The following is a 72089-nucleotide window of genomic DNA, read 5'->3' as shown; positions in this document are numbered from 1 at the left end:
ATCTGATCCACTGCCTGGTTTTGTAAATAAAGTTTTATTAGAACATAACCAAGTCTATTTATTTACATATTGGGTATAGCTGCTTTTGCACTACAATGGCAGGGCTTAAAATATTCGCTATTTAGCCCATTTCCGAAAACTTGCCCATTTCTGCCCTATATATGACATTCCCAAAGAATTTGCCCATTTCTGCCCTATGTATGACATTCCAATCCATATTGTCACAAAGTATCATGGCCACCTCTTAGGTCATACCAGAGGATCTAACATTCTTTTTAAAGCTATTTAATGTTTCATAATATGAATTATAACTTATTCTATGATTTCACTATTTGTGATACCATGATATAATAAATATATGGACCACCCTGGTGGCTCAGACAGTAAAGAATCTGCTCGCAATGCCGGAGACCTGGGTTCAGTCCCTGGGTTGAGAAGATCCCCTGGAGGAAGGAATGGCTACCCACTCCAGTATTCTTGCCTGGAGAATGCCATGGACAGAGAAGCCTGGTGGGCTACAGTCCATGGGGTTGCAAAGAGTCTGACACGACTGAGCTACTAACACAACAACAAGAAATATGCATTTCTTCTTTCTCTCTGGTTCCTGGCACAAGCTTCCTAAAACCCTAGTAGTTTCCTATGTAATAGGGGTGAGAGGAGTCTTGTTATTCATTATAAACCTCTGTCAACCAAAGCTGAGTCAATGCTAATAAGGTGACCCTCGGTGGTTCCCTAGGTCATTTCAGGATGGGGATTGGTTGCCAGAGGAACCAACCATGTGATTAGAGGGACCCCCACTACTCCCCCTACTTCCAGGGAGGGGAGGGAGGATCTGGGGATTGAGTTAATCACCAGTGACCAGAGATTTAATTAATCTTGTCTACGTAATGGAGAAATGGAGGGGTTTGGAGAGCATCTGGTTGGTAAGAACACCCACGTGCTGGAAGGGTGGCATACCTCAAACTGCACAGAGACAGAACCTCCTGTGTTCAGGATCCTTCCAGACCTCCCTGTAAATACCTCTTCATCTGGCTGTTCATTTGTATCCTTTAAAAGAGCCTATGTAATAAACTGGTAATAGTAAGTAAAGTGTTTCCCCAGGTCCTGAGAGCCCTTATAGCAAAGCAAATGATCAAACCTAAGGAGAAGATCCTAGAAACTCCCAATTTGTAGCTGGGTCAGACAGAAGCCTGCTGCTGCTGCTACTAAGTTACTTCAGTCGTGTCCGACTCTGTGTGACCCCATAGACAGCAGCCCACCAGGCTCCCCCGTCCCTGGGATTCTTCAGGCAAGAACACTGGAGTGGGTTGCCATTTCCTTCTCCAATGCATGAAAGTGACAAGTGAAAGTGAAGTCGCTCAGTCGTGTCCGACTGTTCGCGACCCTATGGACTGCAGCCTACCAGGCTCCCCCGTCCATGGGATTTTCCAGGCAAGAGTACTGGAGTGGGGTGCCATTGCCTTCTCCGAGACCGAAGCCTGAGTAACCTGGAAACCCACTACTTTTGACTGAGTACATCTGAAATGAGGCAGGCAATTTTGTGAGACTGAGCCGTTAACCTGTGGGGCTGGACTAACTTGGGGTAATTAGTGAATTACTAACTTGGGGTCAAAAGTGAATTGATTTGTAGGACACCCAGCTGCTATCCACAGAAGACTAGAGAATTGTTTGGTGTGGAAACCCCACACATTCGGGATCAAATACAGAATATGGATAAAAATACTGATCATATCAGTCGTACTCTTGATGGACCCTCAGATTGTTCACAGGTTTCTTCAGCTGTAATCAATACTGTAATAAATGTTTATTTTTAGAATTACTGTATGATACAGCAATCTCACTCCTGAACATATATCCAAATAAAGCTACAGTTCAAAAAGATATGTGCAGCCCTATGTTCATAGCAGCACTATTCACAATAGCCAAGGTGTGAAAACAGCCGAAATGTCCATCTACAGATGAGTAGATAAAGAAGATATGGTATATATATACACATATATACATATATATACATATATACATATATGTATGCATATATACATATATATATGCACACACAATGAAATACTATGCAGCCATAAAAATGAACAAAGTAATATCATTTGCAGCAACATGGATGCAACTAGAGATTATCCTGTTACGTGAAGTAAGTCAGAAAGAGAAACACAAACACCATATGATATCACTTAATGCAGCATCTAAAGCACGACACAAACGAACCCATCTATGAAGCAGAAAGAGACTCATGACACAGAGAACAGACTTGTGATTGGTAAGGGTGTCGGGGCTGGGGGGCGGGGATGGAGTGGCAAGTTGGGATTAGCAGATGTAACTGATTACATATAGAGTGGATAAACAACAAGGTCCTACTGTGTAGTACAGAGAACTATATTCAATGTTATATGATAAACCACAATGAAAAAGAATATAAAAGAAAGAATATATATGTCTCTGTGTGTGTGTATAATTCAACCACTTTGCTATACAGCAATGGGGCATCCCGGGTAGCTCAGCTGGTAAAGAATCTGCCTGCAATATGGGAGACCTGAGTTCAGTCCCTGGATTGGGAAAATCCCCTGGAGGAGGGCATGGCAACCCACTCTAGTATTCTTGCCTGGAGAATCCCCATGGACAGAGGAGCCTGACGGGCTGCAGTCCATGGGGTCGCAGAGTCGGACATAACTTAGGGACTAAGCACATACAGCAATAATTAGCCTTGCAAATCAACTATACGTCAATAAAAAATTTAAAAGAAAAAAATAAATTATTTTTAAGATTTCCCAGAAGAAATGGGATATAATAAAGAGATTCATAGGGCTCAAATATGAAGCTCCCACTGTGCCAATAAGCCTCTTCAAGCAGCAGTTCTAGTCAGCCTTGGGTGTTGCCAGGCTCCCACGGGAGGAATTAAACTTTTAGAAAACAGAGTACATCTCCAAGTGGAAATTTTGCCTTGATAGATTCACCTGGATGCACCCCAGCTTTCTGCTGTGCCAAAGAGCTTTCCCCTGAACATTCAGTCTCTGCCTCCTGAGCCACCCATACCTCCTGCTAAGCCCTCTACCACCCAGGAGTTAGGCTGGGGACCCTGTTGTTCCATCCAGGCAGGGTTTTCTGCCAATTGTGGGGAAGGAGGTGCCTTTGAAATAGGGCAGAAGGAGTTCAGGTCTGAAGAGAGAGTACCTTTGATCCTAAAGATGGAAGGAATGTACACAGATTACTTGTTTCTGATTTTCTGGGGGTCATATACTCCTGAAAGCTATAGATCTTTCCCCCCAGAAAAACGTGCTTATTTTTCCGTGTTAGTCGCTTCATCGTGTCCAGCTCTTTATGATCTCATGGACTGTAGGCCACCAGGCTCCTCTGTCCACAGAATTCTCCAGGCAAGAATACTGGAGCAGGTTGCCATTCCCTTCTCCAGGGTATCTTCCCAACTCAGGGACTGAACCTGGGTCTCTTGCATTGCAAGCAGATTATTTACCATCTGAGCCGCCAGGCAGATTCTGCACACATTTAGGGTATGCACAAACTTCCTGAAGATGTTATCCAAGGCACACGGTCCTCAGGTCAGCAACCCGGCTCCAGGTACACTGTAATTACGTTCCTTCCTGAGGTCCACCCAGCCCTTGGCATGGATTTGACACAGCATATTTTTCTGTGATTCATTAATGCTTCCCTTCCTCCCATCACTGACCTTGTGCGAGGTCTTCCTCAGGCTGGATGTCATGTGCCTCCTTTTTCCTCCAGCTATCCTGTTTGGAAAGATAAACCCACTTCCTAGCCCTCAGAAAAGCTCTCGCTGGGCACAGAAGGCCATCATCAATGCCACGGACCAACACCATTTTTTCCTGCTGTTGCTATTTCCCTGACCTGCTTTCCTAGCCTCGGGTGCAAACCCACACTGGAAAGACTTTTCTCTCTAGCCTTTTGCCATCTGGATCGGTCTTCCGGAATCTTCCTGAAAGCTGTAAATCTTTCAAGTAAACTAGATTTTCCTCTCTGGCCTCTGCTTGTAAATATGATGACATTGTAGTTGCTAAATTTTGACAAAGGAAGTTTGGCCAATAAAGGAAAAATGCTAAAAAAAAAAAAAAAAATGTCAAATTCAAATGGCCAAGAAGGATTTCCGTTGGTACTCGTGCTGCCCCCTCCTGGTTAGAAAAGAAGCACTAAGTAAACCTGACTACTTGGTCAGTCGATTCTTGCTCAAAATCCTCATCATTTTACTTTCTCTTGATTTTTAATAGGAGTCCTACAAAGTAATGCTGGTCTTTGTTATTTACAAAGGCAAGGTACATGGATGTCTATTTGAATACCTAATAGTCCATTAAATGTGCTTGCCCTTGGATCCAGAAATTTCCTTCCCAGGAATCTGCCCTGAAGAAATAGAGAGAAACGTAAGCAAGAGATTACCTTTGGGGATAGCCTTCTTGTTATTGATGGTAGTAAAATACAGAACAAGGATAAATGTCTAATAACAGATGGTATAACACAGCCATAGGGTGAAATATTATGTTCACCTTAAAATGATGTTAATGGGGAATTTTTAATAACATGAAGAAATGTTCATAACATGTCAAGTAAAACAGGACACAGAACGATAAGCAATGTACAATCACAACTAAATTTGCATTAAAAAAGAAATCTGGAAGTAATACATCAAAGCTTAATCCAGTTTTCTCTGAGTAGTGGAATTAGGCTATTTAATACATTCATATGTTTTCCAGTTTTCCTATGAATGTGTGATATTATAAAATCAAGAAAAAAATCATAAAACTTATTTCTGCATGGTGTAAGGAACATGGACCTTAGAATCAAATAGCCTAGAGTTATATCCTGACTGTGTCCTTGGAGTGATTCAATCTCTCCAGACTTGTTTCTTCAACAGTAAGTGGGGCATATAATAGTATCTGCATATCAGAATTATTGTGAGACCTGAGTCTGCAGAACAAACCTTACTAAACAATCCTTATGTTCCATTAGTTTCTCTCATATAGTTACCTTCCCCAAACTTACCACCACTAGAAGCCCAAACTGCTTTCCTTTTGTCTTGCCTGTCTGGCCACTTCTCCACAATATATCACCCTTTATTAAAATAGTATATAAGCTCCAAGGTCTAGCCTCTCTGAGGAGTTTTCACCTTTTTTCTGTGAGGCCCTCCATGTACATACAAAATAACTTTTTTTTTCCTGTTCATCTTTTGGTCAGTTTAAGTCACAGGTCCTAGGTACTAAACCTAAAAGGATAGAGGAAGACTTCTTTTTTTCTCTTCCTTACACTATCAACATTTGCAAACTTCTATCAGTGAGCAGGAATAATGCAGTTCCTATAAATTGTGCTGTATATTTAGCTGAAGTCCCTTATAGCTCTCTTTTTAGGTGCTCAGACCAACTACCATCTTGCATTGAAAGGATCACCAAGGCAGTTGAAACAATATTTCAGAGATAGGATTGTAAAACCCTTATAGTCAGTCTCAGACAATGAAGAAAATCTTCAAATAGATAGACAGCCACTTAGGGGTAAAAGGGGCCTTCCCAGTGGCTCAGTGGTAAACAATCGGCCTGCCAGTGTAGGAAAACTAAGGAATGCGGGTTCGATTGCTGGGTCAAGAAGATCCCCTGGAGGAAGAAATGGCAACCTACTCCAGTATTCTTGCCTGGAGAATCCCATGGACAGAGGAGCCTGGAGGCTACTGTTCATGGGGAGTGGGGATCATAAGAGTGACATGACTGAGGGCACACACATGCATTTAGGGGTAAAACTTGAAGTCTTAAACACTCTTGCCAATTTATGAATCTTGAATACCACTCAGTGACAGAAGTTGAGAGCTCCTTTCTAACATCCATTATACTTATCAACATCCTACCAATTTCACCAATGAAAATCTATTTCTGACACTTCGTTTCCTCATTTTGGGGTCTCTCAGAGGTAAAGGGAGCCAAAGTACTTTAAATGGCCTCTTCTGGAGTGATAATTTTCTGACATAACCCTAGCTGACCACCCATGGAGAGCAGATGCCTGATTAGAATGGCTGCTGCTCTAGGGTGTCACTTCAAACGTGTGTGCGTCCTCTCTCCCTCAGTCATGTCTGACTCTTGACCACCCCCTGAACTGTAGCCTGCCAGGATCCTCCGCCCATGGAATTTTCCAGAAAAGATTACTGGAGTCGTACTCCAGGGCATCTTTCCTACTCTACGGATTGAACCCATGTCTCCTATGTCTCCTGCATTGGCAGGCAGATTGTTTACCACTGAGCCACCTGGGAAGCCTGTCACTTCAAATAAGTATATATAAATATCACAGGACCTATGCTGTAGTGTTTTAGAGTAAATCACACAGATAACACCTATAAAGCAATAAAGGCCCTGAAACATGTAAGCACTCCAAATTATGTGATTAGTAAGTCTGATGCAAAAATTCTAGGTAGCTCCATATTCTGAACTTTGCATTGGTTCCATGTACTCCCTTACAGATTTTTAACTATAAAACTGGAAAGAGGAAACCTCATTTAAAATAGAATCAGGACTCCAGAAGCTCTCTTGCCTTCCTGCTCTTTCTCTCTGCAGATCCCAAACAGGAAGAGACTTGCCTTTCATCTCCAAGTGGAAGATCACTACTTTGGAACCCCAGCAGGAGGAAGGAGGATTTTCTCCTTGCCTGGCAACAGCCTAGCCAATGAGATTGTTGCAACTCAGCCAATGAAAAGTCACCACACTTTGCACTCCCAGTTTCCTCCAATGGACTCTTTATTTACAACAGGCTGTCCCAGCTTCTCCTCTTCCTCTGTAAAATAAGGGTCTTCTCTTTTGCTTCTCAGAACGTGCCTATGGTTTTTACTAGAGCATGCTTGTCTCAAATTTCAATTCTCTGCCATTTCTAAATAAACCCATTTTTGCTGATAAGCCTATTTTTGCGAAATAAACATAAAATTGGCTGTTTTATGTGTATAAAAGGTCAAACAGATTAAGTTTTCTTTTTCAATGAATTTCTATTTTCCCATTCTTTTCTGAAATGTGGCTGTATTGAATGGGACAAGAAGCCTGGATGGTAAAGGTCTTCAGTCAGAATACCCAGAGGAGAGTCAGTGCTGATCCCCAGGTTCCTAGGGTCAAAAAGTTTATCCCTCCACCCTCACCCACTCCAGGGCTCACTGCACCTCAAGAATCCCATTAGAAGGGCTGCTTTGGCATTCTGAGAGTTCTCCATTCAGTGTGGTTTTATCAGAGCAATTAAGCCAGAAAGCATGCAGCTCAGATAACAGGATTAATTAACATTCTTCTCATTCTGCAGACAACCATCTGGGAGGAGTGCCTCCTGTGTCTTGCTGGTCCTACTGCGGTGGGCCAAGCGCAGGCCTGGAGCTGCCCAAGGCTGGTCTGGGATTTAAATGGCTCTGCTGAATCCTAGCCTTCTTTAGGAACCGTGTGCTGTGAACAAAACAAAACAAAACTCCCCTTTGTTCTCATGGGGTTTTTCCCCCTCCTGTCGGTCCCACTGGTTTTCAGCTTTGTATTTCCAGGCTGGTGTTGATATACGGAACCTGCAGCTAATAATGATTGTAGCAATAAGAGCCGGCACTAACATTTATGGAGCCTTCCCTGTGGACCCGCACTAGGTATTCACGAAATCCATATGGAATGAGCCTTCACTATATGCCTCAGTCTCACCACCAGCCCTCCTTGAGTCTGTGGCATCGTCCCAGGAGGCTTAATGGTAAAGAATGCGCCTGCCAATACAGGAGACAAGGGTTTGATGCTTGGGCCTGGAAGATCCCCTGGAAAAAGAAATGCAACCCACTCCAGTATTCTTGCCTGGGAAATGTCATGGACAGAGGAGCCTGGTGGGCTCCAGCCCATGACTTTGCAAAGAGTTGGACATGACTGAGTGACTGAGCACCCCGACCCAGAAGATCTGCTTGTGAGCCATAAGCAGAGGGAAATATGCAAACTTGGACTCTCAGTGTTCCCACCTAGCGCTGACTTTAAACTTTTCCCAATAGGTACCTCCTCTCCCCACCATCCCCAAACTTCTCTCTTCTTCCACCTTTCTCTTCATTTCTCCTCTTTTTCTTCCCCACCCTCAGCGTCTGTAATTCCCTTGATTTTCCAGAGCTGTTAGGCACTAGCTCTCATTTTGCAAAGCCCAGCTGACACTCAGGTAAGGAAAGCTAGCTTCATCCCTGGAACCCAACTTCGTGGCCTCAAGCACCTGTCTTGTGAGCAAGGGGTCCTCAGCACGTTCCAGTCACTACATTAGCTGATATAATCCTCTTGACATTCTTGAGAGGGAACATTCCTGGGGATCATTCTTATTTTGGACAACGAGAAACAGACTCAGAGGTTAACTTGCCCATGGTCACAGCCAGATTCAGAATTGAGAAATCGAGACCTGTGAGGGCTCTTAATGGCTCGGCTTACTGTGACCATATTTCTCAGTTAGCCCTGGAGAGTCCCAGTTTAAGCCAGTATTCTTCATACTCCACGGCGCCCTAGTCTGGAACCTTATGTTCACTCTAACTATGCCGTAGACTTGTCCATCTTTGCATCCACAGCACCTGGCAGCCAGAAGTGCTCAATGAATAGCTTCAGAGACACTTCCTGGGTGGGTCTTGAGATGGACATCAACCGTCTGAACCAGCCATACTTCCCTTGCCTTTTCCTCAAAGCCTATGAAGAGGGCTCTGTTGCAAGGCTATCAGGCAGCTAGCCTAACAAAATGAATTTATTTCTGTGCTTCAGGCTCCATTCATCTCCCTGTTGATCCGCAGCATGGCGGGGCTCAGACAGGCTGGGTGACCATGGTGGACACCTTCACAAAGGCTGAAGTCATCATATTTCATCCTTACCTCCCTCCCTGGGAGACAATCAGGATTGAGATGGATTACACTTGTTCATGGGCTAACGTTTCAAGTGAGAGTTGGATGGAGGCTTAATAGAATTAATTAACTCTCTTTGTTCCAAGAAGAGAGAGAAAAGGAGATAAGGGAAAACTCTCCACCACAGCAGGCTCTCTGATGGCCCCAAAGACTCTGGCAGGTGCTCACTGGTTTCTTTCTATGCCCTGATTTCCTTTGGGGCAAGGTTGGTTTTGTTCAGAGCAATAAGGAAAAGCAACCTTTCCCTGATGGCTTGTTATTTCTATAGGAAATCAACTCTATGAGTCTGGATTTTCAGTGTGTCGAGTTTAGGCTGCATAGGGGCCAGGTTCCTTCCCCTCCAGCCTCTCCCTTTGGAGCAGGGACATAAATCTCAATCCCTAGTGAGAGACAGCTGCTGCTGCTGCTGCTAAGTCGCATCAGTCATGTCTGACTCTGTGCAACTCCATAGACAGCAGCCCACCAGGCTCCTCTGTCCCTGGGATTATCCAGGCAAGAACACAGGAGTGGGTTGCCATTTCGTTCTCCAATGCATGAAAGTGAAAAGTGAAAGTCAAGTCGCTCAGCCGTGTCCGACTCAGTGACCCCATGGACTGCAGCCTACCAGGCTCCTCCGTCCATGGCATTTTCCAGGCAAGAGTACTGGAGTGGGTCGCCAGTGCCTTCTCCATGAGAGATAGCAGGTGGTGCTTAAAAGCTAAGACTATGGGGCTAGAATGCCTTGCTAAGAGTTCCAGCCCTGACACTACTTTTAGTATGAGCCTTCATAGTCTCATCTGTAGAATGGGGTTAGTAACAGTACCTCTTCCAAAGGTGACTGTGACAAAGAAAGGTGAAGCCCTTAGTTCAGTGTCTGACATATAGTGCCACATACCTATGCTATGTGCTGCTGGCTGGTAAGGAGAATTAATGTGGATAAAGGTGTCTGGGTAATAGGGAGGGGGTTGCTATGCCAATTTAGACAGAAAGTGCTCCATCTGAACTAGACAGCCTGAACCTGTGGGCATACAGACCCAGTGTTTCCAAAATCTTCCAGTTTTTCAAAAGAAGCCCCCCCCTTGTCCAGATTTTGTGTGACATCTTCTAAGGTCTGAATGCTGATGATGAATTTAAAAAAACATGAAACGCTGGACTGCACAGGGCAGTCAGTGGGTCTGGTGCAGCTTGGGGCCTGCAGACGGCAGCCTCTCCTTACTTACTCCATGCTGTCACCACAGAATGGAGGAGACCAAAGCCATGCAGCTTCCAGGAAATATAGAGGTGGACGAATTGCTTTTATTGCATCCAAAGCAGTATTTGACAATCAAAACGGAGGACAGGGGACAGGGGTGAGCAGCTGAGACTCAAATAGGCAGTGGTAGGTTGGCAGTGCCCAGCCCAGAGGCACTCAGTAGGGAAAAGGCATCCCAGTCTAGGCAAGCTTCCTGCTGGGACAGGGTGGCAGATAAAGTCCAGATTGTGGGTGGCTACTTGCAGGATGTCACTAAATCTTTGAATCACCAGACTTACCCTTACTTTCCAGTCACCATCTTAACACAGGACCAAGAGCCGGGCCTCAGGCATCAAGCTTCGTGGATTACATCCTGGCTCTACCCACTTTCAGCTATGTGACTTTGAACAGGTAACTTTACTTCTCTGTGCCTCATTTTTATTTGTAAAAATTAATAGTGCCTGCATCCTGTAAATAGCCATTCAGAATCTGGACTTTATCTGCCACTCTGTTCCAGCAGGAAGCTTGCCTAGACTGGAATGCCTTTTCCTTACTGAGTGGCCCTGGGCTGGGCACTGCCAACCTACCACTGCCCATTCGAGTCTCAGCTGCTCACCCCTGTCCCCTGTCCTCCTTTTTGACTGTCAAATACTACTTTGGATGCAATAAAAGCAATTGTCCATCTCTGTATTTCATGGAAACGGCATGGCTTTGGTCTCCTCCATTCTGCAGTGACAGCTGCGTTAGAAAGAAATGAAGTGATATATGGAAAAAGTTAGCATAGGACCTACCACATCATAATTACTCAATAAATATTAATATAAATAACCATCATTTAAATAAATGTTAGTTCTTATTACAAAGAAACAGAAAGTTATGAAGCACTTAATGGATCTGAATTTTAAAACCAGACTCCATGGGAAATATTAGGACATTGAGGACAGTCCCTAAATCTTACTTACTACCAAATCCCTAGCGTGGAGCACAGGGTTCATTGAATAAGGGTCTCCTGTCCTCAGGGAGTGGCAGGGAGAAGCAAGACCTAAATATGTGAAAAATTAACAATGAAAAGTTAATGCTTCTCAAGTCATCAAAAGAAGGGCAATCTGAAGCAGAAGGGTATTAATATCTGAAAGAGTCAAATATAATTCCATTGAATATTCAGTTTCAGAAGAAATCAACTCAGATACAAGCAGTCAGGGGAAAAGCTCAAGGAAACAAAGGTGTGCCTTGGATATGAAGCAAAAACACATTCCAAGAGGGCTGAGTACATGGAGAGATGGTGACAAAGTACTAGGTGTGTTTCAGGGACAGTGAGCAAAGGAATTCAATGGGGGCAGAGTAGTCAGAATAGTTAGTAGGTGAAGGAAATCTGGAAAGCTGGATTGACACTTTATTGAAGAAGGCCTTCAAAGGCAAGCTATGGTAGAGATTGCTAGATGTCTCTCCTTCCTTTCAAACAAAATTCTTAGTTTATTTACCCAAAATATATTGATACTATACTTCTCAGCCTCAGTGGTAGCTGGGTGCAGCCATGTGACTAGATTCTGATTTTAGTTGAGGCCAGTGAAACTTAATGAGATTTAAATTCTGGGATGTTGACACAATGGCTGGAGCTTTAGCAGCCATCCTAGCTCTTGAGGCAAAATGCTAAGGCTTTTGGCAGGAAGGAAGGAAGGAGCCAATCTCCCTCATCAGCCTCAGATATTCCACCTCTGAATGGCTACTAAAGAGAGAAATAAACTTTACTGTTTAAGCCACTGTTAATGGGGGTCTATTTTAACATACAGCCAAACCTAATCCTAACTGATACACAAGTCAAAGACTTCATGCTTTATCCTGGGATATCAGGCAACCATTGGAAATTTTTTTGGTGAATAACAAGATTCCCTGGTGGCTCAGATAGCAAAGAGTCCACCAGCAATGCAAGAGACCCAGGTTTGATCCCTGGGTCAGGAAGATCCCCTGGAGAAGGAAATGACAACCCACTCTAGCATTCTTGCCTGGAGAATCCCATGGACAGAGGAGCCTAGTGGGCTATAGTCCATGGGATCACAAAGAGTCGGACACAACTGATCAACTAACACTAACAACAAGATGAATATTTGGTATGGAGTATACAACCTAGTACTTTGGCCACCTCATGCGAAGAGCTGACTCATTGGAAAAGACTCTGATGCTGGGAGGGATTGGGGGCAAGAGGAGAAGGGGATGACTGAGGATGAGATGGCTGGATGGCATCATGGACTCGATGGACGTGAGTCTGAGTGAACTCTGGGAGATGGTGATGGACAGGGAGGCCTGGCGTGCTGCGATTCATGGGGTCACAAAGAGTCGGACATGACTGAGCGACTGAACTGAACTGAAGTAAACTAATACAACCAAGAATAGTCTGGAAACAGCTATGCAATAGCGATGGAAGGAAGGAGAACTGAAAGGCTGAAAGCTCAGAGAGGAAGTTAATGCAGTAAGTGAGTGAGTAAGTAAGTAAATGTTGCTTAGCCGAGTCCGACTCTGCGACCCCATGCACTGTAGCCTTCCAGGGTCCTCCATCCATGGAATTCTCCAGGCAAGAATACTGGAGTGGGTTGCCATTTCCTTCTCTGGTTAATGCAGTAGTTTAGGCAAAGTGAACAAATGAGTGTATTAGTTGAATTATCCAGAGAAACAGGACTAATAATATTCTTGCCTGGATGATGCCATGGACAGAGGAGCCTGGCAGGTTACAGTTTATGGGGTCACAAAGAGTCAGACATGACTGAGGGACTAACACTAACCTTAGAATTATAATAGAACTAGCAGGATCATATATATAAGAAGGGATTGGCTCACACAGTTATAGAGGCTGTGAAATCCCCAGATCTGCAGGTGACAAGCTGGAAATCCAGGAGAACCAACTGGATAGTTCCAAGTCCTAGTCCAAGTCCAAAGGTAAAAGAAGACCAATCCCAGCTCAAAGACAGTCAGGTTGAGAGACAGATTTCTCTCTTACTCAGCTGTTTTTGTGTTATTTAGGCCTTCAGCTGATTGGATGAGGAGCACCTACATTAGGGAGCACAATCTGCTTTACTTAGTCTATGGATTCAAATGTTAATCTCATCCAAAATACACACTCCCACAGACACACTCAGAATAATATTTGACCATTATCTGGGTAACCTCTGGCCAGTCAAGTTGATGCATACAATTACTCATCACAAATGAGCATGTGTTGAAACCTGTTTTGAGGGAAAAATCATTCTAGGAACTGGGATTAAAAAGTAAAATATACATGGAGTATGATGTACTTTGATAATGTTGAAAAAAGTTACTGCTTATTAATTGATCCAACTAAAATCTTGCCTTGGTGGCTCAGACCAGGCCAGAGAAAATCAGATAATATCATATAATAGTTTAAGAGGAGGCTCTTGAGTTAGACTTCCTTGGTTTAAATCTTGGCTCCTTCAATTACCAGTTCTGCAACCTTGGGCAAGTTATTTAACCCCTCTGTGCCTTGGCTTCTTCTTCACCTACACGACAATTGGGGATAATAGTTTATGTGCCAGAGTTGCTGTAAGCATTAAATGAGAGAAGACACACATTCATTCACGGGTTGTTATATTACACCTGTTATGTGCTAGATGCTTGGAATACAGGCATGAACAAAAGAAAATCCACTATTTGGATTAACTAGCAAAGACACTTTGAATAAGAGAATATTTATAAAGAAAAGTGACTTTCATTTTTGCTTATTATCTAGTCTGCAGACCAAGAGTTGCCCTATGGAGAACTTGTTTTTCTGAATTTATTAATATCCTATAATTATCTTGTCAAAGCTTCCACTTAAGTAGACCATACTGTATCTGGATTGTCCCTCAGGTAGATCAACACGGTCTTGTCTCCCCAATTAAATGAAAAACACAAATATGTTAAAGCATGCTGCTCCCCAGCCTATTTCTTACTTTGAAAATAAGAGTAAGCTTTATTTTGATTGTCTTTGATCAGAATGGGAGTGATTGTAGAGAGAAATTTTATGTTTCAGTGAAAAACTATAAGCAATTCTTGTGGGTTATCAGATTCTAGTCCTGTTCATTGTCTTTGAGCCTGTTAAATGGGATCCTGGTATCTGACACATTTTGTCAGTAATTAATGTTTGCAATTTTTCTCTTACCTTCTTGTCTTGGCATCCCTGAGAGCTAAGATGTCCTTTTCCCAAAGCCCTGCACACTGAGCTGGACGACTTGACATAACTTCAGAAGATTTACCCCCTCAACAGTGTGCAGCTCTCAGAAAGCTCATCAGAACGCTGCATCTTCCACGGTCCCCGCTGGGGAACAACGATGACCGTGACATTGCCAGCTGCCATCTTCACACTGCTACCCAAAGATATTCTGAGCTCAATATTTAGAAGTTTAAACTGGCTGTACTCTGGATTAAGAAGAAAACTGGAGAGATGAGAAGAGAAGAAAGGGGCGAAAAATGGGTTCTGCCGTCAGTTCCAGCCATTAATCTTTGTTTTTCTTTTGTTTCCATGGAAATGCTCCTCATTAAATGTCCTCATTGCTTGCACCATTTGCTGTTGTTTAGTCGCTCAGTCGTGTCCAACTCTTTGCGACCCCATGGGCTGTAGCCCACCAGGCTTCTCTGCCCATGGGATTTCCCAGGCAAGAATACTCGAGTAGGTTGCCATTTCCTTCTCAGTGGATCTTCCCAATCCAGGGATGGAATTCATGTCTCTTATGTTTCCTGCATTGGCGGATGGATTCTCCACCACTGCACCACCGAGGAAGCCATATAAAGGCCTACTTTTGGCCCTACTTCCCTCTACACCATCACCTCCTGAAATGACACACAGCTGTTAAACTGGACTGATCTGTTCCCAGGACTGCGAGGCTGGGTTAGTGGGATAGGAGCCAGTCTATTAATAACTCAGATCCTTATCTGAGAAACTTCTAGGGAGGTTTCAGATGAGATAAATGAAAGGATCTGTAATACACCATGGTGAAGAGTCTTTGTTCTGAATTCCCCTTATCTGCACACAAGGAGAACCTTCCCAAAGAATTAAATTTTCATAAACCTCTGCCTCCAGGAAATCACAACCAGGGAAGACTGACTCCCATCACTGGAGATGAGAAGTTGGCACCAGGACGAGAAATTATCTAAATTCACATGATTACGAAGAGATCATCTCTCTCAAGTAATTCTTAAGGGCCCATTTATCTTTTCTAAATGTTGTTTGTTTTTCCATGATTGCCCTTCTCTTCCTCCTCGTCCTCTATTAAGTTGGTTTACAAACTCCAAATTGTGCCTCCTTGAGCCACATTCTTCTGCGAACTCCCTCCCACATGTGAATAAAAATCTGCCTTTTCTCTTGCTAATCTACATTTTGTCAGATTAATTTGCAGAGCTCCAAACGCTGAGCATAAAGAGTGCAGAAGAAAAGTATTTTTCTCCCCAGAAGATTGATTCAAATTGAGACTGCCTTGCGGGTGGTATTAAATGGATAGCTACCTGTATTACCATCATTCTGCTGTTTATCCGATGGATCCAGCTGTGGAGCACAGAGCTAGAAAACAAATTTAGTAAATACAGAATGACTTTGGCTTGTATCTTAAAGACTTCATACCACCTCTGTATTTCATCTTCCATTGGTCTCTAGGGGAATTTACCCAGACGAGGATAACAGGATTTTATTTTTATTGCTCCTAACTAAAGCAAGGTTTTAACAATCACTTACCCTGACATTTAATTGGGTCTTTAAGGATGGTTTAGATTCTTTAAATAGTTCTAGTCTTTCCAGGGGACATTTAAAAAGTCATTTCAAGAGCTGAGCAACTTTAAGAGAAACAGTCTAAAGGATCCAGGACCACCTGCCACCTGGTGGGGAGATGGGGGACAGAGGAGGATGTTAAGGACCCCAAGGGGTATGGTCAGTCAAATGAGGAATAGGATCTAAATGAGTAATGTAGGATAGGTGATTGAACCAGGGACTTCAAATAAATGGAATTTGGGGGTGGGAGGAGGAGGAAGTGGGAAAGAGAGGACAAGGGGAACCGTTAACGATTAAAAAACACGACAGGTAGATCAACCAAGTGCAACTTTGGTTTGGACCTTGATTCCAGTAAAGCAACTATTAAATTTTTTTTAAATATGAGGAAGTTGAATGGGTTGTATGAATTGTGCGTGTTATTGGTTTGAGTTGGAGTGTTTTTGTTCTTTGCTACTGGAGATACATTCTAAAGGATTTATGGATGAAAAGCTAAATTTAACTCACTTTTTACTGATAGTCATTTTAATTGTTTTCTGTGTTCTGACATTATAAGCGCCACCACCACCCCCACCCCCCACCACCCGGAAAAAATATCCTTTTAGTGATCTTTACACATATCTGGGATTATTTCCTTAGGATGGATTTCTATGAGTGTGTTGTTGACATTTGCAAAAATGAATTTTTTATTTTACCAACTGAGCTATCAGGGAAGCCCTATGAAAAGCTATAACATCTGTAATTTACTTCATATCAGGAAAGAAAAAATAATGTAAAATGTGGGAAAAGGGGATGCAGATTGTACAAGAGTAGCAAAATGACAATTATTAAAGTCAGGTAATAGAGACATGAGGGTTCACAATACTGTCTGAATTTTGCATATTTGATATTTTAAATAATTAAAAGTAAAATAAAATGGTATACATCATTGCCAGTAGTGTAAATTAATACACACTTTTTGGAAAGCAATTTGAAATACATATCCAAAGTAATAAAAGGGTTTACTCTGTTAAAAAAAAAAAATTGTCATTTTTGCTAATGTCAACAATGCACTCATAGAAATCCATCCTAAAGAAATAATCCCAGATATGTGTAAAGATCACTAAAAGGATATTTGTTCCAGTGGGGGTGTTATAATGTCAGAACACAGAAAACAATTAAATGACTATCAGTAAAAAGTGAGTCAAATAACTCGTGGTGAAGAACTATGTTGGAATATTATGCTGTCATGAAAAATGATGACTACCATAGAAAATGTTTATAATAGGTGAAAAAGGTAAAAAAACTGGTTCCCTATAATCAGGTTTTTGCTTTTCTAGAGAAAATGAAAAGACGTATCTCAAAAGTCATAATGATTTTTTCTAAATAGTGAGAATGTAGATGGTTTATTTTCTCCTTTTAAATTTTTTATGTTTTTCTAAAATTCTAAAAAGAGGGGCTCCCCTGGCGATCCAGTGGTTAAGACTCTGTGCTTCCATTGCAGAGGGCATGGGTGTGGTGCCTGGTCAGGGAACCAAGATGCCACTATGCCTCGTGGCATGGCCAAAGGAAATGAGAGAATGAGAAGAGTATATATTTCCTAAGGCTTCCGTAACAAAATACCACAAATGGGATTGCTTAAAATAACAGAAATTTAGTTTCTCAGAGTTCTGGCAGGAAGAAGTCTGAAATCAAGGGGTCCACATGGACATGTTCTGAGGGCTCTTGGGGAGAATCTGCCCTGTGTCTTTCTCAGCTTCTGGTGCTTCTGGCAATTCTCAGTGTTTCTTGGCTTGTAGACTCTACTTGCTTATGGCATCACTCCAGCCTCTGCTCCATCCTCATCTGGGGTTTCTCCATGTGTCTCTGTCTCTCTTCTCTTCTTAAAAGGACACTGGTCAGATTAGGGCCCGCCCTAACCAACGCTGACCTTATCTTAGTTTGATTGTACCTGTAAAGACCGTATTTCCAAATAAGGTCATGTTCACAGATATCAGGGACTAGAGCTTCAAAATATCTTTTTGTTGGGACTCAGTGCAACCCACAACAGGAGGGCTACCCTGCCCCTCCAAGTCCTAACATCCAGCTAAGTACTGACATGAGTTATGTGTCCAGTCCTTCAAGGATGGTCAATCACCTTGTCCCAAGGATACAACCACCTGTTTAAATCTGTGATGAGGCAGGAGGTGCTCAGTGGCAGGTGGGGTAGGCAATGATTTGACTCAAATACCCAAAGGTCATGTGCAGTAGAGAAAATTTCCCAAAGAAATGGTATCAGTTCAGTTCAGTCGCTCAGTTGTGTCTGACTCTTTGCGACCCCATGAATTGCAGCACGCCAGGCCTCTCTGTCTGTCACCATCTCCTGGAGTTCACCCAGACCCACGTCCATCGAGTCCATGATGCCATCCAGCCATCTCATCCTGGGTCGTCCCCTTCTCCTCCTGCCCCCAATCTCTCCCAGCATCAGAGGCTTTTCCAATAAGTCAACTCTGCATAAGATGTCCAAAGTACTGGAGTTTCAGCTTTAGCATCATTCCTTCCAAAGAAATCCCAGGGTTGATCTCCTTCAGAATGGACTGGTTGGATCTCCTTGCAGTCCAAGAGACCCTCAAGAGTCTTCTCCAACACCACAGTTCAAACGCATCAGTTCTTCAGTGCTCAATGTGGTCCACTGGAGAAGGGAATGGCAAGCCACTTCACTATTCTTGCCTTGAGAACCCCATGAACAGTAGGAAAAGACAAAATGATAGGATACCAAAAGAGGAACTCCCCAGGTCATTAGGTGCCCAATATGCTACTGGAGATCAGTGGAGAAATAACTCCAGAAAGAATGAAGGGATGGAGCCAAAACAAAAACAATACCCAGTTGTGGATGTGACTGGTGATAGAAGCAAGATCGGATGCTGTAAAGAGCAATATTGCATAGGAACCTGGAATGTCAGGTCCATGAATCAAGGCAAATTGGAAGTGGTCAAACAAGAGATGGCAAGGGTGAATGTCGACTTTCTAGGAATCAGCGAACTAAAATGGACTGGAACGGGTGAATTTAACTCAGATGACCATTACATCTACTACTGTGGGCAGGAATCCCTCAGAAGAAATGGAGTTACCATCATGGTCAACAAAAGAGTCCAAAATGCAGTACTTGGATGCAATCTCAAAAACGACAGAATGATCTCTGTTTGTCTCCAAGGCAAACCATTCAATATCACAGTTATCCAAGTCTATGCCCCAACCAGTAACACTGAAGAAACTGAAGTTGAATGGTTTTATGAAGACCTACAAGATCTTTTAGAACTAACATCCAAAAAAGATGTCCTTTTCATTATAGGGGACTGGAATGCAAAAGCAGGAAGTCAAGAAACACCTGGAGTAACAGGCAAATTTGGCCTTGGAATGCGGAATGAAGCAGGGCAAAGACTAATAGAGTTTTGCCAAGAAAATGCACTGGTCATAGCAAACACCCTCTTCCAACAACACAAGAGAAGACTCTACACATGGACATCACCAGATGGTCAACACCGAAATCAGATTGATTATATTCTTTGCAGCCAAAGATGGAGAAGCTCTATAGAGTCAACAAAAACAAGATCGGAAGCTGACTGTGGCTCAGATCATGAACTCCTTATTGCCAAATTGAGACTTAAATTGAAGAAAGTAGGGAAAACTGCTAGACCATTCAGGTATGACCTAAGTCAAATCCCTTATGATTATACAGTGGAAGTGAGAAATAGATTTAAGGGTCTAGATCTGATAGAGAGAGTGCCTGATGAACTATGGAAGGAGGTTCGTGACATTGTACAGGAGACAGGGATCAAGACCATCCCCATGGAAAAGAAATGCGAAAAAGCAAAATGGCTGTCTGGGGAGGCCTTACAAATAGCTGTGAAAAGACGAGAAGCGAAAAGCAAAGGAGAAAAAGAAAGATATAAGCATCTGAATGCAGAGTTCCAAAGAATAGCAAGAAGAGATAAGAAAGCCTTCCTCAGCGATCAATGCAAAGAAATAGAGGAAAACAACAGAATGGGAAAGACTAGAGATCTCTTCAAGAAAATTAGAGATATCAAGGGAACATTTCATGCAAAGATGGGCTCGATAAAGGACAGAAATGGTCTGGACCTAACAGAAGCAGAAGATATTAAGAAGAGGTGGCAAGAATACATGGAAGAACTGCACAAAAAAGATCTTCAAGACCCAGATAATCATGATGATGTGATCACTAATCTAGAGCCAGACATCTTGGAATGTGAGCCTTAGAAAGCATCATTACGAACAAAGCTAGTGGAGGTGATGGAATTCCAGCTGAGCTGTTTCAAATCCTGAAAGATGATGCTGTGAAAGTGCTGCACTCAATATGCCAGCAAGTTTGAAAAACTCAGCAGTGGCCATAGGACTGGAAAAGGTCCATTTTCATTCCAATCCCAAAGAAAGGCATGCCAAAGAATGCTCAAACTACCGCACAATTCCACTCATCTCACATGCTAGTAAAGTCATGCTCAAAATTCTCCAAGCCAGACTTCAGCAATACGTGAACCGTGAACTCCCTGATGTTCAAGCTGGTTTTAGAAAAGGCAGAGGAAACAGAGATCAAATAGCCAACATCCGCTGGATCATGGAAAAAGCAAGAGAGTTCCAGAAAAACATCTATTTCTGCTTTATTGACTATGCCAAAGCCTTTGACTGTGTGGATCACAGTAAACTGTGGAAAATTCTGAAAGAGATGGGAATACCAGACCACCTAACCTGCCTCTTGAGAAATCTGTATGCAGGTCAGGAAGCAACAGTTAGACCCGGACATGGAACAACAGACTGGTTCCAAATAGGAAAAGGAGTACGTCAAGGCTGTATATTGTCACCCTGATTATTTAACTTCTGTGCAGAGTACATCATGAGAAACGCTGGACTGGAAGAAACACAAGCTGGAATCAAGATTGCTGGGAGAAATATCAATAACCTCAGATATGCAGATGACACCATCCTTATGGCAGAAAGTGAAGAGGAGCTAAAAAGCCTCTTGATGAAAGTGAAAGAGGAGAGTGAAAAAGTTGGCTTAAAGCTCAACATTCAGAAAACGAAGATTATGGCATCCGGTCCCATCACTTCATGGGAAATAGATGGGGAAACAGTAGAAACAGTGTCAGACTTTATTTTGGGGGGCTCCAAAATCACTGCAGATGGTGACTGCAGCCATGAAATTAAAAGATGCTTACTCCTTGGAAGAAAAGTTATGACCAACCTAGATAGTATATTCAAAAGCAGAGACATTACTTTGCCAACTAAGGTCCGTCTAGTCAAGGCTATGGTTTTTCCTGTAGTCATATATGGATGTGAGAGTTGGACTGTGAAGACGGCTGAGCGCCAAAGAATTGATGCGTTTGAACTGTGGTGTTGGAGAAGAAATGGTATACCAAAGTACGTTAGGCAGATGAAAATAATAGCTGCCACAGTTTACTCTAAACCATTATGTTGGTGGTGGAAAAGAATCTACCTGCAATGCAGAAGACCCAGGTTTGATTCCTGGGTTGGGAAGGTGTCCTGGAGAAGGAAACCCACTTCCTGGAATACTGGCAACCCACTCCAGTATTCTTGCCTGGAGAATCCCATGGGCAGAGGAATCTGGCTGGCTACGGTCCATGGCGTCGCAAGAATTGGACATGACTTAGTGACTAAACCACCAATACTTATTAATAAACCATTATCTTAAATCATTCCATTTTCTGGGATTATGTTTGTTATCAATTCATTTTGAGATTCACCAAGAATTAATGTTGGGTACATCAGTGCATTTTACCTTTTACAAATAGGAACTCAAATTACTGGTAACACCTGCCTCAAAACTTTTCCAAGGTGAAATTATTAGTTGCATGAAACATTTCCTGACTGTTATATATCATGAATAAAACAGCTGCCATAATCTCTTGGGCAAAGTCAGGATAGGTTCGTGTCAAAGAATGTTTTTGGAATAATTATGAAACTATAGATATGTCACAAACCATTAAAAATAGTTAAAACTTATTCTGAAGAGTAATCTTGGAAGTTGGAACTGTTATGGGCTGAATTGTGTCCCTCACTCCCACCTCCAAGCTCGTATGTAGAAGTCCTAATCCCTAGGACCTCAAAATGAGACCAAATTGACCATAGAGGCTTTTAAGAGGTCAAGGTAAAATGACGTTCTTAGGGTAGGTCCTAATCTAATGTAACTGGCATCCTCATAAGAAGAAGAGATTAGGACCAAACACACACGGACGGAAGACCAGGTGAAGAGACAGGGAGAAAGAAGCCACCTGCCAGCCAAGGCTGAGGCCTCAGAAGAAGCCAGTCCTGACATCACCTTGATCTTGGATCTTTAGTCTCCAGAATTGGGAGGAAATTGACATATGTTGTTTAAACCACCTCATATGTGGTTCTTTGTCGTGGGAGCCTTAAATGAATACACAGACCTAGAAACAACACCAAGGATCCTGGCAGAGGTGGTCAGCACGCACCAGAGCTCGGTGCTTGCCATTCAGTCCTGGTGTACGTTCCCTGGAGCCCGCCTCTTTTTGCATCCTCCGTGTGCAGTGTGGACAGTCAGGCGGCTTCAGAGGGGAGTCATATTTGGCTAGTAATGGGCAAAACCTCTGAGGCATAATTTCTCTCGGGTATGAGATCAAGACCTCATCTGGGCAAATGAGGCTTGAAAAGACATTCCAGGGCTTCTTCCCAGGTGGTGCTACTAGTAAAGAAACCATCTGCCAATGCAGGAGACACCAGAGACGTGGGTTCAATCCCTGGGTCAGGAAGATCCCCTGGAGGAGAAAATGGCAACCCACTCCAGTATTCTCGCCTGGAGAATCTTGTGGACAGAGGAGCCTGGCAGGCTACAGTCCATAGGGTCATAAAAAGTTAGAAATGACTGAAATGACTTAGCACACAATGTAACTCCAAAGCCCCACCTTGAACAAGTACACACATTGCCTTCTAAGCATGTATCAGTTCAACCCTTACACCACTTTCCAGGGTGGGACCAATAACAGATGAGGAAGTTCATATTCACAGATTAGGTAACAGGAGGGAGCTCCATCAGCTCGTGATTATGCAAAAAGGTGAACCACAGGGCACAGAGTAGTAAAGTCAGAGATTAACAGGCAAGATAAGTGATATATGGAACGAACCACCAAAACTTGGCACTCGGTGAGCCCTTAAAGAGTTCTGGTTCATCACGTTCTTTTAGTACTGGAAGATTAAGGCTCAGAGAAGTTTCGTCTCTTTCCCAGGGCAACACAGCATGTTAGGGAAAGAGGGGGCATGTGTAGGGCATCTGCTGAATGCGCTTAATTTGGGAACTTTTCCTTGTCTTAATAGAGCAGATCAAGCCTCCAGGCCTGTTCATCTGATAGTAGCCCCCTGATTTTCGCTGTAGAAACTATCCCTTCTCCCTGCATGTGGTCTTGGGGAGACTGATAAAAGTCTCCCTCCCTTGGACATGTGATTTGAGCTAGAACAATGGGAATCTGTCTCCTGGGAATTTAAATCTGGGCTACCACTTATTTTGATAATAAATCTCTGTTTTTCTTTAAGGAATACAGAGTCAATTTGTATAGTTTAGAATCTGTGAACCTGGATTAGTTAAGCCTTTTTCAGTACAAGTGTTAGAAACTCAAGCCCAATATACTTAAGCGAAAAAGAATTTAGTACCTTAGGTGAGGGATCTGCAAACTGTTGCTCTTGGGCCAAATCCTGCTCACCACCTACTCTTGTAAACAGTTTTATTGGAGCCTAGTTACACCCACCAGTTTATGTACTCTCTATGGTTTTTACACTGTAATAGCAGAGATGAGTAGCTCTGACAGAAAGCTTTTCTAGCAGGCCCTTTATAGGAAAAGTCTGCCGATCTCTGATTTAGGTGGAATCAAAGTCAAGGGTCTTGATCGAGGGGCTTGATGATATTTCCAAAATCCAGACCTTCCATCTCTCAGCTTCTGTCTGCTTTCCTTCATGTATTAGCTTCATTCTTGGACTAGCTTTCCCTTGCAGTTGTAGCCCAAGCAGGGACAACAGTTTATTCCCTCCACAGGCAAATAAAAGTCTTGGGTCAGGAACTCATTGGCCCAAATCAGCCTTTCCCTCTGGGCAGAGGAGCAGGGCTTACTGATTGGTTTAAGTCAATAAGGATTCACCCCCTGAAGCTAAGGATGGGGTAAACCAGGATTCTGTAGGGATATGAGGAGCCCTAATTTACCAGATTTGCTCAATGGCTTCCCTATTGACTCAGATGCTAAGAACCTTCCTGCAATGCAGGAGGCCTGAGTTCCATCCCTGGGTTGGGAAGATCCCCTGGAGGAGGAAATAGCAACCCACTCTAGTATTCTTGCCTGGAGAATCCCAAGGACAGAAGACCCTGGTGGTCTATAGACTATGGAGTTGCAAAGAGTTGAATAAGTCAGAAAAACTTCACTTTTCTAGCGTCAAGACTCCTATCATAGCTGACTTCCAATGCAGAGTTGGGAGGAGATGCATGGTAGCAGGCCATTAAATAGTATTTCCACCATGAACACCATAGACATAAATATTTCAAGGGCTAAGACAATAACAAAGTGTAGCAAAATAATTAGGAAGTGATGAACTTGGAACATTTATTACTAATTGCATGTTTATGTAAGTTAATTTTTAATAAGGGCCATGTTTGACAACTGGCTTATGCTTAACAGTTAGCTCTTACTCACCAGCTCCAGCACAGCATAAAACTTATGGATACTTCTTTTACCAGAACACAAATAAATAGATATTAGATGGTAAATAGACAACAACAACAGCAGAAAACAATACCGCATAAGTATCCACTGTGGAAAAACTGATAAACCAGGTAAAGGTGGGAAACAGCATGTGACTCCAACAGGGGTGGGAAGCTGGAGTCAGGCCCTGTGAGGCTAGAGATGTGTGGGCTTATACAGGCTGCCCACTGTCCCTCAAGGAGCTCCATAAAGCATTGGTTTATGCTGGCTTCAGGTGGCCTCCTGAAGTAGGTGAAGTAGGTAAAGTGACCCATTAGGCCATGCTGAGAGCTAATCTAGAAAGTTCCATAGGAAGAAATCAGGCTGTGTAGCAGGGCCAGACACCAAGGAAAATTAAAAAGCACAATATCATGGAAATACAGATAAATATTAAATGCCATTACTACGGAACACAGTTCATTGATAACAAGTCTCTGGGAGCATTATTCATAAGAAAATTAAGAAATGTCTTGGATCTATACTGCCTGTGAAAGCTCTCAAAGGACAGTCCTTTGCACCATCTGATTTTGGCCCCATGCTCACTCTCTGGAGGGGACAATGTCTCTACTAATGAGAAACAGAAATGCGGACGCGGTTATAGCGGACAGTCGATTCTTGTTGCCGTTCAGTTGCTAAGTTGTGTCCGGTGGGGTCTTTTTCAACGAGTCGGCACTTCGCAACTGGTTGAGCTGTGCCTGTAATTCTAGTCTTTTGATTCTAGTCTTTTTATGAGCTATAATCCCACAGATAACATGCTTTTGCCTTGGGATATGCACACACACATAAACAGGTTAAAACTAGAGAACCAAGTTACCACAAGAGAAAATACCAGGATAATAAATGCTTTTATTTAGGGATTTATTTGTATAGGCTAATGAGTCCATTAATATATTTTGATGAATTAGATATGTTAGCACTCAAAAATGGAGCAGGTAAATTTGACTCTGCCATTTGACTTTCAAAGCAGTAGGTTTCAACACTATTACCATGGATAGTATAGTGGTTCAGAGTTCAGACTGTAGAGACAGAATGCCCAGATGTGAATCCCAGCTCTATTATTGCTATCTGGAGAATATTGTTTACTTTTTTGTGGCTTAATTTCCTCATCTGTAAAATGGGGATAATAACGGTGCTTAATTCACAAGGTTGTTTGAAGGTTAAGTGAAATAATGCTTAGAGCAGTACCTGGCACGTACTAAACCTTTGATATATGTTAGTGGTTAGTATTTTTATCTGATCAACACTACTGATTTTACCTGGCACAAATATTAGCTTCAGAAGTCGAACTTTAAATGGATGTGTTTATTTAAATTTAGATTTGTTTATTCCTGCTATGATCTTTAGTAATAAAAACACCACACACTCACATTCATCTATTTTTTTATATTGCCCAAAATCTGTCTGAAAATATTCTCTCATTTACTCCAATAGTAACAAGAGCATTTCCACACTGGACAGATAAGGGTTCTGAGAAAAAGAAAGGTTGGATAACTTAAGTGTTAAGCATTGGAGCTACAATCCAGCCAGGTCTCCTGACTCCAACAGTTACCAAAGAAAGCTGCACTTTCTTAGCATTTCAGCTGCTGAATCACTGGGCTGTTCTTTGCTCACAAAGCTTCCCTGAAGCCCTCTGTCCCCTTGCTAGGTTTAATGGCTTGTCTCTGATGCTCCTTCAACATCACCACCCTTCCTTTCACTGGAGAATCCACTCCTCCTTTCTCAGCCGTGTAGTTTGAGTGGGACCAGCTTCACACACTCAGTCCCATGAAGGATCCTGACTGATACAATTAGCCTGCCTTAGACTCTGGGCCACGTGATTGGGTGTGGCATGAGCACGTGACCCAGTGTGGACCAATGAGAGTTGCGAATCCTAGGTCTTCAGCAGGAAGCTTGAAAAGAGATTCCCAGTATCCCTGAGTCCAGTGTGGGCTGTGGGCTCTAACTGGGTTATTTCTGTTGTTCTCATGATAAGAGAGCAGGAAGCCACCGGCAGATGCAGGTGTGCATCTAAGCAAAGGATGAAGTCCACAATAACAAAGGCAGAATGAAGATATGGAGAAGATCCTCAATGACATCATTTGAGCGGCTAGAAATTGCCTCACTGGGGGCCAGCATCCACTCTAAACTTTTTGGTTATTAGGATCGAAATTTTCCTTTTATCATGGGAGCCTCCAAGTTGGGTTTTCAGTCATAGCAAACAAGAGTTCTGTCTGATAGAAAGGGCCTTCCAATATGACCTACACAGAATCCTCAAAGCAAAGAAGAGATTTAGGCTAGACTAGTTCTATAATCTTGACATGGGATATATATATTCTTCACAATGCTTGCTTGTGGTTCTAAATTTCCTTTATTCCTCCTCTTTTTTTTCATATAGTACCTATTGAAGAGTTAATAACCCATTTTATTTTCCATCAGGAGAGAAAAAAGTGATGGTATTAAGTGCTTCTATTATTTAAAAAGTTATTGCTGTACGATTTGGACTATCCGGACTGTTCTAGTAAAAAGATAAAAGGTGTGGAGGGGGTGCGGCAGGGAAGGTAATTAAAGGAAACCGGTTCTCAACAGGCCAAGCTCCCAAGAACATCTTCTTTCGTTATATTTGAGTCTCTGACACTTGCTACCAAATTTAAACCTCCTTTTCTGCCTTTCCCCCCATCTCCGTTCTCTCCAACGTATCCTGTGATCCACTCCCTGTCAATTCCTTTCCACGTTTCCGGATACCCAGGACACTTCCCCGGCTGTGCATGTAGCTCACACCTCCTTCTCACTGTGTGACTCATGTCACATATGTCCCTACGTTCCTGTCTTAGTGCAGGCTGAGCACTCCAAAGCTCCCACCCTCAGTGTCCTTAGCGACTCACAGCTGACAGCAGCCCCACTCGTCCATATCCTCCCTTTCCAGAGATGATGTAAATTAACCCAGATGAACCCCAACTGTCTGGGTTTCATGGATTCATCACATCTCAGGATAGGAAGGAAATTAGCTGGCTAATGCAATGGTCCTAACTGGTATATATGGATCAGCTGTATGTAGTGTCCTAAGCAAGGTAGTGAAAATAGTACCAAATAATTTACTTAAATCGGTGAACTTGAAAAGATAAAACAAAGACTGATAAAAAGAACTGCATTAAAATCAGGGACTTCTGTTTATCAGAAAGCACCTATAACAGCTAAAGTTCTCATATCTAGACTCCATGAAGAATTTCAGCAAATGAGTAAGAAACTTCAACAGACTCTTTCCGGAAGAGGGTATTCAAATGGCTAATTAGTATCTGAAAAGCATACAAACACATCACTCACTTGCGAGACACCAATGAAAACCACCAGAAACCAGAATGATAACTGAACTGCTCATAAGAAGTCTCATGGGAATGCAAATTGTTGCTGTTCAGTTGCTCAGTACCATCCGACTCTTTTGTGGCTGAATGGTCCATAGCTCGCCAGGCCCCTCTGTCCAGGGGATTTCCCAGACAAGAATACTGGAGTGGGTTGTCATTTCCTTCTTCAGGGGATCTTCCCAACCCGGGGATCAAACACAGGTCTCCTGCGTTGCAGGCAGATTCTTTACCATCTGAGCCACCAGGGAGGCCTACTGTTAAGAGACATTTCTAAGTGTACAGACAGATCAACTTAAAAGTATCAGCAGATCCATATGGCCCTCAGTGCCTATAACATTTATTATATGGTTTTTTACAGAAAAAGTTTGCTGACCCCTGCCTAGACTAATAAACTTCCCTTGCAGTCAAACCCCTATAAGAGGCAGGAGGAGGTTGATTTCATTACATCCTGCTCCTAAACAACAAACTTTTAGGTGACCCAGGTCCCATCCCGAAGGAGAGACATCTGGATGCTCTGGGTTTAGGAGAATTCTCAGGTGACCCGAAGCTCCTTTCTGCTCCTAACAAACCCATCCCTTCTCTGGTAGCCACTCCTGAAAGGACTAGTTTGGTGGCAAGGTAACTACGGTCATCTGTGTGAACTCCACTTCTGTCTAATTATCCCACAGCACAGATTGGTTTTGCATATCCTTTTTCAATGTCATATTAAATTTGTTGCAAGCCTTATTTGATTCCAAACTAAACTATACTCATGCATATTCTATCTTCCTAATGAGTTATCTTTGGAAAATGGCCAGTGGCTCACAATTTACACAAAATCAAAGGGAACACTGGTCAGGAGTGCTGGGCTATTGGCTTATGCCCAGAATTATTTCTTAATGTGTAGCTGAAGAAAGGAAATGACTATAAAGCTAATAGCCCCCAAAGAAGTTACAATTTCCAAAACTAAATATCAAGAAAGAACCATTAGGAAGTTTATGAATTGTGTAATGATTTAAAATTTCTAAAGCCAGAGCTATCAGCTTAAATTAATCAATTTCTGTCTTGACTAAAGCCTTTGGTAAAATAGCATTGGGATTTTCTCAATACATCTGAACTTTTCAAATGTGAATTTTATACCAGGAGAGAAGACAAATATACCTTCCCAGCCTAATAGTTCGATTCAAGGCATAAGCTTTTAATAATAATAGCTACAGTTTCTTAAACTTTTAAATGGCACGAGTCTTTGTCTTTAAGCACATTCTTTGATTTAGTCTTCCCCACAGCCATATAAACAGGTGCTATTAGTATATATCCCCATATTACGACAGAGGAGACCAATGTGCAGGGTGATTAAGTAACTTGCAGAAAAATTTCCCAGTGTCATCTAGATAGCCCTAACTGTTTCCTCCTTTGTGCTCTTATTGCACATACGCATCTCATAAAAAGTTATCAATACCCATTTTCTACTGAGAGAAATCCCATTTATGTTTTGTGAGAGTTCAGGATATGATTTATTCAAAAAGCATAGATGGCATTCCTGTTAAACTCGAGTCACTCTTCTGTGTTTTGCAGGCATGATTTCACTTTGTCTTCACAACAGCTCCATTAGCCTTATCAGTATCTTCATTTCTTAGGTGATTATCCTAGGATTCGGAGAGCTCATGTACCTTGCTTGCCATCACAGAGCTGGTAAAGGACAGAGTGGTAGGTTTCCAATAGAGCAATGGGCATTTGAAGGCTGCAATGTACGGATGAGAGTGCATCTGTGCACACTCAGTGGTGTCTAACTCTTTGCAGCTCCAAGGACTGTAACCTACCAGGCTCCTCTGTCCTTGGGATTCTCCAGGCAAGAATATTGGAGTGGGTTGCCATTTTCTCCTCCAGGGAATCTGCCCGACCCAGGGATCCAACCCACATCTCCTGCATTGCAGGCAGATTCTTTACAGCCAAGCCACCGGGGAAGCCCACAGATGTGAGAGTTGGACCGTAAAGAAGGTTGAGGGCTGAAGAATTGTTGCTTTCAAATTATGGGGCTGGAGAAGACTCTTGAAAGTCCCTTGGTTTGCAATATCAAACCAGTCAATCCTAAAGGAAATCAACTCTGAGTATTCATTGGAACGACTGTTGCTGAAGCTGAAACTCCAGTACTATGGCCACCTTATGTGAAGAGCCGACTTGTTGGAAAAGACCATGATGCTGGGAAAGATTGAAGGCAAAAGGAGGAGTGGCAGAGGATAAGATGATTAGATAGCATCACTAACTCCATGGACATGAGTTTGAGATAGAATTCCTGGAGGAGAAGGGGACAATAGAGGATGAGATGTCTGGATGGCATTACTGACTCAATGGACATGAGTTTGAGTAAACTCTGAGAGCTGGCTATGGACAGGGAGGCCTAGTGTGCTGCAGTCCATGGGGTCGCAAAGAGTCGGACACGACTGAGTGACTGAACTGAACTGAACTGGAGATATTGGAGGGCAGAGAAGCCTGGTATGCTGCAGTCCATAGGATTGCAAAGAGTTGGACACAACTGAGTGACTAAACAATAGCAACAAAGTGCTCTGATACCCCTTTAGGAGAGCAACATCTTGATTCATACGATGAATCAAGTTGAGGTTGTTGGGCTATGATGCTTTTGATTGGGTAAGTTCATGCACTGGACCTGGGGCAGGGCCAAATGGCTCTGCTTATTAAAAAATAGTGAGGAACTGAGGGACTTCCCTGGCAGTCCAGTGGTGGTTAAGACTCCAAGCTCCCAATGCAGGTGGCCTGGGCTTGATCCCTGGCCATGGAACTACATCCTGCATGCCAAAACTGAGACCTGGTGCAGCCAAAAACCATGAGGAATTTTAAGTTCCCAAGAGGCAGAGAGAACAACCCTGGAAGCTGGTGTGGGGAAAAGGGCACCAACAGAAAACCTTAAAGCAGAGCCAAGCACATGGACTCTGGAGGAAAGAAATCCTGAGGCAGAAGTGGGTGCAGCAGTGGTGTGTGTGTGTGTGTGTGTGTGTGTGTGCGCGTGCGTGCACTCAACATACACTCCCATCCCCTTCTCAAACCTCACCAGGATATTGTCAGTAAAGTCTGCCTTGCTCGCTGATGATGAGATTTTTTTTTTTTTTTTTTTAGGGTAACTTAGGCACCAAGAACAGAGAAGGCAATGGCAACCCACTCCAGTACTCTTGTCTGGAAAATCCAATGGACGGAGGAGCCTGGTAGGCTGCGGTCCATGGGGTCGCTAAGAATTGGACACGACTGAGCGACTTCACTTTCACTTTTCACTTTCACACATTGGAGAAGGAAATGGCAACCCACTCCAGTGTTCTTGCCTGGAGAATCCCAGGGACAGGGAGCCTGGTGGGCTGCTGTCTATGAGGTCGCACAGAGTCGGACACAACTAAAGCGACTTAGCAGCAGCAGCAGCAAGCACCAAGATAAGAGCTGGATTACTGCCAAGCAAAACCAGAGACAGCTCATGTGACGCAAGAACCCCAGCCCAAGGTGCCAACTGACACCTGTCCGGGTTACAACAGTCATCTATAGGGGGCGCATTTCAGTGCCCTCTTGCCAACTACCCCACTCAACTGTACTCGCTAGTACTGCATTAAGTACTCCTTAGTGCCAGGTAACAGACAAGGAGAAAAAAAAGACTCTTAGAGAGTGTTTGAGACTAAACTTCTATCCTACGTACTAGGAAAACAGTACTTTACTCATTATTAACTCACCCACCCCTCATAATTACAGAAGAGAAATTGAGGCACAGAGAAGTTAAGCACCTGGGTCAAGATCACACAGCAGCTAGGAAGACACGTGGCTAGGACTTGAACTCAAGACAATCCACTTTCAGAGCCCAGGATCTGAACAAATGCTAAACCACCCAGAACACGCTGCCTGGAGTACAGTGCCTAGAGAACTGAGCAGGGCCCTCCAGCCTCCGATATCTGGTTTCTGAGTTGGCAGACTCCAGCTCATAATCTTCCTCAGGTGGATTTAATGGGCAGTGTGGGTAAGGTCACTGACGCTTGGCTGTTGCTGGGCCCCTATGCTGAGGTATTCATTTTTTAAAAAAGACCCTAGGGATGGAATGAGATTCGCAAGCTAGGTGTCCAGAGCCCAGGCTCCTCCCCAAGCTGACCAGTCTTCTCGGTCTGACCATACCTGCAGGGTGGGCTTGTCTGTCCTTGGCTCACCTGCTGCTTCAAAAGGAGGCAGAGACAGCCTCCGGCCACACAGCAACGCAAAATGTGTCTCTTACCAGAACCCGGGGACCAGCACAAAACCATCTCTGATGTATTCAATGTTGCTGAAACCCGAAGCATACTTAACTCTTAAACACTGGTGTGGCTTAAAACTTCTGTCACAAAAATGGGATCTTAAAAAAGTAACAGTTTTAAGAGTGGGAAATCCCCAACATCACAGCTTACCCTGGCTTTACTTTTTCTCCCGTCCCTCCCACATCAAGACTAGATCACCACAGACAAGACTCCACGTGAGTGTCTCACTGGAGTGAACTGGGGGGGGGGGGGGTTTGTTTCTTTCCCCAAGACTGAAAGAAGATGGGGAACGAATTATCTGGTGCAGCTGAGAAGTGGGAGGAGGGTTCTCCTTTTAAGGGGAACCATTAAGTTTTAGAGTCATTTTCACAGTAACATTAAGCCATTTACTTAGCAATTATGCAGGGAATAAATACTGATAGAGTGTTCTGTGAGCACAGCTGCACGCCAGCATCTGGCACTGCCTCTGGAATCCTAGAGGACACATCTGCCAGCAGAGAGGCTCCTCCGGAGAGCGCCTTGGAGGTTGGATGGGAAACGCAGCTGCAGTATCAGCCAGTGAGTTCAGGAAGGGGTGGGCTGCCCTGACCACGTGAGAAACCCTAGACTCCGTTCTGTATTTTATACAGAGTCAGGATCTGCGCTCCTGGCCACAAAAAAAAAAGACTGAACTAGTAAAAATAAACTCCCAAAGCAACTGAGCATCTGTAATGGGCCAGGAGGGCTTCCAGGTGGCTCGAAGGTAAAGAATCTGCCTGCCAATGGAGCAGACTTCGGTTTGATCCCTGGGTCGGGAAAATCCCCTGGAAGAGGAAAAGCTAACCCACTCCGGTATTCTTGCCTGGGAAATCCCATGGACAGAGGAGCCTGGAGGGCTACAGTCCATGGGGTTGCAAAGAGTCAGACACTAGCTGGGGCGCACACACCACCACTACCACCACCAAAGGGCCAGGCACTGTCCCCTCACTCTGTGTGATGCCTCCAACAGTGAGGGTGTTGCTTGTATTATTCCTGTTTCACGAGGGAGGGCGGGATCAGGGAGGACTCAGGTACTCAAGCCGAGGTATCTAGCAGCGCCAAGACTTGAACATGGGTATATTCTGATGTCGGCGCCCATGCTCCTCACCATCACCCTGTATTAACTTCCGAGTGGGTGATCGTATGGAGCTGTGCCAACAGACTCTGCAGCACTCTGCTTGCTTCACTCTAGCAGCCATTTCTCAGAGCACCTACTCGGTGTCAGGGGGCTTTCCAGGTGTGCCCAATGCAAGCGACTCAAGAGATGCTTGAAAACTGCTCTATGTACAGATTAACTCAAGATGTCAGATTTTTTTTTTCTGAGTTGAAGGGAAATGGAATTTTTAAAAATTAATTATTTTTGGCTGCACTGAGTCTTCATTGCTATGAGTGGGCTTTCTCTAGTTGCCATGCACAGGCTTCTCATTGCGGTGGCTTCTCTTATTGAGAAGCATGGGCTCTAGAGCTCGGGCTTCAGTAGGTGTGGCACACGGGCTTAGTTGCCCCACAGCGTGTGGGATCTTCCAGGATTGGGGATCAAACCCATGTCCCCTGCCCTGGCAGGCAGATTCCCAACCACTGGATGGCCAGGGAAGTCTGGAAATGGAATATTTGGTTCCATTTCGATCCCTGGTTTGGGAAGATCCCCTGGAGGAGGGTGTGGCAGCCCACTCCAGTATTCTTGCCTGGAGAACCCCAAGGACAGAGGAGCCTGGAGGGCTACAGTCCATGGGAACTCAAAGAGTCAGACGTGGCTGAGCGACTTAGCGCACACGCACTCAGCATCAGACACATCCAGTGGACTGCACTGTGGGGAGCACACCACAGGGAGAATCAGCAGATGGAGAAGGCGTTCTGCACCGCAGGCAGAGCACCGACCATTCTTCTCTTGTGCCTTCTCACATTGTCCCGCCTACCCTTTTCCTTCTCCCTTTTCCAAAGTGATGAGAAGAAGCAGTCAGATGATTCATGATGAGGGGCAAAGCAACTATGTCTTCCCCTCTCTGAGTCATGCTCCAGATCTCTAGATATCAGTTCAGTTCAGTCACTCAGTTGTGTCTGACTCTGCAGCCCCCTGGACTGCCACACACCAGGCTTCCCTGGCCATCACCAACTCCCAGAGCTTGCTCAAACTCATGTCCACTGAGTCAGTGATGCCATCCAGCCATCTCACCGTCTCTCGTCCCCTTCTCCTCCTGCCTTCAATTTTTCCCAGCATCAGAGTCTTTTCCAATGAATCAGTCTTCACATCAGGTGGCCAAAATATTGGAATTTCAGCTTCAGCATCAGTCCTTCCAAGAATATTCAGGATTGATTTCCTTTAGGATTGACTGGTTGGATCTCCTTGCAGTCCAAGGGACTCTCAAGAGAATTCTCCAACACCATAGTTCAAAAGCATCAATTCTTTGGCACTCAGCTTTCTTTATAGTCCAACTCTCACATCCATACATGACTACTATATATATCTCTAGACATATACAGGTATAAATTTATGTCCATGTTTAAGTGTTCAGTGAAACATGTTCCCCCCACCCAGGTCCCACCCACTCTGTTTCCATCTCCAAGTTCTACTGATTTGCATTTTCTTGTGTTTCCTGCCAAATTTACATATACATATGTAAGACACTACAAGCTTAGTAGTTATTAATCATCCTCACTCCTACTCATTTTCTTGGTGCTCTTGCCCTGTGAATACTCAGAGAGAGCATCTTCATTCTTTTCTATAGCTGCATACTATTCCATTTACGGATATGTCATACTTACTTGAGTTTCCTCCGATTAAAAGACATTTGATGGTCTCTATTTTGCTGTTCATAAATTGACACTTTGATTCCTTGTGTCTAGATCTCAATTCTTTAGAACTCCATGAAAAATAAGGAGGTTGATGGACATCTCCAAATTTCAAAGAACCACCACTATAGAGTGTCAGAGCAAAGAAGCAAAACGCACTCAGGAAAAGCCCCACTCGAAGAAGACCTTTCTATGCCAGGAGAGACTGCCACGTCCACCTTGTCCCAAATATTCCATTTCCAGACTTCCCTGGCCATCCAGTGGTTAAGAATCTGCCTGCCAGTGCAGGGGACATGGGTTTGATCCCCAGTCCTGGAAGATCCCACACACTATGGGGCAACTAAGCCCGTGTGCCACACCTACTGAAGCCCGAGCTCTAGAGCCCATGCTTCTCAATAAGAGAAGCCACCGCAATGAGAAGCCTGTGCATGGCAACTAGAGAAAGCCCACTCATAGCAATGAAGACTCAGCGCAGCCAAAAATAATTAATGTTTTAAAATTCCATTTCCCTTCAACTGAGGGGAAAAAAAACCCTGACATCTTGAATTACGCAATCTATACATGGAGCTGCTGCTGCTGCTGCTAAGTCACTTCAGTCGTGTCCGACTCTGTGCGACCCCATAGACGGCAGCCCACCAGGCTCCCCCGTCCCTGGGATTCTCCAGGCAAGAACACTGGAGTGGGTTGCCATTTCCTTCTCCAATGCATGAAAGTGAAAGGTGAAAGGGAAGTCACTCAGTCGTGTCCGACTCTTCGAGACCCTATGGACTGTAGCCCACCAGGCTCCCCCGTCCCTGGGATTCTCCAGGTAAGAACACTGGAGTGGGTTGCCATTTCCTTCTCCAATGCATGAAAGTGAAAAGTGAAGGTGAAGTCGCTCAGTAGAGCCGAACTCTTAGTGACCCCATGGACTACAGCCCACCAGGCTCCTTCGTCCATGGGATTTCCCAGGCAAGAGTACTGGAGTGGGGTGCCATTGCCTTCTCCGATACATAGAGCAGTTTTTAACTATAATTTGGCAGGGCGGCGGGGCGGGGTGGGGGGGTTGGTTATTGAGATAATGTAAAGCTCAGCCCAGCCTAGCCTACCAGCTCAGGAGGAGACCAAGCATGGGGGGGTCTCTCCTTTCCCTCTCTGGCTGGGCCCCCTAGGGGCTGAGCAGTAGTCCTCTTCATGAAAACATTCACTTCCCCAGCGCTCCCTCGTCCAGCCAGAGGTGCGAGCCTGTGGTTGTGAAAATGTCCCGTCAGTGCTGGGTTTGTCACCAAGAAATGATACGCATTCCTTCTCTTACCCCTTTCAGATCTTTACCAAAAACAGCAGTCACACCTTAGAGTGGGACCAGCACTAAAATAATGAGAATTAGGACAATCTGCTTGCCCTTCAGTTTGTCCTAACCTCCACTGCATTCTCCAGCTACCTCCTCCCTCCTCCCACCTGTAGTTGATGCTGTTGGTTCCCTGCCCACATTCTCTTAGGTACCATTTCAGGGTACACTGGCCTGGCTTTCAATGACTAGCATCCACATCTCTTTGCCTAAGGGCTTTCTCCAGCTACCAGTGGCCATTCTGCCCATATGCAAGGCAGACTGGAAGGGCTCAGGAATTAATGTCCAGTGCTCTTTCCCTTACATTCTACATTTGAGCACTGATGATGAAACATGTGGTGTAGCAATTTCTTGGCCATGAAGAGTGTTTCAGTGAGAATGGGTCAGAGAACACTTCAAGAGAACACTTCTAAAAAGTTCTTAGAATTTGGGCTGTTCCAAGAAAGTCACCAAAACATCTCCAGGTCATTCCCTCCCTGAGTTATATTTAACACATGCTGTTCCACAGGCTGCTCTGATGGGACCTGGTCTCATATCTTGTCCTACAAGTCCCTCACACCATCCACACCCTTCAGGCAATACTCGAAAATATCACCTGTGGGACTCCCCTATTCCTACAACACTGCTGCAAAATAAAAACTGGTGGCTTTTGAAATCAAGCATTTATCTTTCTTATTCACAGGTCTGCAGATTGGCTACGGTGATGCTACTTCAGTCTGGGTTTGGGTCTGTTCCATATGACTAATCCTGGGATCCAGAGACAAAGGTGCTCTTCTCATGGTGATTACAAGAGAAGCCACACAGTGTAACCATCATTTATAGGCTCTGCTGGAGTCCCAGCCACTCACATTCTACTCGCTGAAGCAGGCCAGTGGCCAAGCCCACAGTCAGTGGGGGTAAGGAGCATACAAGGTCCCAGATTGCCAGTGAGATGAGTGAAGCTTTGCTGAATAATACTTCAGTCGATCACATCAGCTAAAAGTGTGATTCCTGGGGAGGGAGGTCGGTCAAGTACATCTTCCCAAAGTCCTCTATATCTACAAACTGATACTGTCCTATTACTCAAGTCAGTCTTACAAGCTGCCAAGAGGTGACAGTCTCAAAGAGACCTTTCTTGAGAGACCCAAGGGGATGCAAAATGGCATTCTCCCAGACTAGAAAGCCCCGAGATGGAAAGCATCTAGTTGATCGGGGATAGTTTAAAAGCCTACCATTTTACTTCTCATGATCTGCCCTAAATCAAGCTCTCAAACTTCCCTTTAGAAAGGATGGGACCTGAAGAGAGAGAAGAGGCAGATGAGGGTGGTTTATCTGCTTCACCCTCAATAACCAGTGTCTAGCAATAAAGGTCCTCGCCAAGATACAGAATAGTGCAGTGGCCAGGAACAGCTACTCCTGAGTTTGACAACACACATTTGAATCTCTTCTTATGTTGGATACTAATTGTCTTTCCCACCCAACTTCTCAACTTCCATTTCCCCTTCTGTCTCCCAAGAAGAATCCTCATTTTGCTCATGGAACTCCCCTCCTCAGGGAACAATGACCCACCTCCAACACAAATCTCAGCCTAATTGGCTGGGAGTATTTCTGTTCCCTTTGCCAGTGACTGGTTCAAGAATAGGTAAGTGACCTAGAAGGGGCTGATGAGATAAACATCGTGGCTGCAGGAAGAGTTCGCTGGAAGGAAAATATTCCATCACTGTAAGGAGAAAGCCCTAGAAAGAAACCAATCCTTTCTTGTTTTTCTGAACTTTGTTATGTCTAGATGGCACTGCTAGAGTCCTCTAACTTCCCAAAGATGAAAACAACTGAAAGATGGCAGAGCAGAGAGATGGAAAGAACAAATGTCCTGAGGATATCATTGAACTGCTGAATCAACTTCCCCTGAAGCTTGTCTTAACCACGACCTTGCTTTTCAGTGAGGTCTTAAAAGATCCTGGTTCCTGACTCTTGACTCACAGCTAAACCATCTTAAGCAGTGTCTACCCAATCACTGACAAGCACTGTGTCCTTGGGCAAGTCACTTAATTTCTCTCACTCCATTTTTGCACCAGAACCTATTGCCAGGATTAAATAACAATGAGTATGAAGGATTTGAAAATTTGCAGTGTCTGGTGTCTGGTAAGGATGCAAATGATTCCCAGGCATGATTTTTATTACAGGGCTTTGGGGGCACCATCAAGCAAGAAAGCACAGGCCTGGGCTGAGAATTCTCTGTGTTTACAGTTGTTGCCCTCTGGCTGATCCTTCTAGAAAGTTACAACCCCTTCACCCTCCAAAACCTGTTTTTATAATGGACTGAGAAGTATAAGTTCTCCTACCCTAATCTCTGAAGCCTGTGAGGTGTAAAAGCCCCATAGTGAAGAGTATAAGGGGGATGTGTGTATGTCTTATTTTTTAACCATTACATAATTAATACATGGTTTTTTTAACATGAAAAATGCAGATAAGCAATATGAGAAAAAGAAAAGAAAATTCGCTTACAATCCCAACACCCAAAAGAAAGCATTCTGAATACTATGTACATGTTTTTCCAAACTTCTTAGTTGGGGGCATCTTTGAAAAGGGGAAGAAGAGAGAAAAAACAGACATCCTTGTATGCTACTTCTGAGGGTGAATTGGTGATGATCTTTTGGTGGGAAACTTTGTAGAGTCTTTGGAAATTAAATATATATATTTTTTTAATGCACCAACACTTTGGCTCCTCTTGAGAGTCCCTCGGACTGCAAGGAGATCAAACCAGTCAATCCTAAAGGAAATCAACCCTGAATAGTCACTGAAAGGACTTACACTGAAGTGAAAGCTCCAATACTTTGGCCACCTGATGCGAAGAACTGACTCATTGGAAAAGACCCTGATGCTGGGAACGATTGAAGGCGGGAGGAGAAGAGGACGACAGAGGATGAGATGGTTGGATGGCATTACTGATTCAGTGGTCATAGTTTGAGCAAGCTCCAGGAGCTGGTGATGGACTGGGAAGCCTGGCATGCTGCAGTCCACGGGGTTACAAAGAGTCAGACACGACTGAGTGACTGAACTGAAGTTTGGCTCAACAATTTTGCCTTTAGAATCTGATCTCTAGAACAACAGCAAGAGGGGTGGATTATTGGTTAGAGCTTGCAGAATGCCAGGTACTGTTCTCCGCATTTTTGTACCGTCTCAGTTAATCCTCACTACCCATGAGGGAGATATTATATTTTTTATAACAGCTCAATTGAGATACATTTCACATACCATATAATTTGTCCACTTAAAAGTGTACAACTTAATGGCTTTTTTAGCATATTCATCAAGTTGTATAACCATCACCACAATTTTAGAATATTTTGTTGTTTTTATTGTTCAGTTGCTAGGTCATATCCAACTCTTTGTGACCCCATGGACTGCAAAACCCCAGGCTCCTCTGTTCTCCACTGTCTCCTGGAGTTTGCTCAAATTCATGAACATTTTAATCATCCCTAAAAGAAAGCCTTCTTGGTAGTCATTCCTCATTTCTGCAACCCCTTAACCCCTGGCAACCACCAATCTCCTTTCTGTATCTATGGATTTGTCTATTTTGGACATTTCATAGAAGTGAAATCATACAATATGTGGTCTTTTGTAATTGGCTTCTTTCAGTTAGCATAATATTTTAAAGATTCAGCTACAAGCTATAGCTTGTATCAGAACACTCACATCTTGTTAATGCCAAATAATATTCCATTATATAGATGCACGGTATTCTGTTTACCCACTTATCAGCTGATGGGCATTTGAGCTGTTTCTACCTTTTTACTAATATGAATAATGCTGCTGTGAACATTTATGTACAAGTTGTTGTGTGAACTTGTGTTTTCATTTATCCCAGGTATATACATTGGAGTAGAACGGTTGAATCATATAGCAATTCTACGTTTAACCTTTTGAGGAGCTGCCAAACTTTTTTCTAAACTGGCTGCAACATTTTACATTCCCACCAGCAGTGCACAAGGGTTCCGATTTCTTTGTATCCTTGCCAACCAACACTTATTATCTGTCTTTTTGATTACAGACATCTGAGTGGATGTGAAGTGGCATCTCATTGTGATTGCTTTGCATTTCCTTGATGAGTAGAGCGAGGTACAATTATTATGTTTATTTCACACATGAAGAAACTGAGTCACAGAGAGGTTAATTAAGTACCCCTGGTTACTTAGTAAGTGTACAGACTCTTGTGAACACAACAGTATATGCAGAAGATAGCTTGCTGCAGTACTATGAAAAAAAATTAGAACACAAGTAGGGGTTTATCCCTACAGAAGACCATTCTCCAGTTTTCAAAGAATGAGGAAGGCCCATTTATGTGTACATGAAATGAACTCCTAGGCACATTGTTAGTGAAAAAGGCAGTCAAAGATCATGTGTACAAAATGAACCTACAGATACAGTCATTGATACAGCTATGAATATATATGATATAGCTATAATTGGAAGGTTATACAGTAACCTCATTAGGAAGCAAGCTCCAGGAGGCCAGGGATCTTTCCATTTTGTGTACTGCTATATCACCAACAGGCTTCCCTGATGGCTCAGTGGTAAAGAATTCGCCTGCAACGCAGGAGACACAGGAGACGCAGCTTCAATCCCTGGGTTAGGAAGATCCTCTGGGGGAGGAAATGGCAACCTACTCCAGTATTCTTGCCTGGGAAATCCCATGGACAGAGGAGTCTTACAGGCTATAGTCCAGAGGGCCACAAAAGGGTTGGACATGACTTAGCAACTGAGCAGGCACACGTATCACTGATACCCAGAACTGGATGTGTAGCACAGCAGTTCTGTTCAGTTCAGTTTCGTTGCTCAGTCGTGTCCAAATCTTTGCAACCCCATGAATTGCAGCACGCCAGGCCTCTCTGTCCATCACCATCTCCCGGAGTTCACTCAGACTCATGTCTATCGAGTCGGTGATGCCATCCAGCCATCTCATCCTCTGTTGTTCCCTTCTCCTCCTGCCCCCAATCCCTCCCAGCATCGGAGTCTTTTCCAATGCGTCAACTCTTCACATGAAGTGGCCAAAGTACTGGAGTTTCAGCTTTAGCATCAGTCCTTCCAATAAACACACAGGACTGATTTCCTTCAGAATGGACTGGTTGGATCTCTTTGCAGTCCAAGGGATTCTCAAGAGTCTTCTCCAACACCACAGTTCAAAAGCATCAATTCTTCGGTGCTCAGCTTTCTTCAAAGTCCAACTCTCATATCCATACATGACCACTGGAAAATGTGTAGCACATAGTAGGAGCAAAATAAACATTTGCTGTAAAATGGGCAATTCCTTTGGAGAGAAGATTGGAAAACAGGAATATATACAGAAGAGCTGACGCTTCATTCTGCAGAGCCATGTCCTTTGTGAGTGAATAAGTTGTATTATTTTTGACACACAAAAATAACCTGGATAAATACAGGTAGCAATGCAGGGATGATCTCTGCTTTCCGTAACTTGACATGCCAAAGCCTCTCTTAATACTCCACATTAAGATCAAAGAAGGAAATGGACATGTCTAATGAAGCTGCTGTATTTATTAATATTAATGAATAAAAACTGTTTGGATGGCTTAAAAAATAAAAAACAAAAACAAAAACACCTGGAATTCTTGGGGCCTTTAGCAAGAGAAAAACGAGGCCCCCAAGAGAATTGGTATGGAAATGATACACAGCCTTAATGTCTTCCTGGGACACACAAGCACCTTCCTGGCATCGCCCCCCACTTCGAGTGCATACAGCTTCCTCCCAGCGGGGCTCCATCTCTGGGGCTGATCACCTGCAGGAGAGACAGGCTGGCTCCAGCCCTGCTGGGTACCCCAGCCTGATCAATAAGTTGATCTTTCAGTTAACAGGAATCCAGTGTCAAGATGCCAGCAATGAATCTTATTTTCATGCCTGAGAAGATCTTAAAAATCAATAAGCATTAGAAGGACACAGCCAAGTATTTTCCTTTCTATTGTTTTTCAATATTTGTTTAATTTGTCATCCCTGATGAGCCCTCTGAGGAGGCCGAAAGGTCAAGGGCTGCTGGTAAAACAGCACAGGTGTTCACATCACATCATAGTAAGGCTAACTGCCTTGAAAGACAATTAAGAGACATTTGGAGTTGGGAGACAGGAAAGGGACCCAGGCTGTGGCCTGTTCTGGTAAACTTAGGGTACAGGGCTGACCTACAAATTGCAACAGTTACAGGTGACAAAATTCAAACAGTGAAAATGTCAAGTTACACCAAAAACGATTTTTAGCAGGAGCCAGATGCTTTCAAATTGTGGTACTGGAGAAGACTCTTGAGAGTCCGATGGACAGCGAGGAGATCAAACTAGTCAATCCTAAAGGAAACCAACCCTGAGTATTCATTGGAAAGACTGAAGCTGAAGCTCCAATACTTTGGCCACCTGATTTGAAGAGCTGACTCATTGTAAAAGACCCTTAGCTGGGAAAGACTGAGGGCAGGAGAAGAAGGGGGCAACAGAGGATGAGGTGGTTGAATGGTATCATCGACACAATGAACATGAGTTTGAGCAAACTCTGGGAGATAGTGAAGGACAGGGAAGCCCGGTGTGCTGCAGTCCATGGGGTCGCAAAGAGACGGACACGTCTTAGCAGCTGAACAACATTGACAGCAGAGGCCGGGGCAAGAGAAACGTGAGTTGGATGTACAGCAGGCTGCTCCTCACAGATGAAGGGGACATTAGGGATTTACTGACACCCTCTCCATTTATGATGAGGAGGACATCTCTTCTCTGACCATAGGACATTCTCTGACTATGTCCCAAGGCTCAGACCACGATGGGGCAGTGGGGTAGAGTCTGGCCACCATCTTGGAATCTGCCTTGAGAAAGGAAGTATTTCCTGCCATCTCAGTAAACAAAGGATGTCACCGTCATCAGCAATTGCAGTCACCACAGATAGTGAGCTGGTGAGTCCCAAGAGAACTCAGGAAAGAAAGAATACCTGCCTTCTAGCAGCCATCAGATCCTTGCTCCTCCAGGTTCCTCCATATCTGTGACCTTGGGCAGGTTACCAAACCCGGCCATGCCTGTTTGCCTCATCTCTAAAATAGAGAGGCTAATTTTGTAGGTCCCTGGGAAAGGCGCAGTGAGGATTAAGTGAATCAATCTAGATTAAGTGCTTAGAACAGTGGCTGCCAGATGATAATGGCTCAATACTCATTAGTGACATCTTTCTGAAACACAACCTCCTTGCTTACACCCAGATCAGGACAAAATTCAAGCCCTCCTACACCCACAACTCTACAGGACCAGCTTACCTTTCCCATCTCACCTCTTGGTGACTCTCTGCTTCTCACTCTATACTCACATTCAATGTCCTTTTGTTTCTCTAGCAAAACAGATTACCAGGCCTTCGTGCACAAAACAGACTACCATGCCTTTACGTATGCCTGGAACCTTCTCCCATCAGTTCTTCCCCAACCCCCTGCCTACTGACCACTCATCTCTCAGGTCTTAGATGATATTTTCTTTGGAAAGCTTCTCTCACCTATCAGATCCAAGTAGGAGCCCTTCTTTGTGTTTCCACTGTATCTTACTTCCAGTTAATGCCCTTGCTACACTGTATTTTAAAATTTTTATTATGAAAAGTCAAAGCCAAAAGAACAGTTCAATACTACAGTGAACTCTCATATACTCCCAACAATTGATAACGTTTCACCATATTTGCTTTCTCTCTCAATATGTGTGTGTGTGTGTGTGTGTGTGTGTGTGTGTGTGTGTGTGTGAATGCAGGTGGTGGTGGTGTTTAGTCACTCAGTTGTGTCTGACTCTTTTTTGACCTCATGGACTGCAGACCGCCAGGCTCCTCTGTCCACGGGATTTTCCAGGCAAGAATATTGGAGTGGGTTGTCATGCCCTCCTCCAGGGGATCTTCCCAACCTAGGGATTGAACTCATGTCTCCTGTTTCCAAGCACATTACAGGCAGTGTGACCTTTCAACTCAAAACATTTCAGCTTGCATCTCCGAAAAAGAAAAAAAAGCTGAGGGTTATTTTCCAATCTAAACTATAATACCCTAATAGCACCTACAAAAAAATGAATCATTCTCTAATAACTGAATACTTGATCTGTATCCAAACTTCCCCAATCCCTCCCTAATTTCCTTTTCTGTCTTTCTGCAAGATTGCGTTTGAATTGCTTCTTTCCTTGGGCTGCAGCTCTAAGGGGAATGGAAGGGCTCCCCTCACCCCAGCACTCAGCCCTCCTTGGTAGGAATTTGTTGTAAGAATAACCCCCATGTCCCACCTCTTCCTGCATCACCATGCCAGAACCTGGGCCCCCAGCAAGGGGAGCCCAGAGTATCAACCACTGGACCACCAGGGAAGTCCTTGTATAGATCTTTTTAAGACAATCACCAGGAAGAGTGGATAAAGAAGCCGAGAGTGTCTGATATGGCTGAATTATGCGCCCCCAAATTTATATGTTGAAGCCCTCTGCCCAACCTTGAAACATAACTATATTTGCTGATGTGCTTTAATGTGATGATGAAGTCAAAAAGAGGCATTTAGCGCGGGCCCCAGTCCAATCTTTACAAGAAGAGGGATTTGGACACACAAAGAGATACCAGGGTACACACACACAGAAAAGGCCACGTGAGGACATCGAGAAGACGCCGTCTGTGAGCCACGGAGAGAGCCTTAGGAGAAATGAGCCCTGCGGACACCTTAATTTCCACCCCCCAGCCCTCAGAACTGTGAGGAAATAAATTTCTGTTGTTTAAGCCACCTAGTCTGTGCTATGTGTTTTGGCAGCCCTCGCTGACTCAGACAGACTGCTCGGATGCTGGGGACTCAGCAAAGAGTCTTAGGCACCTGCTTCAAGGGACTGGCAGTTTAGAAATCCCCAAAGTTAAGGAAGGAGGGCATTCTCTGTAGTATCCGCAACATCGTATCAAGAGACAAAGAAGCAGGTTTAACACCCACCAGGCCCAGCCATTCAGGGAGGAAGACTAGTCTCCATTTGGATGCAATATTGAAGGTCTGGGTTACTGCACAGACCTCGATGTATCAGCTACTGAGCTGAAACAGTGTTGGAACTAGAAAGGTAATCAGTAGAGTGAGGCAGTGGGCTTCCCAGGTAGTCCTGCAGTTAACAGGCTTTATCTCCCTGTGCACGGGGTGTGGGTTCGATCCCTGGTCTGGAAGCTAAGATCCCACAGGCCTCTTGGCCAAAATATCAGAAAAAATTTTGTAACAAATGAAGTAAAGACTTAAAAAAATAAAAAGGCCCATCATAACATCTAGCATCTAGTATACATATATATGTATACATATATATATGTATATACATATGTATATAAAGAAGAAGTCAGGGAGCTTCCCTAATTTTCATCCCATGGCAAGGAAAGAGTAGGGCAGCATATACACACAAAAAAATTAGAGGCAGCAATAGACACAAATAAAGCTGGCTTCCTGAATATACCTCGTGAGTTCTGCTTATTCAGTCTGTTCACTTACTTAGGCTGTTGCTGGCCAAATAAGCAGTGGCATTCGTTGAGCAATTATTATCATTCCAAATTCCTTCCCTGTCACCACTGGGCAATTCCATCTTCATTGAACTGGGCAAAAGCTAAGGAACAACAGGCAAACCACTGAGGAGCTTCTGCATTCCTGGAGCTGACAAGTCAAGTGCTGATGTTCTACAAAGCCAGGATCAGAGCACCACCCTCCAGAACTCGTGATCCAGAGAAGGAGACTAGCTCCCAACCAGCTGAAGGGTAGGGCAGGCTTCAGATTCACATAAGGCTCCAGAGAAAACTGAGTTCAAATCCTGACCCTTCCACCTCACAGCTGTGTGACCCTGGGCAAGATATTTAATGTCCGTGTACTTCACTTTCCTTATCTATAAAATGGAGATGATAGAAGTACCCACCCCACAGAGTTTATGTGGAATAAATAGAGCTCATTATGTGGAATAAATGGGGAAACAGATGGAAAACATTTAGAACCTCTCCTGACACAGGAGTTAGCATTACACACAGTTACATACAGCTAGTATTATAGGTCAGTGCCCCTCAAAGTGAAAGCTTACAATAACCTTGGTTTGCTGTAAAGGACATCAGCCAAGAAGCGTGGTGATGCAAGCACAGATTCTAGAACCAGACTGCCCGGGTCTGAATCAAGCAAGAATGGAAAGCACACGCTATAACTGTTTGCTCTAGTTGCTAGCAATACTGTCAGATACCTATAGTCATATGTACACATATGCAATACACAGAGTAAAAGCTTAGTTAGGGCAGCTATCACTAGAGAACTAGTCTTCCCAATAAACCCACAAAGACCCTGAAGTTGCTGGTCACCCAGAGACATCAGAGGCATTGAGTGGGGGGTCTGACAGGAAGCATGCTTCCCTACTCAGTGGGTTGCGGAACTTGACCTCAGCAGCTTTTGCTTCTCTGTCTACCAGCAGACAGTGGCTCTCAAGCCAGCAGGGTGCCTTGAAATCAGAAACCCACCCTCCTCGGGCTGGACACTCAGCCATAACCTCCAGCCCCTATTCCACACCAGAAGCTCTCAGCTGCTTCTGTGTTACCTGGTCTGCTTCCTTCCTCTAGGGCAGGTGAGGTACCACAGCCCTTCGGTCTCCCGAGAAGATGACATTTCGATGAGGCCCAGCTGTCCCTGGGCCTGACCGTCCACTCAGTTCCCACTGCCCTGGGCTCTGAGGACTGGCAGAGGAACAGGCGGAAAAGATAAAAAGCTGACACTCCCTGCAGGAAATAATTGTTTAGCTGATGCCAGAACTGAAAAAACAAGTGTAACGATGGAGAAGGGAGAGCAAAGTGCCATTCAAGGCCATTGTTCCAGCCTCCTCTCTGTGTACGGAGGGAACAAAGAGGCCCTGTGTGTGTGACACAATGGCATGTGTCACCAGCCACTGCTGTGCTACTCCTGGGGACAGGAGGACGGGAAACGAGGCCACAGTACCCTCCTGGGTCTGGCGCGTTGTGGACTTCGCTAATCACAGCCCCCAGCCTGGTCAGAGATGGGAAAGCAACTTCTGACTCCCAGCCCACGGTGCCCTGTAGTGGGGGGCAGGGGACACCCATCAGGAGTGACCGATCGGGTCCAGGCTAGTCTTCCAGGCATAGCGAATTGCCAAGGGACCCTTCCTCTCGCTCTTCTCTTCTCTTATCAGTTTTCACAGGCTCATCACAAGTTAGAGCTGAAAAGAATCGCAGCTATCTCATCTTCAAATACTCCAACTCTCGGCTTTCACGAGGGGGCATCCGGCCCGGACTGTCACCTGGCTGTGTCGCACGTCAGCTGCAGTTGGCGATGCCAGATGAATTGATATGTAAGAGCATCCCTGGGACCCCCTCAAAGACCAGACACTCTGTTGGGAGCAAGCTCACAAAATGAGCCTTCTGTCTGTAAGTCCTGCTTCTGCCACTAACTACTCGTAGATTATGAGGGTTCTTTTTTTTTCCCCCTCTCTAAGCCTCAGTTTTCCCACCTGTAAGCCGAGATCATCCTTGGGTTAACATGGAGATTAAATGAGTTAATAGGCATCTCCGTGGTAAAGAATCCACGTGTCAATGCAGAAAATGCAGGAGATGCAGGAGACATGGGTTCGATCCCTGGGTCAGGAATATCCCCTGGAGAAGGACTCCAGTATCATTGCCTGGAAAATTCCATGGACAGAAGAGCCTGTCGGGTTACAGTCCATGGGGTCGCAAAGAGTCGGACATGACTGAGCAATTAAATGACAATATAAAACTCATGAAACATTACTTGGCCTGTAAAAATTGCTTACGAAGCAGGAATAACAAGTGAGATGCTCACATTACAGCTGGGATTTGCTTAGACTCACGGGAGGAAGGCATGAGGATGGCTGGAATCCCAGGGTCTGGAACACCCAAATTCAGTCTCGCTGCTCACGATGGCCTAAGTTTGCCCCATTAGGTCCCTCAGGGAAGTTGGGCGCCAATAAATACCCTCAGGGATGAGACAGGTGGCCAACTGCGACACAACGGGAAGCAGTCGGGACAGTGGGATTCCAGCACCCAAGCCAGGATGCAGAGGCAGCCAGGGCTCAGCTCCGGGCAACCGCTGCAACGTGGAAAGGTGGCAGTAGCATGGCCACGCCTGCTGATTTTCAAAACAACCCAGAAACCTGGACCTTTATGTCAAATTTCCCAATTTTGACACGTTTCCTGAGAAATTGTTAGTGCGAAGTCAGCCTCAAATCGTGTACCTTGTGATGCTTGGTCTGGCCACAGACATCATTTTCCACGCCAGGCCACGCCTGTTGTTTTCAAATCTTCTGTCTCTCATTTGCCAGCAGATTCCCTGTCTGCTGATCAGGCCACTTCAAACCCACTCTCTGACTTGGAATAGGTGGCCTAAGATCAAAAAAGATGAGCAGCCCTGTCTCAGACCATGAAATGGGGGTGAGGAAGAGGTCAGCCAGTGAGATGAGAGGCCTCTCCCCAAAGGACTGCAGTCCCTTCGCCTAATCCATCTCCTGCAGGCACTCCCCTGATAAAGCCTGGACTTGGTGGTGGGATCAAAGGGCAGACTGAGGGCTCATGCCCCTGTAATCTCCATCAATCACCTCAAATGAACGTAAGTAATCTAAGTGACCAAAAGTGCTTGGTAGGCAAAAGCAACTTCAAAACAAGATTGCTCATAATGAGATACCACTTCGCACCCACTGGGATGGTTACCATCAAAGAGACAGATAATAACAAGCCTTGGTGAAGATGTGGAAAACTGGAACCCGCAGACACTGCTGATGGGAATGTAAAATGGTGCAACCACGATGGGAAACAGTCTGGCAGTTCTTCAGAAAGTTAAACACAGAGTTACCATCAGTTCAGTTCAGTTCAGTCACTCAGTCATGTCTGACTCTTTGAGTTCCATATGACCCAGCAGTTTCACTCCTGGCTATATACTCTGAGAGGAATGAAAACATAAAGCTACACAGAAACTTGTTTGAGAGTGTTCACAGCAGCATTATTCACAATGGCCAAAGGCAGAAACAACCCAAACATCCATCAAACGATGAATGGATAAGCAAAATGTCGTGTATCCACACAATGGAAATTATTCAACAGTCAAAAGGAATGAAGTGCTGAAACAGGCCATCAAAACATTAGGACATCCCATGAAAAAACATTAGGCTGAGTGGAAGCTAATTAAAAAACCACATTTCATAAGATTTCATTTATATGAAAAGTCTAGAATAGGCAAATCTATAGATACAGAAAGGAGATTAGAGGTTGCCTAGAGCTCAGTGTGATAAAGAGAGTTGGCAGAATGATAGCTAAAGGGTATAGTTTTTCTTTTGGGAGTGATAAAATATGTTCTAAAATTGGCTGTGGTGATGGTTACATAACGCTAAAATCCATTGAATTGTTACACTCTAAGTGGGTAAACTGTATACAAGACTTATATCTCAGTAAAGCTATTACCAAAAAAAACCCCTCAAAACTAAGATTGCTGCCTTTAATTACCTTTTTTTCTTTTTTTAAAGATTTTTTTTCCGACGTGGATCACTTTTAAAGTCTTTGTTGAATTTGTTATAATATTGCTTTTGTTGTTTATGTTCTGGTTTTGTGGCCATGAGGCATGTGGGATCTTAGGTCTTCAACCAGGGATCAAACCCACACCCTCTGCACTGGAAGGAAAAGCCTTAACCACCGCGAAAGAAGTCCCCTTAATTATTGTTGCTTAGTCACTAAATTGTGTCCAACTCTTTTGTGACTCCATGGATAGTAGCCCACCGTACTCCTCTGACCATGGGATTTCCCAGGCAAGAATACTGGAATGGGTTGCATTTCCTTCTCCAAGGGATTTTAATTACCTTCTATTAAAAAGAAACTCTATCCATATCACTCTCTTCACTGCAGCCACACTGGAGAAGACAGGTCAAGAGCTCTCAAAAGGTGGTTTTCCTCAAAAGCACAGGGCTCAAACAAGGGTAACCAACTAGCCTGGTTTGCCTGAGACCGTCCAGTGTTAGCAAGAAAGTCTGGTGTCCCAAACAGAGATGGTTGATGATCCTAATGCCCACTCTTTCCCAGAGCACAGGAATGTTCTGCCCTTCAGTGCAGCCAATGGCCAGAACCAAGTCTCCATATAAATAATCCTTCCCCATTTTGGGTGTAAGTCATCCTTAGTCAATGACCCTTTAGACCCTCTAATGGTCAGAAGGTATTTTTAAAAAATTATTCTTGCTCCTAATTTACAGATGAAGAAACTGAGGTTCAGTGATGAAATAACTAGCCAGAAGCACACAGGAGCCAGAAATTGAACCTGGATCTTTTTCCAAAACCCAAGTCACCCCTTCCACTCATCATCTTGTCTCTTACCATACCACTGGGTTGAGTGTCCAGGAACACTGTCAGATTGTTCTCGGCCCCTGGGGAAGGTAGTCAGACATCCAGAGAGAAGAAGCATGAGCTTTCAGCTACAGGAAGACAAGGAGACAGCACAGACTCTGGAGCTAAAATGCTCAAGTTTGTGCTGTGCCAAAATTTTAGTTGTGTGAACTTGGACAAGTTAGCTTGACTTCATTGTGCCTCAGTTCCCCTTATATAAAATGGTAAAAATTACAGTACTCTGTGTGTGTATGTGTATCACATCGGATTGATATAGGAAGTAAATAAACCAAGAAGTGCAAAATGATTAGAATGGAGCGTGGCGCATGTATTAAGTAAATCTATTTAATACATTTATTTAATAATACAAATGTACATTTATTAAATAAATTGGTGTCATTAAGTAAATGAAAGCAAGCACAGATCCATATACCCAGTACTGGAAAGAGATCAGACTAGGTTTAACAAAAACCGGAGTGTGAGACCAAATCATGCAAGTAAACTCTAACATTCGTTCTGCTGCTTCCCATGTAACTGTTCATGGCTGAGAAACTGTTAGAAACTCTTCGGGCCGTAGACACACCTTTAGCTGCAACATGGCAGTGGCAGTGTGGGCTGTCCTGGCAAAATGGGATGATCTGATGCAGGTTGCAGGCCCTGCCTGGCACTGACTGAGCCCAGGATTCCCCTCACAGCATGCTGGCCCACAAGGGCAAGGAGAACTGTTAGGTGTCTCCTTCCACTGGGGCAAGAGGGTGTGATCCACATCATTTTTTGATCAACATCAGCTTTAGCTGAAGTTCAAGAGGCTCAGAGAAGTTCAAGAATTTGTTCAAGTTAGTTAACAACATGGAGAGTTCGGATTCTACTTTAGGTTAAATTCTAAAGCCCTTATGCTTTTCTGCCTCCATGGGATAGTTGTTATTGCTATGTAACAAATTACCTCAAAGCTTAGCAGCTTAAAGCCGCAAACACTCATAAGGCCAGAGATCCAGGAGTGGTCTAGCCAGGCAGTTCTGGCTCAGAACCTCTTGTGAGGTTGTAGTCGAGGTGTTGCCCATGACTCTCAACGCTCTACCTGGGCTGAGAATCTGCTTCCAAGCTCGGTCATGAGGCCGTTGGCAGGCTTTTTAGTCTGTGGCTGGCTATTGGCCAGAGGCTTCAGTTTTCACCATACGAATCTCTCCAGAGAACTTTTCATATCATGACAGCTTGTTTTCCTGGGAGCAAGAGATTCAGGAAAAAGCAATCAGACCAAAAAAAAAAAAAGAGTACTGAGAAGCTGTCTAGTTTATAACTAACCTTAGTTTAAACTAAGTTAACTAAAAGTTAGTTTACAACTAATCTTAGATGTGACATACCATCACTTCTGACACCTGCTATTGGTCACACAGACTAATTGTGGCACCATGCAGGAGGGGACTTCACAAGGGTGGGAATACCAGGGAGCGGGTGTCATTGAGAGCCATCCTGGAGGCTGGTGACCATTCTGCCCATCTTCCCAAAGTAAGACAGAAAGCACAGACCTGCAAATAATAAGGTGATATCCTGCAGAAAAGTCTGAGAAAGTAATTTTTTAAATTAATTAGTTTATTTTAATTGGAGGCTAATTACAATATTGTGTTGGGTTTTGCCATTCATTGACATGAATCAGCCACCGGTTTCTGAGAGCTTGTTAACAAACATTTAATTCACTCAAAGCAGTGGGTGGTCCTATGGATATAGGCAGAAGTAAACCTAGAGTTTACAGGGACTTATTGGCAGAAAAGAAAAATCAAGCCATGTGGTCCTGGGAGAAAAGAAGAGGAAGAGGCCAAGAAAGGGAGCTGGAATCAGGACTCCAGGACAAGGTGGACAATCTTCTAGTCCAGATAGAGGTTCGTTCTCTACAGCCTATGTCTGTTGTCCTGAGCCTGGACAACATCCCCACAGAAAATGGGAGACCAAAAGGAAGAGGGGGGAGAAATAGAAGGCAGAAAAACTAATGACCAATTTCTGGATTCACAGTTAGACATTCTTTCTCTGGCTGAAATTCATCAGAACCTGTTTCGAGCTAGATTTCATGAAGGAACTGGGGATGGAAAAAGAAAGACAACTAGATAGGAAAGATGCATAAGGGAACTGTCTGAGGTTGGGGGATGGAGGGCAGAGGAGGTAGGTGGTTCCTTCAAAACCAAGTTCCAGGACTTTACAATTTGAATCTGTTCCAAGATGGGATCTAATCACTGGGCAAATCAAGAGTCCTGTACTGTCCACTCAAAACCACCCTTACATTTGTTCCAATTATTTTGTTGAATCAATGAATTAAATCATTTCCACGAACCACAACTCCCATCCCGGCTATAGGTGTCATAGGAACCTAGTTAGGTAATATCTTTCATTGGATTCCCTTTCTACTCCTTCTCCCAAAAACTTCTCCACCTGCTTATCAGCATGGATCTCCTCCAGGACTAGGGAAAGTCATCAACACCTTATTTGGATAAGGTTAATGCTACCAGCTCGTACCTACCCCAGGGACAAAAAGGAAACTGTACGCGTGAAAGCAATCTTCGAGACAGGTGGGGTGGGGGTTGGGGTTGGGGGGTACATTCCAAGAATTTGTAATGACGTGCTCAGCCACATTTTAATTCCGAGCGGCCAGGTACGATAATCACTCCAGAACAGCTACGTTTCCAAGGCGCTCCTCAAGCCTGCAGACGCAGTTCCCCCAATCAGCCAGCCCATCCACACGAGCCGAGAAAATCAGTTTTCCCGGGACCTGGCGAGTAAACAAAGTTTTAAGCGGCTCAGTAGTGTCCGACTCTTTGCGCCCCATGGACTGTAGCCTATCAGGCTCCTCTGTCCATGGGATTTTCCAGGCAAGAGTACCGGAGTGGGTTGTCATTTCCTGCTCCAGGGATCTTCCCGACCCAGGGATCGAACCCGGGTCTCCCGCATTGTAGGCAGACGCTTTTAGCGCCTGAGCCACCAGGGAAGCCATTTTTTTCCCCCTGAAAACTATCCAGCGCCTGCGTCCTGCAAATCCCACGGTCCTCGAGTCTCCGGGCTTGAGCAGTCCCGCCTTCGCGCCTCCCCACTCCCTACCTCCGCAACTCAGGCCGCTCCCGCCACCCTGAAGGACTACAGCCCCCGGGACGCCCCGCGCGGCTATCGGAGCCACGTGACCGCGCTTCTACGCCTGTCTCGGTCACGTGACTCGGGGAAGATGGCCGCGCTGACAGCGGAGAACTTTGCAGCTCTCCAGAGCCTACTGAAGGTAAATGGGAGGGGAGGGCTGGGGCAGCGCAAGACGGGCCTTTGTCTCCGAGACTTTGGACAGAGGAGGAGTTGAGAATAAACCAGCCCTGATTTGGAGCCACGACTCTGCCACTGCCTCTCACTGTGACCCCTGGCAGGTGGTTGCGCCTTTCCGAGCTTTTTGATAGTAGGAACAAAGTTAGTATCGCTTTGACAGGATAGTGGGGAAAACAGACAAGACAATGTACTTGGAGGTGCTGTACGAAGGTGCCTTACTAAAAGTCTCTGGGGCTGGCTTTTGGGATTGGCGCATTGGGGTAGTAATCGCTAGATCCGCCTTACCAGTTCCCCATGCACTTTAATTTTGAGATCTTGATTTACAGGCAGTTGCGAGAAAAAAACAAAACAAACAAAACAAAAAACACCCTATACAGAGAGATCCTATTTGCCATTACCCAGTTTCCCCCAGTGGTAGCATTTTGCAAAGCCATGGTATGATACCACAACGAGGATATTGACATTGATAGTGAAGATGCAGAACATTTTCCATCACCACGGGGTTTTTCATGTTCCCCTTATCTACACCCACTTGCCCTCAGGCTTCACTCCCTCTCTGAACTCTGGCATTCACTAATTTGTTCTTCATTTCTATAATTTTCTCAGTTCAACAATGTTCTATAAATGAAGTAATACAATACACAACCTTTGGGGACTGGCTTTTTTTCTCTGAGCCCAGTTTTCTGGTGATTGATCCATGCCGTATGTATCAATCAGTTCAGTTCAGTTCAGTTCAGTCGCTCAGTCGTGTCCGACTCTTTGCGACCCCATGAATCGCAGCACGCCAGGCCTCCCTGTCCATCACCATCTCCCGGAGTTCACTCAGACTCACGTCCATCGAGTCCGTGATGCCATCCAGCCATCTCATCCTCCCTCGTCCCCTTCTCCTCCTGCCCCCAATCCCTCCCAGCATCGGAGTCTTTTCCAATGAGTCAGCTCTTCACATGAGGTGGCCAAAGTACTGGAGTTTCAGCTTTAGCATCAGTCCTTCCAATGAAATCCCAGGGTTGATCTCCTTTAGAATGGACTGGTTGGATCTCCTTGCAGTCCAAGGGACTCTCAAGAGTCTTCTCCAACACCACAGTTCAAAAGCATTGATTCTTCGGTGCTCAGCCTTCTTCACAGTCCATCTCTCACATCCATACATGACCACAGGAAAAACCATAGCCTTGACTAGCCGGACCTTAGTCGGCAAAGTAATGTCTCTGTATCAATAGTTTTTTCTTTTTTATTGCTTAGTAGTATTCCATGGTATGACATCGGCGGGTTTTTTTTTTGCTATTACAAATAAAGCTGCTGTAAACACTTGTATACAGTTTTTTTGTATTGAGCCTAAGTCTTTAGTTCTCTGAAATGAATGCCTAGGAGCACAATTCTGGATCTTTTAGTAGTTGCATGTTTTGGGGTTTTTTGTTTTGTTTTAATGAAATTGCCAAAATTTCCAGAATGGCTGTACCACTTTACATTTGCAACAGCAGTGCATGAAGGATCCAGTTTCTCCCCATCCTCACCAGCATTTATTGGCATCACTGTTTTATTTGAGCTATTCTGATAGGCATGTATTTCTATCTCATTGTGGTTTGAATTTGAATTTCTCTAATGGTTAATGATTTTGGACTTCTTTTCATGTGCTTACCATCTGTATCTCTTCAGAGAAATATCTGTTTATGTCTTTTGTTCATACTCTTAATTGCATTGTTTGCTTTTTACTTTTGAGTTTCTTTATATATTTGAGAGTGTAGTCCTTTGTTATATATGTGGTTTGCACATATTCTTTCCTAGTGTATAGCTACAGAGAATTGGTGGCTCACCGAGCAGAAATGTATTGTCTTTCAGTTCTGGAGGCCAGAAGTATGAGATCAAGGTGTCGGTCAAATTGGTTCCCTCTAAGGGCTTTGACGGGTGGTTTGTCTCATGCTTCCCTCCTACCGTCTGTTGGTTTCTGGTAATATTTGATGTTTGTAGTCTCTGCTGTCACCTTCACATGGAGTTCTCCCCGTTGGCATCTCTGTTTCTAAATTTCCCTTTTAATTACGGCATCAGTCATACTGGATTAGAGTTCACCCTGTGTTCCTTGGGGCTTCCCTAGTGGCTCAGATGGTAAAGAATCTGCCTGCAAAATGGGAGACCTGGGTTCGATCCCTGGGTTGGGAAGATCCCCTGGAGGAGGACATGGACCCACTCCAGTATTCTTGCCTGGAGAATCCCCATGGACAGAAGAGCCTAGCAGCCTACTGTCCGTAGGATTGCACAGAGTAGGACATGACTGAAGCAACTTAGCAACTCAGCACATATGTATGACCTTATCTTCACTAGTTATATTTTCAGTGTGCACGCATGCATGCAATCCTATTTCTAAATGAGATTGCATTTTGAGATCCTGGGAGTTATGACTTCAATAAGTAAATTTTAGGGGGACACAGTTCAGCCTGTAACAGAAGCTTTTGCAGAGCAAAGGTTTTAATTTTGATGAAATACAGTTTTTTTAAAAAAATTTCCTTATATGAACTGTGGGTTTTTTTTTTAAAGAATTGTATTTTTGATATACATTCTCACAACTCTTTGTGAAGCCATAGCTCTCAAAAATTTCACCTATTTTTGGCTTATAGTTTTGTATATTCTATTTATATATCTTTTAACATTTAATCTGTGACCAGTTTTGCCTTAATTTTGTATAAGATGTGTGAGACACTTTGAGGTTCCCCCCCACTCCCCGCTTTGGCCTATGAATATCCAGTCATTCAAGTACCATTTGTTGAAAAGTCAATTTCGTCTGTTGAATTGCTTTTGCAATTTTGTCAAGAATCAGTCAGGCATATTTGTATAGGTCTACTTCAGAGCTCTTTGGTTTGTTCCATTGATCTATTTGTTTATCCCTCTGAAAATACCATATATTCTTGATTACCATAACTGTATAATAAGTCTTAAAATCAGGCAGGTGGATTCCTCCTACTTCATTCTTTATCAAAATTACTTTAGCTGTTCTAATTCTTTTGCCTTTCTATATAAATTTTAGAATGATCTTGGATATATCTTTAAAAAAAAAAAAGAAAATTTGCTGAGATTTTCATAGGAATTGGGTTAAATCTGTTTATCATGTAAGAGCAAATTGACATCATTTTAATGTGTTGGATCTTCCAATCCATGATCATGATGTGTCTCCCCATTGATTGAGATCTTTGATTTTTTTAATCTGTGCTGTGTAATTTTCAGCATACAAGTCCTGTACATGCCTTGTTAGATTGATTCCTAAGTAGTTCTTCTTTTTTTTTTTGAGCAGTTGCAAATGATATTGTACTTTTAATTCCAGTGTCTGCATGTTCATTGCTAGTGTGTAGAAATACACCTGATTTTTGTATATGTCTCTTGAATTTGCAAACTGCTGACCTCATTTATTCTAATAATTTTTTGTACATTTCTTTGGGCTTTCTCATAGACTGTCATGCTGTCTGCAATAGGGACAATTTTATTTTTTCCATTCTGATCTGCAAACCTTTTCTTTCTTCCCCTTGCCTTGTTTTAGTGGCTAGAATTTTCAGCACTATGTGGAGTAACCATAGTGAGAGCAGACAGCTTTGTCTTGTTCCCAGCTTTAGTCTTTCATTATTAAGTATGCTGTCTCTAGGTTTTTTGGTAGATGCTCTAAAGCAAGTTATGGAAGTTCCCCTTTATTCCTAGTTTTATGAGAGTTTCCATCAAGAATGGTTGTTGAATTTTATCTACTGCTCTTTCTACATTGATTCATATCCTGTGATTTTCTTCTTGAGCCTGTTAATATGATGGACTACATAGATTTTCAAATACTGAACTGACCTAGCTAGCATCCCTGGAGTAAATTCAACCTGGTTACAGTGAATAATGCTTTTTATATATTGCTAAATTCTGTTTGCTAGTATTTTGTTAAGGATCTTTGCATCTCTTTTTATGAGGGATATTGGTCTATTGTTTGGTTGGTTTTGCATATATTCTCTGTCTGATTTTGGTATCAGAGTATTGCTGCCTTTGTCAAATGAATTGGGAAATGTTTCCTCTTATGTTTTCTAGAAAAAGATTGTGTAGAATTAGTTAATTCTTTCTTCAAATGTTTGTTAGAATTCTCCAGTGAAACCATCTGAGTCTGGCGATTTCTTTTCTAGGGGTTTTAAAATTACAAATACAGTTGCCTTAATAGTTACAGGACTGTTCAAGTTTTCAGTTTTATATTGGGAGAGTTGTGGTAGTTTGAACCAGTGTTTTGTTCCATCGATTCCTCTTTTTTCCTGTTTTCATTTTTTGGATGTCTGCTCTTTGTTATTTCCTTCCTTCTTCCTTTAGGTTTATTGTGCTCATGTTTTTCTAGGTCCTTGAGATGAGAACTTGGGTTATTTTTTTTGAGAGTTTTCCTCTTTCCTAATGTATGGATTCAGTGCTGTAAATTTCTCTCTCGGCACCATCTTGGCTGTATCCCAAAAATTGGGGTGTTGTATTTCATTTTCATTTATTCACTTGAATAAATGAAATAAGTTATTTCATATATTTTTAAGCTTTCCCTTGAGACTGTCCCTTTAGTCTGTGGATCATTGTTTCCAAATGTTTGGACACATTTCTTTGATCTTTCTTATCGATTGCTAGTTTGATTCTATTGTGTTCATTGACAGCACTCTCTGTATGATTTCAGTTCTTTTAAATTCACTAGGGTTTGTTTTTTGGCTCAGAATATCATCTCTCTTGGTATATGTTCAGTGAGCTTTTGAAAAGAGTGTGTGTTCTGTTGTTACTGGGTGGTGGTCCACAAATGTCAATTAGGTTGATTGATGGTGTTGCAGAGTTCTCCTGTATCCTTGTTGAATCTGGTCTAGTTGTTGTATCAGTTGTTGAAAGAGGGGTGTTAAGGAGTCTAGCTGTATTTATGGATTAGTTGATTCCTCCTTTCACTTCTGTTTTTGCTTCCCATGTTTAGCAGCTCTCTTGCCGAGTGCTTACATTCAGGACGTCTTCTTGGTGAACAGAACTTTTTATCTTATTTAATGTCCCTCTCTGTCCTGGTAGTTTTGTCTGCTGTGAAGTCTACTTTATCTGATGGTCATGTCGCCACTCTTGCTTTCCTGATTGCTTGCATGATCTCCTTTTTCATTCTTTTACTTTTAATCTGTTTCTGCCATTGTATTTAAGGGAGTTTCTTGTAGACAGCGTTTAACTGATCATATTTCTTAATCTAGCAGTCCCCAACCTTTTTGGGACCAGGGACCATTATTTTTGTGGAAGACAATTTTTCCACAGACTGGTTTGGGGGCTGTGATTTTGATATGATTCAAGAACATTACATTTATTGTGCACTTTATTTCTGTTATTATTATATCACCTCCACCTCAGATCATCAGGTATTAGATCCTGGAGGTTGGGGACCCTGGTTTTAATCCACTTAGTCTTTATTTTTTGTTTCTTTAATTTTGCTGTGGGTTATTTGACCAGTTGACCATTTGGGGGAATTCCATTTTGATTTATCTATAGTGCTTTAAAATGTAATTCTCTTTATAACTCTTATAGTGCTTGTTCAACTTACTACATTTATTTACATAACATCACAATCTCAGTGGCAACATCTATCATCATTTTACCAGGTGGAGTGAAGTAGTCCCCTATTTATGATATAGTTAACTTAAATACTTCTACATACGGTTAGAGCCACATCGGACAGTGGCTTTTCTTTTTTGCTCATATGTCCCAGACTTTGAACTGAAGAAGAGGGTCACCCAGGAGCCCAATGGGTGAAGACAAAGAAACTCCAGCAAATACTTGCTTTCTCTTACCGAAGACCAAGAAAGGGATAGCTTAAGAAGAGAAAAAACTGTTAAGACAGTAACTGTTCTGCTCCACCAAAGCACCACAGAAAAAACTGTGGCCCCGCAAAGGGAAACTGTGTCAGCAAAGGCTGGAGGGGCACAGACTCCGCCTTGTGAGGCTGTGACAGGGTGTTTCAGCGGCCCCGTCAGTTGGCGTCAGAGAAAGCCAAGTAGGCAGCTGGACTTCCCTCCCCACTAGCGGGTTCCACCACCCCAGGCATGAGTGGAGACTACACGGAGCCAGAACTTCCACCTCTACACTGTGGCAGCAAGGAGCCTCCACGTTAGAGTGTCAGCAAGGAGCCCCGCGTTAGAGTGTCAGCAAGGAGCCCCGCGTTAGAGTGTCAGCAAGGAGCCCTCCGTTAGAGTGTCAGCAAGGAGCCCCGCGTTAGAGTGTCATCAGGAACCAATAGGGGAGCTGGGCTGTCATCTCCTTTGGTAGTCATGAAGCCGCATCCTCCCTACACACACACACACACACACTCCCCGTGCTACCTGAGCCGTGAAAGAGAAAGCCAGCTAAAACAGAAGATTTAAACAAGGTCTGCAGTCTCAGGACATAATATGACTGTGTCATTCCTTGGTCATGAGGGCCCTAGGTCTGCCTTCTCTCCCTTTTCAGTGTTGTCTTACATTTCTGTAAAGTGCCTGGGGGAGTTTAGCTGAGTTTAGCAGGAAAAATAAGAAAAAGTACATGCACATCATCTTCCCAGAAATGGAAGTGTCCTATGCCCCTCTTAGGTGTTACGTCTTGACCGAGACTGTATTATGTTCTTCAGTTCAGTTCAGTTCAGTCGCTCCGTCGTGTCTGACTCTTTGCAGCCCCATGAATCACAGCACACCAGGCCTCCCTGTCCATCACCATCTCCCGGAGTTCACTCAGACTCATGTCCATCGAGTCCGTGATGCCATCCAGCCATCTCATCCTGGGTTGTCCCCTTCTCCTCCTGTCCCCAATCCCTCCCAACATGAGAGTCTTTTCCAATGAGTCAACTCTTCACATGAGGTGGCCAAAGTATTGGAGTTTCAGCTTTAGCATCATTCCTTCCAAAGAAATCCCTGGGCTGATCTCCTTCAGAATGGACTGGTTGGATCTCCTTGCAGTCCAAGGGACTCTCAAGAGTCTTCTCCAGCACCACAGTTCAAAAGCATCAATTCTTCGGTGCTCAGCCTTCTTCACAGACCAACTCTCACATCCATAGATGACCACTGGAAAAACCATAGCCTTGACTAGACGGACCTTAGTCGGCAAAGTAATGTTCTTAAGAAATGTATTTTCAGAGTCTGAGTTTGTTTCTTGTTTTGTCTTTTTCCATCTGTGAATTAATTTATAGGCCTCCTCGAAAGATTTTGTCAGACAGCTGTGCCAAGAGAGCTTTTCCAGCTCAGCCCTTGGCTCCAAGACCCTCTTGGATGTTACGTGTTCCAGCTTGTCCGTGACCCAGGAGGAGGCAGAACAAGTAAGTGTGGTCAGAAACGACCTCTGGCCACTGGCTTCTCAGCTCATCAGTCTCTTCGTTGACGTCCCAGCCACTGCCACGTCCAAGGGAAGTTTTCCCCTGAATTGTCTGTTGACATTATAGCAAACTTAAAATAGATGATTTTTTTTTTAATGTTAGGGAACTTAGTGGGAACCTGCTGTGTATCACAGGGAGCTCAGCTCTGTGCTCTGTGGTGGCCTAGAGGCACCCCTGTAGGATGAGGGGGTGAGAGGGAGACCCAAGAGGGAGGGGATATATGTATACTTATAGCTGATACACTTTGGTGTGGTTTCGTTACTAAGTCGTGTCCGTCTCCTATGACCGCATGGACTGTAGCCTGCCAGGCTCCTCTGTCCGTGGGGATTCTCTAGGCAAGAATACTGGAGTGGCTTGCCATTTCCTTCTGATACCGTTTGTTGTGCAACAGAATCTAACACAGTATTGTAAAGCAACTATGCCCTCCGCCCTCCCAAAAAGCTATTGTTGTTGAACCTTCACATTGTTATGATAAATAAGGCATGGATGGGAAGACTATACCCAGAATAAGAGCTCTTGACCATTTCCTTTTCAGATTTGTTACCTAGACAGTGTGCACAAAAGCCACACTTGTGCTTTTCTGAGCTGAGCAACCTCCCATGGCATCTGAGAAAGCCCTAAGGCAGAGAAAATTACCTCCGGAGCATCTTGTTAGGTTCAGCTAAGCAGTGTGATACTCACAAGACGAGGACAGGCCACACTTGTCTACACATGCGCTTGGAACGACACGGGTGGAACCTGGACCATGTCCTAGCAGGGCAGCGCCAGGCACTCCTTCCACAGGGGCCTCTGCACAGCCAGCCTGGAGCTCTTTGCTCTCCTCGCCCTCCCTGGTGACAGCTAGGGGTAAGGAGGTGACATTCCAGCCACTCTGGATGAAAAGCCCAAACTCCCCCGGAGCCAGTACCAGTGCAATAAGCACAGCTTTGGGCGCTGGCAGGGACCATGTGACCACACTCAGGGAAGCCCAAACTGTGGGCTCTGGTGTCTCCACAGGCCTCCCGGTCCGGCGGCAGGGACCAGTGCAGCGTTGCCTAGTAACACAGCTGACTTGCCGCTTCTCTGACATTACCAGGGGAACAGGCTAGAAAGTTAGCTTAAGGTCAGAGTCCGTGCACCAGGAAAAAGACGGGCTTTATTAGCCCTTTGCCCACCAGCAGAGAGACTTTCTGGCAGGTTGATAGCATCCTTGGTCGGCAGCTGCATGTCCTCTAAGCAACAAGTGAACTTGGAGGCGGGCTGAGGCACGTGGGCATCAGCGGCTGGGCCCCCAGGGCCTCTGCACTTCTGAGACCCAGCGTGAGTGACAGTGGCAGTGTGCAGCAGGCCCTCTTCCCAGCAGGGGATGGCGCCCTGTCCCCTGTCCCAGTGCCCCTCACCGCCCAGGCTCCCCATCTGCCCCACAGCTGCTCCAAGCCCTGCACCGCCTCACCAGGCTGGCCGTGTTCCGTGACCTCTCCTCCGCCGAGGCAATTCTGGCACTCTTTCCTGAAAATTTCCACCAAAACCTCAAAAACCTGCTGACAAAAATCATCCTGGAACACGTGTAAGTGCTCATTTCTTGAGAGTTTCTTATAATGCTGGTATGTTTTAATTTCTCTTCTAGATAAAATATGCTCATTCTTGAAAGGCAGGCATAGGTAAGCAAAAAAGAAGAAAACCATTAAATCCACCACCCAGAGGGTTAGCAGTGTTCATTCCTTAATAGCAGACCTTTTTCGAGGGGTGTGCTTTTTCCATTTACACAGAGAGGGAGGGATTTTTGTTTTGCTTTTGTGTTTAACACAGTAGTGTCGTGCCATTTTATAACTTGCTTGTTTTCAGTTCACAGTATTAATGTGAATGATATTCCAGGGTGATAAATATTTACCTTCAGTATTATTTTTAATGGCTAACTGTATTTCATTATATGAAGAAATTATGTACAATTTAGTTAATAGATACCTTAGTGTTAGACATTTAGGCTGTTGGCAGTTTTCACTTCAGTGAACACTTTATTGGGGAACCTTTGCCCACATTGTGCTTAACTATTTCCTTGCTGGCAAATGGTGATACTGACGTTTGGCTTTTTATTATCAAGTCAGCCATTGGAAGGATTGCACCAACTACTTCTCCATCAGTAGGATGTGGGTGTGCCACTCTCCCACACCATCACCTGCACTGGGGGAGTTTTTTTTTTTTTTTACTTCCGAGTTTTACAAATGATAAACGGTACCTCATTTCAATTTACATATCTTTGGTACTGGGTTTCCCAGGTGGTGCTGGTGGTAAAGAACACACCTGCCAGTTCAGGAAACACAAGAGACCCGAGTTCGATCCCTGAGTCAGGAAGATCCCCTGGAGGAGGGCGTGGCAGCCCACTCCAGCATTCTCTCCTGGAGAATCCGATGGACAGAGGAGCCTGGAGAGTTACAGTCCAAAGGGTTGCAAAGAGTTGGGCATGACTGAAGTGCCTTAGCATGCTCGCATGAATCTTTGGTACTAGTGATGTTAAATATCTTTTTCATGTTATTGATCATTTTTATTTCTTTTGTGAATTATCTGTACATTTTCTAGCTGGGAAAATCCTTTTCAGTACATACAATTTAAGCAGAACTGATTAACTACTGGTTAGCAACAGGCTTGAACAGACCTCTGAGATAATCACAACGGATAACACTTACTTACCAAGGGTTTTGTTGCTTATTTAGAAACCTTCTCACGGGTAACCACACTTTACTCTGACTCTGCCCCTCACTGCAGCGTGATTTGCTGTAACGTTAGTTCTGTCTGGGTGTGTTTTATGTAAGGTGCCAACATGGTGTAGCTGCCTAGTAACAAAGGATGAGTTGACCTTTTCTGTTTTGTCTCTGAGAACAGTAGTACAGTGTGATTACAGGGCGTTTAGCCTTCTCTTGTTTCTCCTAAGCCGTGAAGACTGATCACCTGTGGCCTGTGCATCACTCGAGTCTGTAAAACAAATGGCTGCTCCTTGGAGGGGGGCATTTCTGTGGTCCTCTCCTGTCAGGAGGGGATTGTAGGTTTGAAGGTCACTAGAAGCGGAGGCCCAGGCCCACGGGCCTCATTATCGGAAGACTCAGTTGGCATTCCTTTTCCATTCTGTTTTTCTCATCTTTCCCTAAACAGATCTGCTTGGAGAGCTGAAGCCCAAGCGAGTCAGAGTGAGTACCAAGGAACCTGCCTTTTCCCCCACCCCCCTTCCTCCCCAGCCCTAACCCTAAATCTGCTGGAGTTTTTAACTAAAACCAAAGTGAATTAACCCAATCCCAAACCCAACAGTGGTTGTTCTGCATTTCTTTTTTTTTTTCTTTTTTTTTAATATTTTATTTTATTTTTTTTAATTTTTATTTTTACTTTATTTTACTTTACAGTACTGTATTGGTTTTGCCATACATTGACATGAATCCACCACGGGTGTACATGCAATCCCAAACATGAACCCCCCTCCCACCTCCCTCCCCACAACATCCCTCTGGGTCATCCCCGTGCACCAGCCCCAAGCATGCTGTATCCTGCATCGGACATAGACTGGTGATTCGATTCTTACATGATAGTATACTTGTTTCAATGCCTACTTTTTAATATTGTTTCTGATTATAAGGCATGTTGTTAAAAAAAAAAACCCAATGTCCAAAGCAGAAAGTATTTACAGTGACTGTGTTTCCATTAGAAAACAAATTAACCGTAATTGAAATTATTGTGAAAGAGTGAATAAAACTGGGTGCTTGATAAATGGTCACTAAACTTGGTCACAGTGCTGCAGAACTCGGCCTGCATTAGCTCATTTAGTCCTCCCAGCAACCTTGTAAACAGGGTGGGGATCATCCCCATTATACAGATGAGCAAACAGAGGCTTAGAGGATAAACAGGAATACTGAAGCCAAGCCTGTGTGTCTCTCAAACAAAAGCTCTTTCTGCTGTTGGCACAGCTACACATTTCCTAAGACTGAGGCCATGGCCTCACCTTCTCTACCTGTGTCATTCATTCCTCATTCTCCCTTGATGTCTGGAGGGCTAGGTGTTCAGGCAGAAGCCTGGAGGTGCTGTGCACCAGGAGTCCACACTATAACAAGTGCGGGGCCATGAGCAGTGGTCAGGAAGGCCCAGGGCTTGCTGTGGGGTCTTGGGCCCCATCTCTCTGTCTCCCTCAGAGCCTTGCTGTGTGGACTAAGGGCCTTATACGTGTGCAGCCCTTAGAGCTGCCCGTTGTAAAGGCTTGGTTGCTCGGTGGTGTGAGGACTGAGCTCAGCTGTATCCCTGCAGTCTCTCTGCCACGCCTGGTGGACCTGGACTGGAGGGTGGACATCAAAACCTCCTCAGACAGCATCAGCCGCATGGCCGTCCCCACCTGTTTGCTCCAGATGAAGGTATGTCCACCATCATGCTCACTAGAAGGCAGGGGGGCGGGCATGCAGGATCTGTGTCCCACAGACCAGCGGAAATGCCAGTCTCCAAAATCATGGGATCTCTGTGTGTGTGTTTAGTCGCTCAGTCGTGTCTGACTCTTTGCACCCCTTTGGACAGTAGCCCGCCAGGCTCATTTGTCATGGAATTTTACCAGGCAATAATACTGAAGTGGGTAGCCATTCCCTTCTCCAGGGGATCTTCCTGACCCAAGGATCAAACTTGTACCTCCTGTGTCTCCTGCATTGCAGGCAGATTCTTTACCTGCTGAGCCATCAGGGAAGCCCCTAACCCCATAAATTAAGAAATTGTAGCACCCCTAAAGTGCAGAGTGTTTATTTAGAAAGTATACTTGAATTAGCATAGTACAGTCATAAAAAAACCTATACCAAAAGTAGAAATATTTTTTAAAAAATAAGACAGACATGAGATACAAATTTTAAAAATAATTTGCTGAACCTAAAGGTTACCTTTGACACTTAAACAGGAAGGTTTGGCTTTAACAATAGGAGCACCCACTCAAATGTCAAGTTGTCTTCTTGATAACTGTGGTATACTTGACTGAATTCTTGTCCAAACTAAGGGGGCTGTTGCTGTTTGTACCATGCTGAACAGGGGCTCCTATTAGCAGTTGGAGAAATGTCAGTTCTTCATTTTATTGTTCACATGCAGTTGCCTCATTGGTGGTATCTTCATAGTCATTTTCAGGAGTCTTTTTAAGTCACATACTGTTAGTGTAAGACTTAAAAAAGATACAACTTTAAAAAAAAGATGCAAACACATATAACTAGAGGTTGTAATATTTTTCCTGCATCCTGGTGGATTCTTACATACCCGTGGAGCCCTGGCCTAAAGTGCCAGCATGCACCCAGGCAGTGTTTTTCACTTGCGCTGAGTTGGGGGTGGGAGGGTGGGGGAGCTGGGCTTCTCCGATTCCTGTTTAGAGCCCCTGAGACGGCTCCTGCCCTGCCCCCATTTGCTGGGTAACTCTAGGACTAGCGCTCGTGACTTTGAGCAAAGAGCCTCTCCTCAGAGCTTCACCAGAACCAGGTAAGGCCTGCGGGTTGAGGAGAGGCGGCCTTGACTCTGGGGAAACGTTCTCTTCTCAGATCCAGGAAGATCCCAGTCTGTGTGGGGACAGGCCCTCCGTGTCGGCCGTCACCGTGGAGCTGAGTAAGGAGACGCTGGACACGATGTTAGACGGGCTGGGCCGCATCCGGGACCAGCTGTCCGCTGTGGCCAGCAAGTGAGGCGGCCTGCGGGCCCCGACGCCCTACCCACTGCCCCCCAGCACGTGGCGGCCCCCGCAGCGCCCACCGCAGGGGTGGGGGGCCGGCAGGAAAGGGGCTGGCATCCAGAAGGCGCAGCAGCTGGGTCGGGAGGAAGCAGCCGGGCCCCCACGCATTTCTCCTCACTCGTGTTCCTTTTCCTCTTTCTGAAGCGGGTGGGCAGAAGCCAGTGTCCCCACAAGGCTCCTGGGGGGGGGACTTCAGGACCGCTGTGGCGGGAGAGGAAGGGAGCGTTGGCTGGGTCAGCCGCCTCTGCCTGCCTGAGTGAGCGATTCAGGCCCAGGTTGTGGTGCTTGTCTTAGTAAGTCCCTGTCCAGTGTTCACTCTGCTGGCGAGGCTCGCTTCTGCTCTGGAACACGTGCAGGGAGTCAGGCAGGCGATGTCCACAGTCCTGCTGCTCTGTCAGAGGAGCCAGACCGACCCCACAGGGCAGGGCCCCCGCAGTGTGCCCGTCTCCCTGAGCCCAGAGCCTCCCCGAGCCCTTCATCCCTGCTGGACCGCCTTTGAGCGTAGAAAGTGGGAATTCATTCCCTTCTTCATGGAGCTGGTGCCCCTTCCTTGATGTAATGGGACCACTCAGGGTGAAGAAGTGGGAGTGATTGGCAATAAATACCAGTTGTAAAAACTTTGTGAATCCAGTCGCTTCTGTAGTTTGTCCTTGGCTTGAGTCGTCACCTTGGACCAGTGCTGCCTCTCATTCGTAAAGATGATCTGTCTGCACGTCATCCTTCCCGGCTCATCTCATGACCATACTGTGACCTGAAACCGGTCCTGTGCACTGGCCCACCTTCCACATAGTCTCGCATAGAGCAAAAGCAGAGTTGACATCAGCAGGTGCTTCTCACGAGAGCTGTGATGAACACACTCCCCAGGACTTTCTTGGTGGTCCCGTAGCTAAGACTCCATGCTTCCGATGCAGGGGGCCTGAGTTCGATCCCTGGTCAGGGAACTAGATCCCACATGCTGCAACTGGTACCCATTTCAGCCAAATAAATAATAAAAAAAAAAAGAAAGAACTCCTTAAGGAGTTTAACTGGATGGAATTGTTACTGTCACATGCCTGACACGTCCCAAGGGCTCAGTGTAAGAGGTGCCCCTTATCCATATCACTCAGTAGCAAGAGCGTGCAGCCTGCTCTGAGTGCTTTATTTTGGCGACTTCTCGGGTGATGTGTGTGGATGGCGTGCTTGCGAAGATGGATGGAGGAGGTGGGGCCTCAGGTTAAGAGGATGCACTTGAGCTCAGTTCCTTCCCACCCTGAGTTTTTACTTTTTTTTTTTTTGTAATTAAATGGGAATAATAATTGCATCTGCTCTGTAGAATTTTTGTGAAGATTTAAGTGGTATAGCAAACCTAAAAAGCACTTAGCACTATTAGGACAAATAAAGGCTGGATACTGTTAGCTTTGGTTATTAATGGGATGGAGAGTAAAGAGCTCTCTGTGCTCATTGTTTCATCTACTGTAACGGAGTTCATATGACTATGAGTGACTGTCCTCTCTATATCAACAACGAAGTCAGCTCATCCAGGTAAAGTCACCTGCTAGTAAGTTGCCTCATCAGATCTTGGGCCCAGGTCTCTCTACCCCACAGGACTCTGCAAGGGGCTTAGAGTTCTGTGACTTTAGCTCTGTTTGGAAAATACTGGAACTGAAGTAGAGATAAGAAATCTTACTTCTGCCCCCGCCAGTGAAATGCTAGGGAAGTCAAGAAAAAAAAAAATCCCCAGACTCCTCTCTGCCGTTTCCTGGAAGCTGAGCTACCTTCTATTAAAATGGCAGTTCTTAAAAAAATAAATAAATAAAATGGCAGTTCTTGACCCATTTGGGGCTATATCCATTGAGAACCTAATGAAAACCCTGAATCCTTTCTGTAGGAAATGAACACTAAATTTTTTATATTCAAGGACAAGTATTCATAGACCCTGGTGGCCAGCCCAGCATCTCCAGGTTGAGAGCCCCTGGTCTCAGCCTCAGGTAGAGTTCAGCCTTGTCATGACTCCATCCGTCTCCTTTTTCCTTCCACTCCCTGTGACCCATAGACAGAGATCTCCAAATAACGTGTTTGCTGAGTTTGCCGTGGGATTCCATAAGAAATTTTTAATTAATTAATTTATTTTAATTGGAAGCTAATTACAATATTGTAGTGGTTTTTGCCATACATTGACATGAATCAGCAAGAAATTGACTTGAAGCAGGAAGCCCAGCAGAGGTGTCTGGGCAGCTGGACATTCCTTTAGCCAGATCCACCTGCACAAAACTGGGTGCGTGACAGCGAGAGCATTCAAGAGATAACATTGAGGAACTTCCCTGGAGGCCCAGTGGTTAAGTCTCTGCGCTTCCCATGCAGGGGATGTGGGTTCCGTCCTTGATCAAGGATCTAAGATCCCACATGCCACGTGGTGCAGGCGAGAAATGGTAAGTGTGTGCTACCCTTCTCTGCTCATGCTCATTTAAGGGGGTGGTTTTCCCATCGTTAGCACAGACTGTTGGTAACCACCATATTAATGGTTGGCCTGACCCTATCTCAGAATGAACCTCCTAGCTTCTACATCAAAGGAAGTTCCTTCATTCAATGCTTGTCTGGTTTCCCAGTAGTACTAATGAGCAGTTAGCTGCAGACTGTCCTTTCCTTAGGTTGCAGCAAGGTTTGGGTGTCCAGGCTCCATCCATGAAAGGGCCGTGGTAGATCTCAGTGATGGCCACCCCTGGCTGCCCAGCACCGTCCACCCAGCCAGCTACAGGGGTGAGCAGATGGCTCAATCCTAATAAACGTATGTGTCCCAGGGAGATTGTACATGACTCAGGTTGGGCCAATCTGATCTTTCCCTATGACTTTTTTTTTCTTTTTTCTTTTTGCTGAAATTGGCAACAAAGACCACCTCCTGCCTCTCAGCAGTGATAGTAAAGCCATGCTTGGGTCCCTGTTCCCCCACACAGACAAAGCCCATCTGCAGTAGAGAGGCTCGCCTGGAGCAAAGCAGAGCCCCAAAGTGGGGAGGAAGATGAGCAAATCCAATGAAGCCAGGCCCAGTCTTCCTCCTACTGTTTCCATCAGGATGGGTCAGGTTTGTGTTAAAATGGACTGGAATGCATTTTTATCCAGAATGGTAAGACACACAGACACACAGATGATTGTCACAAGGAAGAAGTTTCTACTCCTGAATGTCTTGCAGGACTAATGGGAAAGAATCAGAGTTGGCCTGGAGGCAGAATAGCATGGTCCAGAGCCTTTATTGGGTTTCCCAGGTGGCTCAGTGGTAAAGAACCAGCCTGTCAATGCAGGAGCCCCAAGAGATGTAGGTTCGATCCCTGGGTCAGGAAGATCCCCTAGAGGAGAGCATGGCGACCCACTCCAGTATTCTTGTCTGGAGAATCCCATGGACAGAGAGGAACCTGGTGGGCTACCGTCCATGGGGTCACAAAGAATCGGACAGAACTGAATGGCTAACACTGTGAGGGCAATGGTGTGGGGGATGGGAGTGGTGATAAGAGCAGGCATGCAGAGCCTCTACTGGGGGTTTCACAGGAAGAAATGGAGATGTAAGCATAGGATTGGATAGGTTGGATAATTTTGGTAGGCTCTGGGCTACAGGTGTGGCCCTTGCTGTTTAGTACCTGGTCATGGGGTGACTCAGGGCAGGGAGAATACTGGCTTGGGTGTGAGAGTTTGATAGAAGACATAGTTGGGATTGTGGGTGGGGATTGGTTGGCCTGTGTATCAAAGGTATGTTCTCAGGGAGCTGTTTGCTCTCTCTAGGGATTAGCTAGCCCTAGAAGGTCAGTCTCTCTGAGGTTGCAGTGACTTTTACACAACAGAAGTTTATTTTTTGCTACACAGTCAATGCAGGTTGGGGACTCTGTTCAACAGTAGTCACTAAGGGGCCAAGGACATGGAAATTTCATCTCAACACATGCCTCCCCAGTCACCGAGGCAGGACAGGGAAATTTGACAGATTGCATGCCTGCTGTTAAAGTTCTGTCCAGATGGCAAGGGTAGTCACGTGGTCACACTGGACTTTGAAGATGGCAGAGAACGTCAGTCCTTCCATGTACCAGGAAGAAAGAAATGAGATATTTGCAATCAGATCTGATAACTGCTGCTCCCCAACAGCAGAACCAAAGACTCCATTTTGCCTAAACTCATTTGTACTTAGAAACAAAAGAATTGTAAGAACACACATGTCATCTCAGCACCTTTTCTCATGATAAACCTCATCACCCATGTGACACTAGAAACGTGTGAAACATCTTCCCAAATACCTTACTGCCTGTTCACCTTGCCCTCCTGAAGTCAGTGGAGCATGGTTCCTTCAGGATCTGGGCATTTACTGAGGAAGAGTCAGTTCAGAGACAGCCAGGGCTGAGTTAGAACTCCAATCTGGGTCTTTCAGCTCAAAGGTCTGTGCTCTTTCTTGCCTTGATTTTGGGAAAAGAAAACCTGAGTTCTTTACAGATAGTGAAACTTGACCCTTAATCTGACAACATTCCGCTCCCTCCCTCAGAAAGCAGAAACCAGTTCTGCTTCCCCATTTCCTGCTTCTGGTGATTATCAGGTTCAAAGACAGTGAGTGACCTGGGGACCAGACGTGCGAGTCTTTCCCACACAAGCCAGCTCTCTGAACACACGTGGTGGGCGCCATGTCTAACGGTCGTTAGTCAAGCTCTGTGCTCTGATAGTTACAGATTTCCAGGAAGTAAGTCTGGCGTGATATAGAGGCTCTTGGTTATTTTGTTCAGTAAACTGAGATGTTACCAGAAATGAGAGAGGGCTTTTATTACATTTAAAAAATATTTTCATTCGGAAACCATCGGCTCCCTGGCATTTTGAAAGTTTTCCAGTGGTTGGACATTTACAAGAACTATTTTGAACCTGTAGCTGCTGACTTTCAAATACTGATCATTCCTAAACATTCTCTCATTTGCATGATGCTGACTTTGGTACAACTTCCTTCTTTATTTAGTGCTCACATTTCTGGGCTTTAAAATTGTCCTTTTTAGAACTACTTTAAGAAAGAGAAAAAAAAAGATTTCTTAGTAGTAGTTCCTGGATGGTGGGCTTCCCCGGTGGCCCAACGGTAAAGAATCTGCCTGCAATGCAGGAGATGGGTATTCAGTCTCTGAATTGGGAAGATCCCC

The 72089-nt window shown here is 44.4% G+C and overlaps 1 protein-coding gene across 1 annotated transcript; it reads left to right on the top strand.

Moving 5' to 3' along the window:
- Positions 1 to 53817: 53817 nt before the first annotated feature.
- COMMD9 (COMM domain containing 9) lies at positions 53818 to 67571 on the top strand. Its single transcript, XM_052652799.1, has 6 exons — positions 53818 to 53882; positions 61077 to 61202; positions 62666 to 62805; positions 64386 to 64420; positions 65523 to 65626; positions 66773 to 67571. Exons 1-6 carry the CDS (start codon positions 53832 to 53834, stop codon positions 66911 to 66913), a joined length of 597 nt encoding a protein of 198 aa, XP_052508759.1. The 5' UTR covers positions 53818 to 53831; the 3' UTR covers positions 66914 to 67571.
- The last annotated feature ends 4518 nt before the right edge of the window (positions 67572 to 72089 follow it).

This window comes from Budorcas taxicolor, chromosome 15, assembly GCF_023091745.1.
Source record: "Budorcas taxicolor isolate Tak-1 chromosome 15, Takin1.1, whole genome shotgun sequence".
NCBI classification, from domain to species: domain Eukaryota; kingdom Metazoa; phylum Chordata; class Mammalia; order Artiodactyla; family Bovidae; genus Budorcas; species Budorcas taxicolor.
Note: the sequence above shows the minus strand (reverse complement) of the source record. Positions and strands in the feature narration are given on the sequence as shown.

Excerpts from the sequence above, each read along its gene's own strand:
- COMMD9 (XM_052652799.1), top strand. The coding sequence starts at position 53,832 with ATGGCCGCGCTGACAGCGGAGAACTTTGCAGCTCTCCAGAGCCTACTG. Across the intron at positions 62,806-64,385 it reads AAAATCATCCTGGAACACGT|ATCTGCTTGGAGAGCTGAAG; the intron begins GTAAGTGCTCAT and ends TTCCCTAAACAG. Across the intron at positions 65,627-66,772 it reads CCTGTTTGCTCCAGATGAAG|ATCCAGGAAGATCCCAGTCT; the intron begins GTATGTCCACCA and ends TTCTCTTCTCAG.